This window comes from Onychostoma macrolepis, chromosome 03 (genome assembly GCF_012432095.1).
Source record: "Onychostoma macrolepis isolate SWU-2019 chromosome 03, ASM1243209v1, whole genome shotgun sequence".
In the NCBI taxonomy this organism is placed as follows: domain Eukaryota; kingdom Metazoa; phylum Chordata; class Actinopteri; order Cypriniformes; family Cyprinidae; genus Onychostoma; species Onychostoma macrolepis.
The window spans coordinates 10,528,118-10,600,206 of NC_081157.1; the positions used below are offsets into that span (position 1 = coordinate 10,528,118).

The window sequence follows — 72,089 nt, forward strand, 5'->3', positions numbered from 1 at the left end:
TGCATACGGCACCCCCACCATATACACATGCAACTCTAGCTGTGATAGGACTTGAGACAGTTCCTGTCCAGAATAACACAGAGGGGTACTTGGCATGCCTCACACATGAATGGAGTGCATTTCCCACACAGCCTGCATTTCCTGCGCGGCTTTTTTTGAGCCAACTGTACCAGAAATGGCAACAGGTAAGTGCTGGTAGCTCTCCCGTGCAGGTTGCAAGGACACCCTACACAGCTCCTCTGTCAACTGTTCTTGGAAGGCCTGGTGTGTCATGGGCTGCTCCTCTTTGCTGTTACACAGTTGCTTGTGCAGTAAGTAGCTGTTTGTGACAGCAGTGTCAATGAAATGGTGAAGCACGGTCATGTACCACTTACTGCTTTTTTTTCCATGAGGAATAGTAGCCAATCAGCTGATCTGAAAGGTCAACTCCCCCCATGAAGCAATTGTAATCTTTGACAGCCGTAGGAACTGAAACATCCACGTTCTTGTACCCACTGCTGGATTTGCACACTCTTTTCACAGTGTCCAGAGTAGTGCACACACTTATTGATCCCCGTGGAGATTTCCTTGTCAGAGCATTCAATTTGGTTTTTGAAGACACCAATTCTCGTGTCCCTGATGGTTCCACAGGCTCCAAACCTCAGGTTATAAAGGTGCTGGAAAAGAAGTGGACTGGTATAAAAATGATCACAGTATCCAGATCCCAAGAACTCCTCCTCGCATCGAATGAAAGTCCCTTCTCACTTACAACATTGGACTTCCCTGTGTAAATGTTGAAATCCACTGTGTAGCCATTACTGTCACACAATACAAACAGTTTTATTCCCCACTTTGTTGGCTTGTTTTTTATGTACTGCTTCAAGCTGATTCTGGCTTTGGTGGCTACCATACGCTCATCCACAGAAAGGTTTTTGTCAGGGTGGTAAACAGCATTGCAGGCTACACGTAAACGGTCATATAGAGGCTGTATTCTATGCAGACAGTCATACTCATCTGTGCCTTTTTTCCTGTCATTGGCAGCATCTTCTGCAGGGTCACTCAAGTGCATGTTCCATGTGATGCTGAGGAACCGGTCTCTGGACATGACATTTTGAGGGTAGGGAACATGGAAGATGGATTTGACACGCCAGTAATCTCTGAGCTTTGGAAGCTTTAGAATGCCCATGCATAGTGTGAGACCAATGTATTTGCTCATTTCTTCTTTTGTGACTTCAGTCCACTTGAACTTTTTCCCTGCAGCAATATTCCTTGCTGCTTTTTTATTAGTGTTGGCACACAGTGTTTTGATGGCGGACTTGTCAAAATACATTTTGAAAAGCTCAATGGGTGTTGGGTTGTCCACAGAAGTTGACAGAGGTGGCTGCACACCTGGCTTTCTTTTGGGCAGGAAAGGATGGGGGGATTGAGGCAAATGATCAGGTTCCTTTTCTGTTTTCCACCCACCAGAATGATTAGGCACTGTCTCTAATGTACAGCCTTTGCCACGGGACCTTTTGCTCGACTTCTGTAGGCTCTGATGTTAGCCCTCCGACCATAACCTCTCCCAGATGGCTCTGAGGAGCAGGATGCTTCTCTAACATCTTCAACACTACAACAAAGAAGGTAAGTAAAATGGTAAGTTAGTTAGTTGTTTTTGGCACAAAATCAATATAAAAAAGATCAAGAGTAAATCCAACGTCATGCACTAATGTTCATTCTGTGTTTTGTTTGTTTGTTTTTTATTCTCTAACTCAACAGCTAAGCATATTTCATGAATATATAAGTTAGACATTTTGGCAAAAAAGCAATACAGAAATGACAAGAGTAAACGCCGCGTCATGCACTCACGTTCATTCTGTGTTCGTTTTGTTTATTCTCTAACTCAAAAGCAAAGCATATTGCATGAATATGTACTTACGTGTCCTGGAACGGATCTATTCCTTCAAAAAAGTCAGCTTCGTCCCCACTAGAAGCAGAGTCAGGAGCAGATGAGCAGTCAGAGTGTTCCTCTTCTCGTCGGACGCGAGCAGTAGTTCCAAAACCTCCGCGTATGTGTACTTCTCTTTTCTATGTTGTGCATGTGCAACTTTGTGCCCGGAACGATTGTGTGATTGTTCTTGCATTTGTAAATGTGTGTGTGTGTGTGTGTGAAAGAATAAATGATGAAGCAACCGATTGCAACGATAGAGACAATAATAAGTAGAACGCATATACAACAAAACAAAGTCAAATGTCGCGTGCCTTGCGACGTCATCACACGTGTCACAGCTTGGGGTCATAGTGCATTCAACGGGATTACGTCAATTATTCATATGAAAATGTAACTAAGTATCAGCTACCGACCGCAAATCTATAGAGCACATGTGCAAAGATGCACAATGCATTTTAGTGCTTTTTGTTGCAAACATATTTTATGCAATTTGTGGAGACTCTTAGAGGGTGAAAACAACGCAAAAGGAGCATGTTGTAGGCTTGATCTGAACGTGTAGCATCTCTGATTTTGTATGCAAAAATAATTATTGTGCTACGCATTTAGTTTCACTTTCTATTGGCTTTTAAACAGAGACACGCAAATGGGAGCGTGGGCGCTCCGGACGGTTTTAAAGGGTTAAAGAACAATTTAAACTGACTACTTGTACTTTTACTTGATTTCATTTCTGAAGAAAAAAACTGTACTTTTTACTCCTTACAATTTTATTTCATTTTGAAAAGTACATTACATTTTTATTTTATCTTATGCACATTAAATATGGTAAATGGAAGCTCAAACATGCATGCCTGATGTGAGAACCAATGATCATTGTTTTCATGCATCAAGCATTTCTACTTCACTTATGACTTTCATCAGGTAAATGTCTGGCTTCAAAAGTTCACCATCAAATCTGAGGAAGCATGTTGAGGTAGCAAAGTTGCATTTTCCCAAAAAATGTTTATTCATTATTTGTTCTGTTTTGACAGAGCCATTAGCTGTGTAATATATTAGCTGAATGCACAAGATTGAGTGCAAATAAAACCACTGATGATAATTTAAATTAAATTAAAATATTTTTGTGGAAAAATCTCCAAAAGTGTTTAAATAAACATTGTTTGTTAAATTAATTGTAATTCATGTTTAGTGATGTTCTCACCAGGTAGTGGATAAGTTGTATTTATAAAATGTCATTATACACACACTGAGTAGGAATCAGGACTGTCAATGTTTTTTTGTTTTTTTTTAATCTTAATAATTACATAATTTGCTCATTAGTCAACAATAATTATTTATCAATATTTGCTGAGAAAAAAACTCTAAAAGCCCCAAATAAATAATTAAAAGATTAATCATCCTGTCAGACAGTGACGTTGAATAGACAACACACAAAAAACTGGCCTTTCAAAACATTAATGTTGTATGTTTTAATTCTATGACTCTCCTCATTAATTCAGCACATTCTTGTATTCTGTCTGGAATATGTTTCTAGCCTCTGCATCACATCTTGCTCTTCAAAGGGATAGTTCACCCATAAATGAAAATTCTCTCATCATTTACTCACCCTCATGTCGTCCCAGATGTTTATGACTTTCTTTCTTAAGATGAACACAAGCAAAGATTTTTAGTCCAGATAATGCAAGGGGACAGAACCACTTCAGAACCCACACAAAGTGAACACGACGGTCAAGTTTAAAATATTAGTATTTGTATCCTTCTTACATAAGCCTATCGTTTCACTTAAGAAGTCACTGATTCATTAACGGGTTGCATGCGTTACTGTCATATTCACTTTGTGTAGTTTTTGAAGTGTCATTTTTGGATGTCCCATACACATGATTTTTTTAGTTTGTGTCCATCTGATAAATGAAAGTTATATGAGATGGCATGAGGGTGGAAAGGATGGAGTTTCCTTTTAATACCTTTCCCTGTATTTTTATTTTCCTGTATACATGTGTTTGACCTGTGCCATTTGTTTTGTTTTCTCCCTTTAACCAAACTTCTGAATGTCTGTCAGAAAAGAAAGTACTTCTACTTTTTTAATACTTGAGTACAATTTAAAGTACAATCTTGAGTACAATCTTTTTACTTTAACTCAAGTATGTTTTTGGTCAGATACTTGTACTTTCAATTGAATAAAATTTTCACTGAGTATCTGTACTTTCACTTGAGTAAGATTTTTGAGTACTTTTTACACCTCTGACCTCAGGAGCTCTATAGACTGACAGAACTCTTCATCTAGTCAACGTATTAAAACACAAGGCAAAAACAATAGGAAAGTTTACCAAGGAACAGCATTAAAACGGCTTTTAAAAATGTACTTCATGTACAGATGCATCTACAAAAAAATTGGAATATCGTGAAAAGGTTTTTTTGTAACTTATTTCAAAGTGAAACTTTCATATATTCTAGATTCATTACATGTAAAGTAAAATATTTCAAAAGTTTTTGTTTTTGTTTTCATTTTGATGATTAGAGCTTACAGCTTATGAAAATAAAAAATTCAATATCTCAAAATATTAGAATATTTACATTTGAGTTTCATTAAATGACCATCCCTACAGTATAAATTCCGGGTATCTCTTGTTCTTTGAAACCACAATAATGGGGAAGACTGCGGACTTGGCAATGGTCCAGAAGACGATCATTGACACCTTTCACAAAGAGGGTAAGTCACAGAGGGTCATTACTGAAAGGTGTGGCTGTTCACAGAGTGCTGTATCAAAGCATATTAAATGCAAAGTTGACTGGAAAGAAGAAATTGGGTAGGAAAAGGTGCACAAGCAACAGGGATGACCGCAAGTTTGAGAATCCTGTAGATAAAGCCGATTCAAACACTTGGGAGAGCTTCACAAGGAGAAAACTGAAGCTGGAGTCAGTGCATCAAGAGTCACCACGCTCAGACGTCTTCAGGAAAAGGGCTACCAAGCCACTTCTGAACCAGAGACAACGTCAGAAGCATCTTACCTGGGCTGTGGAGAAAAATAACTGGACTGTTGCTCAGTGGTCCAAAGTCCTCTTTTCAGATGAAAGTAAATTTTGCATTTCATTTGGAAATCAAGGTCTGGAGTCTGGAGGAAGACTGGAGAGGCACAGAATCCAAGCTGCTTGAAGTCCAGTGTGACGTTTCCACAGTCAGTGATGATTTGGGGTGCCATGTCATCTGCTGGTGTTGGTCCATTGTGTTTTATCAAGTCCAAAGTCAATGCAGCTGTCTACCAGGAGATTTTGGAGCAATTTATGCTTCCATCTGCTGACAAGCTTTATGGAGATGCTGTATAACGACATAGCAAGTTTCAGAAAGCACCTGGACCTCTCTCACCACCAGAGGCATAGACTGTGCAGACGGGATCTCAGCTGCGGCGGGTTGTAGAGAATGACATGATTGACATCTGTTAGCTTTTAGCCTCTAAGCTAACGCCTACGTGCCTGTGTTTAATATGATTATGCATCGCTCCAGTAGAGTTATTGTAAGCCAATTTGGCATTACACAGTTTACACAATACTTTTCAGTTTCCTTCTAATTCATAATAATCCCACACCTTGCTCGTCTCGTGTGGTCATTTTTGAGCTCACCGCAACAGACACAAAGAAAATGCATGAGAGGTCTGAGGTAAAAATTTAGTTTCCGCCCAGATACACTTTTAAAAACAATGTAAAAATTATGTATTTTTTTTCAAGCATTTTATTTTAACTTATTTAAAATGATGGTAATTTGAATGATAAAATGCTATTTTTTTTCTATCTCTCGTGTAATCGTCTATTGTTTTCAGTGTCGACTAGTAGGAGCTGTACCATTTAGTTGACTAGACCCGCACATCCCTAGTGAATACTCTCAGGAGTCTGCAGCTGCAGTAACGATGACGTGAAGCTCACGCTTGCGATGTGAAACAGGCGCAAGTCTGTAAATGACGTTTCAAGCTTGAGTGATACATGAAACTCTTCTCACACTGAAGACACTTGTAAGGCCTCTCTCCAGTGTGAACTCTTATGTGAATCTTAAGGTTTCCTTTGTACGGGAAACTCTTTCCACACTGAGTGCAGATGAATGGCTTCTCTCCAGTGTGAACTCTTACGTGATTCTCAAGGTTTGCTTTGTTTGCGCAAGTCTTTCCACAGTGATCGCACATGAAAGGCTTCTCTCCAGCGTGAGTTTTTACATGATTTTTAAGGCATTTGCTGTCTTTGAAACTCCTTCTACACTGATGACATATACAACCCCCCTCTCTTGTGTGATTTGTAATGTAATGGTTAAGGTTTTCTTTTAATCTGATCGTATGATATTGCATGTGGTCATTAAGGTTTTTTTTGTGTGTAAAACTCTTTTCACACTGATCGCATGTGAATGGCTTTTCTCCAGTGTGAACTCTCATGTGAGTCTTAAGATTTCCTTTTTGTGAGAAACTCTTTCCACACAGTTTGCAGGTGTAGAGGCACTGTCCAGTGTGAATACTCATGTGGGTATTAAGATGTTTTTTCTGTGTAAATCTCTTTCCACACTGAGAGCAGGTGAAAGGTCTCTCTCCAGTGTGAACACTCATGTGGGCTTTAAGGTTTGTACTATCAGAGAATCTTTTTCCACACTGTTGGCAGGCAAAAGGCTTCACTCCGGTGTGAATTTTCATGTGCCTTTTAAGGGTTTGTTTGTGACTGAAACTTCTTCCACACTGTTGGCAGGCAAAAGGCTTCACTCCGGTGTGAATTTTCATGTGCCTCTTTAGGGTTTGTTTGTAACTGAAACTTCTTTCACACTGTTGGCAAGTGAAAGGGCTCTTTCCAGTTTGAACTTTCATGTGGCCTTTATTGTTTCTAGTTCCTTTGTTTTGTGAGGATGTCTTTTCAATCTTTGAGTCGCTAAAATCTTTTTCTTCAGTCATGAACTGATGAGGTTTCTCATATTGATCTTTTTCTTCCATATCATTGAGTTCTTGACTCTCCTCTTTCAGTAGCATCAGGTCTAAAGTGGAAAGAAACATATCCAATTTAATCCCGATTTAATGGCACATAGCAACAAACAAAAAAACATTTACACTTGTAAAGCATCAAACACAACCACGTGTATGCTAGATTCTATACCCACAAAGTTACTGAAACCTGTAATCTCAGAACCTCATGTCAATATTGTTAACTCTTTGTTTTCTTTAGGACACGTCCCAAATTCTTTCAAGCTGGCAGTCATCAAGCCCCTCATAAAACAAAACAAAACATAAAAATCCAATAGGGGACTCGACACAAATATCGACACACAAGATTTAACAAGAAAGATGGAGTAAACAAATGAATGAAGTTGAGAAGAAGAATAAAGCAGGTTTTTATTATATAAAGGCAAAACAAGGCACGTCTGACATTTGGACACATTTCTCAGTTGTTACTGGGGGAAAAAATTTAAAGAATTGGATCTTGTGACAAATGTATTGAAAAAAAGAAAGTTTATTTGTAGTTAAAGTTATTTGTAGTGCTTTACTTTAGCTTGACACTAACCTTATGCCCAGTAAACACAGTACGTTGTGAGGACGTCGCCAATTGGTCGTCATTTGGCCAGCGTGACTACTTTAACGTCACGAGGACATCGTGGTAGCATTCCTTTTTTTTTTTTTTTTACATTTGGCTAACGTCCCAGAAACGTCATGGGAACATCCTCAAAAGACGTCGCTAGTCCAATGGAGAACGTTGTAGCAGCATGGTCAGGTGGTCTCCAGATAACTTTTCATATTATTGCACTACATGTATTGTCTTTGTTAAGATGTATACCATATATTTGGGAAATATACTGAATCCATAAAGCATTTTAAATGATGGCATGAATTTACATTACATTTACATTGTCATTTAGCAGACGCTTTTATCCAAAGTGACTTAAAAATGAGGACAATGGAAGCAATCAAAATCAACAAGAGAGCAATGATACACAAGTGCTATTACAAGTCTCAGTTAGCTTAACGCAGTACACGTAGCAAGTTTTTTTTCATTATATAATAAATATAAACAAAACAGACAGAATAGTAAAAGAATAGAGCAAGCTAGTGTTAGTTTTTTTTAAAGAAAAGAAGCAGTTAGTAAATGAATAGAGTGCAAGTCTAAAAGGGGCAATTTTTTTTATGAATAGAATTAGAATAGAGATTGCTAGAGTTAGTGACAGCATTAGATTTATTATTAGTTTGCTTTCACTTTAAGAACGAAGGCACGGATTTATACTGATACACATGCGTTTTCTTTCTCAACTGTTTACCTTAAGACATATGCCTAACTAACTGTGTTTACTAGAATATTGGCCAAAACGCGCATTTTGATGTAATTTTGTCTGTATTTACTCATCCATGCACAAAAAAGCGGAAGAGAGCTCAATTCAGTATTTTCCGCCAACAATCCCGAGCGCCTTTTATGCTCGCCTTGTGCCTTCAGGCAGTCCTTATATCAAGTCCTGATACGTGAGTTTGAACGAGAACGCACGCGTTGGCGGTAATGCATAGATGGACATTATGGGAAAATGTGGACAGTGTCAAAATAAAGGTGCCTATTTATACTACAGATATCGATACATCGTATCGTCAGACATCGTATCGATGTATCAATCCATATCGATGAATCGTTACACCCCTGTAGTAGACACGGTGTCTGCATTTGAGCAAAGAAAACGACCAGTATGAATATAATGATCAGTATACTAAACATTGCACATTCTGTGATGTGACTATCGCTGAAATGCACATCGCGATATCGATGCTAAAACAATATATCATCTAAACAGGGTTGGATTTAGGGCTGCAACGATGCCAATTTTTCAGAAATGATCCATTCCGATACTGAGTATCTGCATGTTACGAGTTGTGTTTTCATATAAAAGTCAAGGATTTACAGTAACTAAAAAGAGGGTTGAGTCATTGCATTAAGAGATTTGTTAATAGGTTTTAAGCTAAATCTTCTAGCTAGGATGCCCAGTAGTAAGAAAAAAATTCTCTGTGAACATGGCCCCAGAATCTGCCTTTCCTTTAGAAGCTGGAGAACCACATGAAAGGAACACTCCACTATTTTTGAAAATAGGCTCATTTCCCAACTCTCTTAGAGTTAAACAGTTGAGTTTTTCTGTTTTCGAATCCATTCAGCCAATCTCCGGGTCTGGCGGTAGCACTTTTAGTGTAGCTTAGCATAGATCATTGAATCTGATTAGACCGTTAACGTCTCACTCAAAAATATTTTTCCTATTTAAAACTTGACTCTTCTGTAGTTACATCGTGTACTAAGACTGACGGAAAAAGAAAAGTTGCTATATTCTAGGCCGATATGTATTCAAGGAACTTTTCTGCTGTACCATGGGTGCAGCAGGTGGAATGATATTACGCAGCGCCTGAAAGTAGTCCCCAGCTAGGTAACTAGTTATGATATAGCTGCACCCATGGTACGGCAGCAAAGTTCCTTGATTATTATTATGCCAGAATGAGAGTATAGTTCCTAGACAATTTTTAATATTACTCCGATTGGATTTGTCTGAAAGAAGAAAGTCATATACATCTAAGATGGCTTGAGGGTGAGTAAATAACAGCATAATTTTCGTTTTTGGGTGAACTAACCCTTTAAGATTTCAAAAGAAAGATTCAGTTTGTGGTCACCATCAAAAAAAGTCTCGGGTGACTTATCCACATTGTCTATTAAATAATTTGTTTAATTATTTTTATTTGTTTATTTTTGTGTAGATTCAAGGGAAAGGTGAAAAATAAGGAAGTCTGGGAATGACTGAAGAAGACAGCAGTGAGGGAAGTAAGTAATCATCACAATGTAAGTTCTTTGAGAATGTGCGTACTGTTTATTACAAGTTGTGTTTCCATTTAAATGTTGCAATGTACACAGCGGGTCAAAAGTTTGAAATATATTTTAAAATGTAATTTATTTCTGTGATCAAAGCTGTAATTTCCAGCATCATTACTCCAGTCTTCAGTGTCACATGATCCTTCAGAAATCATACTAATATGCTGATTTACTGCTCAAGAAACATTTCTGATTATTATCAATGTTGAAAACAGTTGTGCTGCCCAATATTTTATAATTAATATAAATAAAACATATTATTAAACAAGTTTAAAGAAAAAAAGAAACATTGCGTAATCAGAGTTGGTATTTTGGCTTTATATATGATCAGACAGTTGTACTTCTAAAAATAATACTCAAATGGAGTTAAAGAGTTAGTTCACCCCAAAATTAAGGGTGTACTCACACTAGGCACGGTTGCCTTGAACCCACTGAACTCAGCCCGAGCGCGATTATATTACATTACACAGTTTACACAAAACTTTTCAGTTTCCTTCTAATTCAGAATAATCCCACACCTTGCTCATCTTTCGTGTGGTCATTTTTAAGCTCACCGCAACAGACACAAAGAAAATGCATGAGAGGTCTGAGGTAAAAACGTAGTTTCCGCCCAGATACACTTTTAAAAAATTATGTATTCTTTTTCAAACATTTTATTTTAACTTATTTAAAATGTTTTAATTGTAACATTAAAATGATGGTAATTTGAAATAAAATCCAATTTTTTCTCTCTCTCTTGTTTTCAGTAGGGGTGTGCACGAATAGGCAAGGCAAGGCAAGTTTATTTATACAGCACATTTCATACACCGTGGTAATTCAAAGTGCTTTACGTAAAAGGAAGTGAAATAGTCATTAAACAAATAAAAATAATCACAGCAATAAAAACAAGGAAATTATATAAAAATTGATTTAAAATGAATTTAAAACAGTTAAGAATAGAAAATGATTATACATAAAATACAGTACAATTAGTTCGGACGAATAGTCGAACATTCGAATATTCTTTCTGTAATTATTCGAACAATAAAAACACTATTCTAATTTTACTGTGTGTTGATTTGCTGGCCGTAAATGCAGGGAATCCATGATAAATCCTCAGCAGTTATAACTACATGTACTTGGTGGCGCTGTGGAGTGTGTTAAGTTGATAGTATTTGATTACAGAATGTCGTCATTTTCCTCGCGAAGTTTGGATTTACTTTGATCTAAATGATCTTACTAAATGATCTGACAAAATATAATTACTTCTGATCAAATTAATTAGTGAAACTGATTTATCATATTACCACAACAATGAAAAATCACATGAAATCCAAACACATTTCTCTCAGAATTAATACGTGAAACAATGTAACCAGAATAAACAGGCCGACTCGAGTATATGTAGCCTACGTTCTGTATTGTAATTGGCACAGTCTGCTTGATTTTTCCATTTGCTCTGCTTGATCTTGAATGCTTTTTTTTTTTTAATGTTTGTACGTTTTCAACCAAAATAAAAACTTGCGATATAACGTAACGTTGTTGTGTAACGGCTAATCATAAGCTTGTTCAGAAATCATGACAAAAACTTGATAATTAAAAATAACATCTTTCTCATTAAACCTCATTTAAATAAACGAAAATTTGAATATTTGCAATCGAATGCAAAATTTTTGGAAAATGCCCATCCCTAGTTTTCAGTGTCGACTAGTAGGAGCTGTACCGTTTAGTTGAATAGACCCGCACATCCCTAGTGAATACTCTCAGGAGTCTGCAGCTGCAGTAACGATGACGTGAAGCTCACGCTTGCGGTGTGAAACAGGCGTAAGTCTGTAAATGACGTTTCAATCCTGAGTGATACATGAAACTCTTCTCACACTGAAAACACTTGTAAGGCCTCTCTCCAGTGTGAACTCTTATGTGAATCTTAAGGTTTCCTTTGTACGGGAAACTCTTTCCACACTGAGGGCAGATGAATGGCTTCTCTCCAGTGTGAACTCTTACGTGATTTTCAAGGTTTGCTTTGTTTGCGCAAGTCTTTCCACAGTGATCGCACATGAAAGGCTTCTCTCCAGCGTGAGTTTTTACATGATTCTTAAGGCATTTGCTGTCTTTGAAACTCCTTTCACACTGATGACATACAAAAAACCCCTCTCTTGTGTGAATTGTACTGTAATGGTTAAGGTTTTCTTTAAATCTGATAGTATGATATTGCATGTGGACATTAAGGTTTTTTTTGTGTGTGAAACTCTTTCCACACTGATCGCATGTGAATGGCTTTTCTTCATTGTGAGTTCTCATGTGAGTCTTAAGATTTCCTTTTAGTGTAAAACTCTTTCCACACAGTTTGCAGGTGTACGGGCATTGTCCAGTGTGAACACTCATGTGGGCATTAAGGTTTCTTCTATCACAGAATGTCTTTTCACACTGTTGGCAGGCGAAAGGCTTCACTCCGGTGTGAATATTCATGTGCCTTTTAAGGCTTTTTTTTTCATTGAAACTTCTTCCACACTGTTGGCAGGCGAAAGGCTTTGCTCCGGTGTGAATTTTCATGTGCCTGTTAAGGGTTTTTTTGTGACTGAAACTTCTTCCACACTGTTGGCAAGTGAAAGGGCTCTTTTCAGTTTGACCTTTCATGTGACCTTTAATGTTTCTAGTTCCTTTGTTTTCTGAGGATGTCTTTTCAATCTTTGAGTCACTAAAATCTTTTTCTCCAGTCATGAACTGATGAGGTTTCTCATATTGATCCTTTTCTTCCATATTGAGTTCCTGACTCTCCTCTTTCAGTGGCATCAGGTCTAAAGCGTAAAGAAACATATGCAATTTAACCCCGATTTAATGTCACATAGCAACAAACAAAAAACTTGGGGGTGAATTAAGGCCTCGTGTAGCGAATCGATGTGTTTTTATAACATTTACGACCCCCCGGATCTGTATGGATGGATGCAGTTGTATGAGGGATGGACGCAGTTTATTGAACTATTGAATCTCACCAGCCATTCTCTGCCATTATAAAGCCTGGAAGAGCCAGAACATTTCTTAATATAACTCCGATTGTATTCAACTGAAAGAATAAAGTCTGGCCTACACCTTGGATAACTTGAGGGCGAGTAAATCATGGGTTAATTTTCATTTTGGGTGAACTATCCCTTTAAGTTTCAAAGTTTAGCTCAAGAGAGCTGGTTAATTACAAATAAACTTGTAATTTGTCTAAAATGTTAGAAAAACATTTTCTTTTCAAATATATTCATTAGGGCTAGGCAAAAAAACAGATTTTTCGATTAATCGTTTTTTTTTTTTTTAAGTGACTTTCATTCAATACCGATTCTCAAAAGCCACAAATTCCTGGATTTATTTCAGCAAACATTTAACACAAGATCTGATTAATGGGAATCGTATCATAGTCTTCTCCACTAGATGTCACCCTCTTTATTTACCTTGCGCGATGTTGCGCAACAAAAAGCCTGTCATTCATTCAGTGCTTATCATGGCAGAGATACTGTTGACAAGAACCAAGAACAAAGCAATATGCGTGATTTGCTACGCTCAAGTGAATGTTATAGTAAAACTACAAATCTGCAGAAACATTTAACATCACACATATGGTGCCTTGATTTCCGCAATGAATGAATGGCAGATGGCGCAACGCACTGTTTTATTTACCACACACAAACTAAAACACGGATGACGCTCGCAGTGTTTTCAGTTTCTGCTGTCTCACTATATGACGATATGAACACACAAATATCATCTCCAGCTGCTCTGAGTCATTTCATTAGCATTTTACCATTTAATTTGAGAAGACTACTGTTATATCACATTCACAGCAGCTGCAAGTTCTTCACGGCAACCCGTCAAAATAAAAGTTCAGTTTAACATGAAAAAACTGTGACAGAAATATATTACTATTGTGCTGTACACAATACTACTAATTCCACTAACAAATATTAATAAATTATTTTTTATTTTTTTCACTTTTATTTTCAAATAATACAAACACTAACAAAAACAATCAGACAAACAGACAAACAAACCCCCAAGCGCTGAGAAATAAATAGTACATCCCTGGAAATGTTCATCTCTATCTGCTTAATTTAAACAAAAACATGCCAGGAAAGGAAAAGCCAAAGCTTTCTTAAAATAAATGTTCAGAGTTTCTGTAAAAAAAGAGTGGAGAGTTTCCCAAAGTCTCCAGAATTTGTCCGATTTGTGATTTGAGGCTACGTTTACACTTGGCATTAACATGCGATCACCATAATCTGATCAAACAGATCGGATATTTAAATACGGCAGAGGACGGCTCCAGTGCAAAGTTGACTTGAATTGGTGGGTTTTCTTTTGAAAACTATTTTCAGTCCTAGGACATTTTACAAATCAAAATAAATGTACAAGTCTCACTAGCGCTTTTTTCTTCTGACAGTTCGGGAGAGAGGAGGCGGGGTTTTGCGTGATGTCGACCTGCGAATGCAGACGCGATGTCTGGATTGCGTTTACATTACACTAAGATCCGATCACAATGCGTCCTCGGCTACCTCTGGACCAGGACACACTGATCGGATAACATTCCAATCAGAAGCGCATTTACACTTGTCCTTTCAATGTGTATGTGGACAACACATCCGGATACAGGTCGCATGTTAATGCCAAGTGTAAACGCGGCCAAAGGCTGACAGCTGGGATATCCACATAGTAACAGTTGGAACCTGAGGCGCAGATCACTTCAGTAGAATACATTTTTAGCCAAAAATGAGAGGGTTATAAACAAAGGCTTAGAGTCCAAGTCAAAAAGATCTGTAGGAATGTCATTCAACAAATAAAGTGAAGGAGATTAAATAAAACATTTCCCTGTTATCTTTTTCCAGAATGGTTGAATGTGATCACAGGAAAAAGAATACATGAAAAAATGTGCCCTTGTATGTCTTGCATTTAAAACAAAGATTTGAACAACCTGGGAACATTTTGTGGAGATGAACAGGTGTAAAATAATTTCTACGAAAAAATTTGAAATTCTGTTAATGTAAAGAAATTGAAGTACATTTTGGAAAATTTGTTCTGACTTAAGAGACGGATTTGAAGGTATCTGAAGAAATCTTCAGAGAAAATGTTTAACTCTGCTCTGATTTGTTCAAATGACTTCAGACATTCAGAAATCAACAGCCCTGAAAAGATCGACAAACCCTTAAGGCTCCACTCCAACAGACCAATACTCTGAATGGGAAAATTAGAATTCAAAGCCAGAGGGGAATGAATAGAAATAATCTGAGGAACGTTCAAATGTTTTTTCACATCATTCCAAACCAATAATGTATTATAAACAAGTACATTATCAGTGAGAGTTTATCTGGTCTATATTAATAAACCAGAGGAATTCTAGTCTTCTAGGATAGCAAAATAAGGATTCGAAGTCAATCCAAAGAGCATCCTGCCTGTTCATAACCCAATTTATTATTTTGAGTTGGGCAGCCCAATAATAAATCTGAAAACTGGGCAGCGAAATTTCCCCAGATCCTTTGGTTTGCAAAGTTTAGAAAGACCATCTCTCTGTTGCTTATTATTCCAGATATAATGAGATATGTGAGAATTCAATGATTTAAAGAAAGATGTAGTTAAATAGCATGGAAGCTTTTTAAACAGACAGTTTAATTGGGGAAGAATATTCATTTTAATAACGTTAACTCTCCCAAGAAGGGAAGTTGGCAAGGAGGTCCACTTTTCCACTTTTCAAATCTTTCTTAATTTTTTGAATTAAAGGAGAATAATTTGTCTCAAACAAATTATCATAGAACCAGATTTTCCTAAATTAACTTTATAACCCGACACAGTACTGAACGAAGCTAAGGAACTCAGAACTACTGGAATAGAAGTCTGTAGGTTCTCCAAATACAAGAAGATGTCATCTGCAAACAAAGAGATGACATGCTTTTTCCCCATTGACTATTATCCCGGTTACATCAGGGTTAGTCCTGATAGATTCTGCCAAAGGTTCAATAAATAATATAAACAATACATAGGTAATGATAGGGGACACCCCTGTCTGCAACCTCTATGTACTGGAAACCCCTCGTACATCAAACCGTTTGTATTGACAGTGGCGACAGAATCCAAAAAAAGGACCATTCTATGCGATCAAAAGCTTTTTCGGCATCCAAAGATGAAATCATAGCTGTTTTGTTTTGAATGTGAAAATAATGTATCATGTTAAGAGCACGGCGTACATTATCCGATCAGCACCTGGAATTCACGAAACCTGCCTGATCAGAACTGATAACTTTAGGAAGAATAAAGTTTCCAGTCTGTGGGCCAGTACTTTTGCAACTATCTTAGAGTCCACATTGAAGAGACTGATGGGTCTATAAGATGAACAGTCCAAGGGGTTTTTATCTTTTTTTAAAGGGGGGTACAATGCTGTTTCATGCATTCAGAGTTGTTTACACAGTTAAAGAGTCGGATTCTTATGCTAAGCATGGACAAAGTTTCAAAAAACAATTTGGACGTATAACATAGTATTTCTGTGCCAAAAATATTACTTCCGGGTTCGTACAAGTTTCGGAGAGTTTTTTCAACCGTGGCTGTTGATGACGTAAACTAGGGTGGAACTCCTTATATGGGCATTTCTCCCAGAAGATCGCACCCGTGCACGCATCGACCAGCGCGAGAGCGAGAGCACCCATCAATACGCTTCATTCGGCAGCCCTGCACGGGACTCGCTCGGGAAGAATGTTGTAAACAGTGGATGCAGTTTGTTTTTCCTTGGCAGCAACGGAGTTTCTCAAGTGTGTTTGTTGACGAACGTTTTATAAACAAGGCCCAGTTCGACGCTGGATTTGCACATCGTTTGATACATCGATGGAGCGGTCCGAGTGATAAAAGATCCCGCTCATCATTCAGAACTGCTGACAGTAAGTGAAACAGCAACAAATGATCAAAAATCTGTGTTTTGTTGGCAATCGGCGCTCAAGTGCTCGTCACTCTTTAGCTCCTCCAACGGCGCGTCTCCAGGAGCTCGGCTTTTTCCGTAGAGAATCGAAAAGCTGTATTTTTCTTTTTTAAAATTTGATAAAACTAAAGACTTTTTGGAGATATGAAGGATGCAGTACTACTCTATAGGTACTCAAGATTAACATGAGATTGGGTGAAACTGTGTGTGTTATGCCCCCTTTAAGAGCAAACTAATTGAGAGATTTCACCTTTCCAAATGTCATTAATAGCTGGTATAAGAATTGGATTGATTTTCGGCCAGAATTTAGCTAGAGAGCATTTAAGCTAGAATGATCTTCCTCTGTGCATGATGGGAGTGAGATATTATTTAAATCAGAGTCCGTCACTTTTGATTCTGAGCTATAGAGAGATTTATAAAAATTTATAGTCAAAGGGTCGCTTAAAATGACACCATTACATTCCGTATCATATTAATTGAACGATCATTATTTTGATTCTTAAGTTGGTGAGAAAGCAAACGGCTGGATTTGTTGCCAAATTCGTAATATTTTTGTTTAGTAAAGAGCAACAGCTTCTGAATATGGCAAGTCTGGTCCATACTCAATTTGGTACTTGCATTCACCAATGCTTTTAGATTTGAAACTGTGGGGGATTGCTTATGTATTTGTTCTAACCTGGTGACTTCCTTTTCAAGATTCTTCCTATTACTATCACTGGCTCTTTTAAGATGGGAAATTTAAGAAATAAGATGTCCGTGTAAATTGGCTTTGGCTGCATCCCAAATCATGACCGAAGAAAACTAAAAAAAGGGTCACTGTTTTTCTAGATAAAAAAAGTTTGTCAAGACAAACTAAGTTGGCTTGAGAAAGCCTGATCAGAAAGTTTAAACTTAACTACTTCAGACTGAAAACCGTCAAACTTTTTCAAAGTAGTTTTAAAGCTTAAAGCATGAATGTTTTGAAGGCAATACAATCAGATAGATAGATAAGAAATATCAGATGAGTTTGAATGAGTTTAGAAATAGTACATAGAAGGGCAGCTTAATTGAGCCTAATGGGCTTGAGTTTGTTTACATTTTAATGTCTGTCAGTTGGAGCTTGAAGAGTCTTGGCTCATTTGAACATTCCGTCAATGTAAGTCTATGGGATTGTTAATCTTAATTTTTATGAAAACAGTAAGTCCAATCAGTTAGAAAAGATATAGCAACTAACTTCAGATCAGTCTGAAGATCTGGGTCCGTATCAAGCTTCTCAAAGTGCCATTTAATTCTTAAGTGCGGAGAATTCAGGAAATGTACTCCTCCTTTCAAACTTAAGTATAAAAGCAAGTTATCAAATTTCCTAAAGCTAAGAATCACTCTTACTCTCCCAGTTATTTAAGACAGCTCGAGAGGTCTCTCAAGTAGTTAGGAGTTGCCAGTAGGGGCTTGTGATGGCGCTGAAGAGACTTTCAGGAGAGGAAGAATGTTCTTGAAATGTTTAGCGACGAGCACTTAATCAAAAGGTTACATTTCCTCAGTTATTCAAAATGAGCAAAGAACATCATAACTGACTTCAGTCTAGCGTGATTATTACATGATCTTTAAAAAACACTCCTGTTATGATCAGTGAAGCTACGTACACCGTATGATGAATAAATCTCTTACCCCTTATTTATACTGCACACGTCTGTGGCGCGTTACGGTTCCGACAGGCGTTGTCGATTCACTATAATATCATCTATCAGCACAACCCTAAACTGAGTTGTGATGACGCTTCGTTTCCTTGTCATTATGTATTCTCTTGAAAATTCTTTGTCAAATGTTTGTTGAATGTAAACTCCTATTATGAATTGAACCATTCAATGTGAATTTCTATGAGAATAAGGAAATCTACAGGGCGGGATATATATCGCATAGCCCCGCCCCCTTTTTAAAATAGCCGTTGAGCTCGGCTATTTTACTGATTACAGTCTTAGTAAAACAAAACAGTGACCATAATCATGCATAGGCTGTGTAGTTTTAAAAGTGTTTAATACATGCCGACTCACGCATATGATCCGCTCCGCCTTCAGAGGACACATTTCAAGGTAGGAAGGCATCAAGGCATGTTCGAATCCAAAGTTAGCTTCACTTCCTGTCTCATGAGAAATGTATATTTCTGATGAACCTTTTGCACTTTTGATGTTATTTCTAGTGAGAAATTAGTATTATAGTAATTAAATATTTATTTAGTTATCACCAAAACTCATTCTATTTTGTTGTAAATCATTATACTGTTACGCTGCCACAGAAGCCTGTCCAAAATCAGTTTCGTGAGGTGCCTTCGTGCAAAAACGATGCCTGCAAAGTCATTGCCTCATAAGGCAGCGAGGCAGCAAATCAGCTGCCTAAGTTTTCAGGATGCAGCCCACATCTCTGGACAAGAGCCAAAGTCCAGATCAGACTGTGCGCGTTGCCACTGTTCGCGTGACACAACGTGAAACCGGAACACTCAGAATATTGTAGAGGTCCTGAACTTTATATTTGGTGGCAGGCTTCGCTCTGAAGGGTTCAGTTCTGAGCTATCCACAGGCAAAACTTGCTGAGGTTTGAACCCCCCTGAAGCCTAAGCAATTTTACATGCAACAGTTGTATATTCCAAGTAGAGTAATATAGTACTGTGAATAAATTTGGACAATTTAGCAATGAGCTGGACAGATGATATACCTCTGTGGCAGCAGTTAAGTGATCATGTATCTGCATAAGGAGGAGCTGGGGATGGAGGAGGGTAAGCGCATGTCTGTGCGACAGATTGTGGCAAGTGCGAGTACGGATGAACTTATATATCTTATTAATTGTAGTGGGAGGAGTTACTGTCAGCTGAGCGTCAGCTGATGCAGCAGGCACGCCGTGGTCACCTGAACTACGCTTGAGCTCCATTCGTCGCTCAAACTAGATTTGCCCCAATCGAAAGCATATTTACACTGTCTGAATCGTTCCCTATTGCCTACATTGTGCACTACGTGCCATTCACTGTACCCGAAATACTACACTGTGAACAAGTGACCAATCTCAGGTGAAGCTTTATAGTGCAGGGGGCGGGTGTTTCAGATTCTAGAGAGCATTTGATTGGTCAGAAGATTTGATGAGAAACTGAAGTACGAGGTGACGTCGATAAAATTGTTGATCCTTTTTGACGGAAGTGACGAACCGCAAGCTTTGAATGCTTATATCTTCTAAATGCAAATTGTCACTGTTTTGGAGCACACTGGCTTATAGATAACTTTAAGACTAACATATTGATACTAACACCCAAAAAAAAAAAAAAAAACCTTTAATTTCGATTTCATGGGGACTTTAAGAACGTTGGGGTTCAGTACATTTGCAGATGAGGATTTGTCTAAAGACGCATTCATTATACAATTGAAGTCTCCAGCCAGAAAACCTAAGCCTTTACAATCATAATTAAACAGTAACATCATCTGAAGTTGAATATGAAGTTGGGAGAATCGAAATTTGGAGCATAAACATTGAGAATTGATATACGATGTGTAAATATTTAGCCTGTGATCATAATCAAACCTCCCTTCAGGATCTGATTTTTGTTTCCTGAAGCAGTACTATGTCGGGTTTTTGTTTTTCAAAGGAGTTATATAATTTTTTTTCCCTTTTTATTACATGGCCAATCCAAGTAACGAGTTTAAGCGAACCGACCATGGAAAACACAACAGAACACAAGTAGATGATGAGAATAAAACAGGAAGAGAAAAATCAAACAAAAAGGACGTTTTTTTGAAAAATAAGAAAAACAACATTGCAGCGCTTACCCACCCCTATTCTGTCCCCAAACGACAGAACAAAAGCACCCCTAATGAAGTCACTGAGCATAATAATAAAAGCTTTGTCACGCTGAGGTTTAGGCATACTTGAGGCAAGATTTAACTGATAATATGATGTTTGCTTGGAGAGAATAAGACAATAAACTGTAGTTTGGTAAGGAGCGAAGTATCAAGTGTCCACCACCTCAATAAAACTTTATTTTTAAAGAAACACATTTATTTTCTTTTTCATTTTAATAGTAAACCTTTGTTGTACAGCACTTTGTTTGCCAAAAAATAAAAGCGTTTAATTTTCATTTGATTGGGATAAACTACATTAATGTTTTAAGCCTTCAATTTGATTAACACAAGAATTAAGAGAAACATTTTATAGGGTCCTATAGAATATAGGCCTGTGGAAAATAATTTATTTTTATTAATTCACCATCTGTAAAAATAATGCTGTAATAATAACTGATCATTTTAGACATATCGATAGAAATTGTATTAAAACTATATTCATTGAATGTAAAAAAAAAAAAGAAAGAAAAAAAAGAGAGAGAATCGAATAGAGACGTCTGAGAATGAAAACCAACCTGTTTGTTCCTCAGTATCTTCTTGTTTCAGACTGAATACTTCTTCAATCTTCACGTCTTCAATCTCCTCCTTAATAAACGCCATCTTTGTAATTGTGTGTGTCACGTGGATCTCGGTTACTTCAGTTTTTCTGTGTGTTTGGACACTCTGTGACATTTAAGATGACAAACAATCAGCTCAGTTCATTAGTCAGCGCACTGATAAGGGAGTCAGTCAGAGTGATAGTTAATGACCTTAAATGACCTGATAAATACAAATAATCTAGAAAGTTCATTATTAGGTATTAATGATTTATATTGTTGGTATTTGTAGATAACATGTATTATTTCAGATTTCTGTTAGTGCACTTGTTAAATACAGGTTTGTAAGAGTTACACATGTTTATGTTTCGCGGTGATTCAAGCGATTCGAATCACTGAATCGTTTTTCGAAGCAATTGATTCAATTGACTCGAGTTTCTAAAAGCTCCGTTTCTCCATCACTAGCCCTGCGTCCCAATATGAATACTATCCACCCTATCTGCCCTAAATAATATTGAAAATGACTAATATCGCAGAATTTAGGATGGATCGTAAGCACATCAGGACGCAGGCTAGTTCTTGCTCGTCAGTTCGTGTTTATTAAACCGATTCACGATAAAGGAAGCAAACTGAGGCGCACTTTTCTGTTACAGATGTGTGGATGCGCTTTAATCACATAAATTAGCGCTCATTAATGTAAGATGAAGCGCTGCCGTAATACATTAAACAATAATTGATTTTATATAGCTTATTAAAAACTATGAAACTGCTCCAACGGCCGGGTATGGATTTAAACACTTTAAATGGCTAAAAACACAAACCTTTCTTCAGTCGACTCACAGCGCGGCGCGGCTTTATGACGTCATAACACTAGAACAAAATAAAAGTCCTACATAGTGCATAAAAAAGCTTTAATATGTGGTAAAGTTTGTCCAGTGATGTTCTGAAAATAACTACCAGTGAAAGATGGGAGCTTGTGTGAGATTCTGTCTGAAAGGCAAAAGTGCAGAAACCATTTATAGAAAATGATTAGTTTATCACTAAATATAAAATGTTTTGTCAAACAAATGAAACCTTTAGTAGGGCAACAAACATGCAACAATCATTAAGTAGCATATGTTTCAATGTTATCATTTACTGTGTGCAGAATAACTTATGAAAGTTAAAGATTGCCGTCTATCAACAGTCTGTCAAGTTGAAATGTATTCTTATATTTCAATATGCATTTAAAATGATATTTGAATGCCCTCCTCTGGTGAATTGTGTGAATTACGCTGCTTGCATAATATGGAGGACCAAACCTGCAAAAACAATAAATAAATAAATACGCAAATAAATAAATACATAAATTCACAAAATTATACATAAATAAATGTGCAAATAAATACATAAATAAATTAATTAATCAACATATTCCTGCATAAATAAATATATAAATAAATAATTAAATGTGGTGATCAAGGAGATAAAATTAATAAATTACAGGAATGTTGGGGGAAATAATAATAATAATAAAAAATGCCCGTTAAAGTGCATATTGCAGGTTAATTAAAAAAAAAAAATGAATAACCTTGTATGAAAATATCATATGAACCGTTAATGCAGGATTTGAAATTGTTTTACAAGGCGTGAGGGCACAAATTTAGACGAAAAAGTGACGGTTTCCTTGACGGTGTTCTCAAAAACCGCTTTTTTTCAGCATCGCGTCATATTACGTCACGAGAGGGAGTCGTGTGCCGCGCGCTGCTGGTGTTCAGTGGAGCGCGCGCGAGTCAGTGTGTTTTAGGTACTTATTTTTTTCGGTTTATCATCGTTATGGTAAATTATTGTGTTTGTGAAGGATGCACAAACTCCAGCCTGTCAGGACATCGAGGTTTCCTAACAAGAAATAAGACGGTATCTTCCGAGCCTCGGTGCGTTTGTGCAGCTGAAGAGACTTCATCGGGTCCCGGTCCGCCTGTGTTCGGCCGCCGGCGGAGACATGATGCTCACGGATCCTCAGAGATGCTGCTCCACGAAAATGTCAACTGTGCACCGTAAGACTTGATTTTTAACGTTTTCTAATTACCAAATCAGTGAACATAATTATTTAAACAATGAGACACAACGAGATGTATAAGTTGTTGTAAAGCACCACAGCTAGCTTATAAGCGTTAGCGATATCGTTATTTTTAAAAACCGTGTAAAAACGTTACCATATGAAAAGACATAGCTGGTAAGTTAACCTCAGTTTGCTAATATTATAACCATCAAGTCTAGTTACAGCTTAGTGACATTGCTTGCACAGCTAATTGGTCATTTTTTGTCATGTGATGTGTTTATAAGGCTTTGGATGATGAGAGTGTGAAGATCTGAAGCAGTGGAGGCCAGCTGTTATTAACACCTCTACTGGACTGCAGCTTCACTCCTGACGGAGATGCAGATGTGATGGAGGCCGAGTGGAGAAGCATGGTCAGCAGTGAATGTGGAGTCTCTGAGAGAGGAATACTGCAGGACACCACAGGCTCCAGGAGAACGCAGCACTGTCTGTCTTCCGCTACACCTGCTCCTCTCTCCAGATCCCTCCAGAGGACCAACAACATCAGGCTGCTGGCGTGTATCTAGCACAGCATTCACCATTTAACACACTTCAACTTTATATCTTTATATCTAATGTAAACTTCATAAACAAGTTTTTATACAATAAGACAATTTGTGATTGTGATTATTTTTTTATTGATGGTTAACAAAATGGGGCCATTCAAAACATTTATAAAGTCCTCCTTCTTCTGTAACTGTCTTCTAGTGTCTGACTCAACCACAGGCCCAGCGGACAACTCGTCTGTATGCTGTCAATACTGATTGTCTTATACCAATGGCATCAAAAAGTGACACTCTTGTCTGCTGGCCTGGAGAGGTCTGTGCTCCTGTCTGAAGTGCATATAGGCGATCTGTAGCACATATGGGTTCAGACCTGATACACACAGACTCATGGGGACTCGTGTCATGGTGGGGACCTAAACTGAGGTCAGAAAGTTTACTGTAAGGGGTAGGTTTAGGTGTAGTATGTTCTAAACCGTTCCTAATCTTCTGCTACAAACCAAAAATATGTACATTTTCTACACAAAAAGGATACATACTGTTTAGGGCACAGTATAAATAGGCGAATTGGGATGCAGCATACATATCAACAGCATTCGATCATTTTAAACAAATCTGAGTTACAGTTGTCAAATAAAACGTCAAATAAACCCAAACAAAATCATTTCCCGGTGTATAGCTAACGTTACCTTCTGTCCTTGGCCTAGTTTCAGAATTTAAAGTTGGAGCCGAAGTGTGCGCTGTATCTGCTATACAAACACGAGATATTACAATAGTTAAATTCACAAAACAACTCTATGACATACAAAACTCAATTTACACAAAATATTCACTCTTACGATTTTCTAAACGACTCGCCGCCTCGCGGAGCAACTGGACAGTCGACCTTCTTTCCGCCATGATGGATCTACAAACTCCCGCCAAACTGTTCGACTGCAATGACTGTTGACCGTTCAAAAATGAATAAACGTTTGAAAGGGGGGGATAAATAATTAAATAAATTAAACGAATGTTTATTTCCCCCAACATTCGTTTTAATTATTTATTTTCTCGCACATTTAATTATTTATATATTTATTTATACAGGAATATGTGGATTTATATATTTATTTATGTATTATTTTGTGGATTTATTTGCGTATTTATTTATTGTTTTTGCAGGTTTGGTCCTCCATAACATTAGATTATTTTGCACTAATTATTCTGTGCAGCAGCAAAAACATCTGTTCTACTGAAAAAAAAAAAGTTTTTCTCCATGTAGCTGTCTGTCATCGTCAGTCATTCGCTGGTTTCTCTTATGGTTCCTCACTCTCGCTCTACATCTCTCCAGTGTTTTGTCTTCTCTTCTGAGCTCTGTCATTTTGACAGACAGGGTCATACAAAACCCGTCATAGTTTTTACCTGTTATTTTAATAAGACGTTTAACAACTTGTGTTTTCATTCACATTTTCATTTTTAATCTTAAACTTACAGGATGATCATATAGGCTAGAATACCCTTATAAATAACATAGTTGTCTGTAAATGTCAAGCCCTTCTTGTAGTTTTGCTGGTTGTCGTGTACAGATACAGTACTTTTCATGCATAAGAAGTGAGCTGGTTGTACAGCAGCAGAAGGACAAATTAAAGCAATCTCTCCAAAGATAGTTGTCAAAACGCCTTTTAGTTTGCACTTCTTTATTGTCATGGACCATTGTTAAAATCATATACTTTGACTGAAGTTGCAATTTATGGAACCCAAACTTAAAATGTTTCGTTCTTTGTTGCTTTGCTAAGCACTTTGTTTTTTTGTTTTTTGTTCTGCATGTAATATTTACTTTTATGACGTTTACAATGTTAATTGAAGTATTAAGTTTTTTTTTACCCTTCTTTTTTATTCTTCTTGTGTGCTTGTGCTGGAATGAAGTTGTCATTTAAGGAACCCAAACTTTTAAAAAAAAATCTATTTTAGGTATTTTTCTCTTTTCTTTTTTTTTGGCATATAAGATTTACTTTTATGACGTTTACAATGACGTTTATTTTTTTTTACTTTTTTAAATTTTTTTTATTCTTGAATGAAGTTGTCATTTAAGGAATCCAAACTTAAAATGTTTCGCTATTTGTTGCTTTGTTACTTTTGTTTTTATTTATTATTAATTTGTTTGTTTTTTGCATGTAAGATTTACTCTTATAACGTCTACAACGTTCATTTTTTTCTTTTTAAATATTCTTGTACTTATGCTTTTTATGATTATTGTTGTAATTGTTCTGGATAATTTGTTTTTTAATAAACATTTGTTAAACAAGTGTGATTTTGTTTTTCTTTTGTCAGTATTCATTATTTTGCCAGTTTCACGAAACCTTGATAATCCCTCTTCCTTTACTCACCTTGGGAGCTGCTTCTTGTTCAGGTCTGTGCAGAAAACTTTCTGCTTTTCTAAAGAACGCTATTTTAGGATAAGATTCTTAAGATTACGTAATAAACCCACAATTTTAATTTTGTTTTGGAGACCTGCAGCATGTGCTCAACAGGCTGGACGAAAATCTCAGGCACTAAGATCAAAGACAAGACAATACTAGATAACAGCTCATTAATATGTGCTTTGGCTTCAGCTGAAGTTCTTGCTGCTACAAAAGACTTTTACAAAGATGTTAACCATTTCTTACTTCTGCAATTCACAACATTATAGTTTTCCTTTTCTAAACTATTTGCCTCTACAAGTAAGCAATAAGGTACAGCCGTGCTGTATCTCGAGTACCTTATTGCTTTTATAAAACGATTATCACACAATAAAAAATATTAAAACCCTAAATTTATGTATTAAAATGTTACTTTTTTAAAGCAAGTTCGTTAAATGCTGTCCTTCCACTAAAAAAATAGTTCCTGACAGCAAAAGTAAACGGCAAGAGAATGTTCTGAACATGCCTCTCGTCTAATGGAGCTTAAATAAAAACAGAGCTCTTATCATCCGCTGTGTCATTTATTTTTAAACACCATATATGATATTTTCTCACACACATACATCTGCTTATCTCTCAGCTTGAGAAAACTACGGTGGCTTCAAACTTCTGTTTTCCGTCTTTTAATTTTAAAACAGACCGATTCGTGGCACAGCGCGAGTTTGCAAGCGTCATTACAGTGTAAACTGATGGACACACAGAATCATACCTGAAACAGAAAACTAATAAATTCAGTAATATTCAGACAGTTAATTCTTCCGAAATGCATAATACATTAAACAGTTTTGAATGCTATTGATTGTTTATGTTGCTAAGGGTGTTGCTCAGTGATACACAGAACGGTTCGGTGAAGCGGTCATAGCCGTGCTTTATCGTGAATAAAACACAGCTGCCGACCAATCAGAATCGAGGAATGGAACTAACCGTTTTATAATTACAATTATACTCTCTTCACTTCTTTCACAGACCGACATGACACGGTTACACATATTACTCCTCTATCTACAACAAACGCAGAACTCTTACCCGACTCACATTTATATGATGTGCACTTTTTTTTTTTTTTTACTTCTCTGTACACATTTTTAAAAATATATCCACTTGTTCTTAGATCTGCGCTATTTTTCCTTTTGGCTCTTCTTTGAAAGAGCCAAAAGGAATTTTGTTCTATTTTGTTCTGTTTCCCTTTACTTATTGTTCCCCCACTTTCTAAATGTTTTATCCGTTTAGAAAATGGATAACAACTTTAAAATTCGTTCTCCCCATGTGGGCGTTCACGAGACGCCCCTTTCCACCGATTGGTCAACTAAATCTGAACACGTGACGTCATCAGTCATTCCTCAGTTCCGTTCAACATATTAATAGTCCTCTGCTGCTATAGTAGTTTACCGATCCTTAAACTGTACGGGACAGGTTCTAAGTCACGCTTTCTTCTGTGCAACTTAACGCGTTTCACAGAAATATTTATTTCAGAAATTTGAATCAGCACCCAGGGAGTTACATTTACGTCAGGAGAGGATTTTGAGGCCTTTTTTTGTCATATTCCCCTTTATTTTTATTCGAATAGTACCGTTTTTCCAGGCAGTCAGTTAGATATATTCATAATCTCATCCACCTTTACATCAAAAACATTAGCCATCGTGGCCATGCTCTTACACCGGAGCAGATGCTTTGTGTTGCTTTATATTTTTTTGCAAACGGTTTCCTAGGCACAAACCCCTGAGAGTCATCAAAGAGGAGCTTCACAGGATTGCAGGTTAGTGGTGTAGAAATCAGTTTAAATGAGGCTAATCTGAAAAAAATGATGATCAGTTAATTACATCTTGCTGTGATCTCTGGAAGTCGCCTAATAATTAGAATTCCCTTTAGGAAAAAAATGACATACTGGAAGCACTTGCTGGGGGCCATGTACACCTTTAAGGCATATCCAAGAGATATTTTGCCCATGTTGCTGCAGCTCTAATCAAAGCACACCCCTGTCTGACTGAACAGGGCTTTGATGGCTGAAAAAAAACAGCCTGAAATTTTAAATTGCCAATTATAGAACAAAATTGGTTAAATGTGGCTATAATAAAAAGATTTTTACACAGGAGGTGGGAGAAAAACAGACATTCAGACAGCAATAAAATCATAGATTAACACCTCTAAATGTAGAAAAATAGCTTACTTCCCCATGAGAAATAATTACCATCCGAATAGGGCTAAAGTCAGGCATTAAAAAGCCCACATGATTTGAATTCTTTTTTTTTTTTGACAATTTCTTCTTTCCTTAATGGGGAAGATGAAGACAGCCAATGATGCACATAAATAGAACTTTGAAGAAGAAATGAAAAAGAGACCGCAAACATGACCCTGATTGTTGACATGATGGACAATACATTTGCCTTGAGACAGAAGGAAATCATCCACTCTGAACCTTCTGGCTTTGAGATCTTGGAAAAGTGGCCAGCACTATTTACAGTGGCGCTGCTCTGCTGGCGACCCGGACTCAGGTGTTGACGTTACATTGATTGATTGTTGGAATCTTTTTAAAATCAGTTTGGACTGTTTTTATTTATATTTTATATTGTTTTATTATTATTCGATTTGGAAGATCGTGTGACACTATGGTGAACTAGTTCATTAGTTCTGCTTTTAATACTGTTCAGCCACACCTTTTAATTCAGAAATTGAAGACACTGAATGTGAATCCATATTTAATAAGGTGGTATTTTTAATTTTTGACTAACCGGACACAACAGGTTAGAGTTAATAATACTTTATCAGAGCTGAAAGGTGTTAGCACAGGTGTTCCACAAGGATGTGTTAGTCCTCCTTTTCTTTTTACATTGTACACCAATGAGTGTTCAAGTTGTGACTCTACTAACCTTATAGGGAAATTCTCAGATGATACAACGATACTTAGTCTTCTGCATGAGAATACTGATTTGTAAGTTTATTTCTCAGAGGTATCAAGGTTTGTCGAGTGGTGTGATTTAAACAATCTTATTTTAAACACAAAAAAGACTGGAGATGATCTTTGAGCCAAGATCAATAGGTGATCACACACCAGTTTTTATACATTAAACATCAATTAAGCAATTAAGTACATTGGTATCCATATGGATGATAAACTCAGTTGGGGGATTCATGTGGATGCAATTTGTTCTCGTGTGCAGCAAAGAATGTATTTTCTGCATAGACTTTCCAGTGTCTGTAAAGGATGTGCGTCTCTGTTTGCTTTAAGGGATACTTCACCCCAAAATGAAAACTGTTACCATTTACTCTCCTTCATGTCTTATCAAACCCATATGGCATTGGTTAATCTTTGAAGTGACACAACTAAAGATATAGATGTTAGAGGAAGGATGGAGAGATATGAATGTTAATGATGACAACTAATGTGAAAACACAGAACACATATTTTTTATTGTCATTGACAAACAGTTTAGAACAAACTATATACAAGCTAAAAAAGAACAAATAAAAGCAAAGCTTTAAACAAAGAAAACATCAAATGTTAAAAAGTGAAACCCCCCACAAACTAAACAGACAGATAGAACTATTTACATTTTATTGTTCAACTGAGCGAATCTCTAAAACCCGTCTCTTGATGTGCGTTAACTTTATCCTCATGGGCAGCTTGGAGATCAGGTCGTCAACGTTTCCGGCGTAGATCATTTCAGGGATCACGTAGACCATGGAGTCACTGGTCAAAAAGTGGCAGGTATCGTGAATCTCAGAGACACCGATAACTTCAGCCACGGTTTCTTGGACCTGTCCCTGAGCAATCTGTAAGTTTTACCAAAAAAAAGCAAATAAATCAAATAAAATGAGTACTGGATATGCCAAGTGTTACACTGTATTCCAATTCACCTCCTTATACTATGCCCAATAAGTATGTACACACATAAAATTTTAGCTAACCCACTGCATGTACTGCATATAGAGTATGAATTGTTGCCTTCTGGAAGACGGTATAGATTTCCAATGTGTAGGTATAATCGTTTTAAAAAGTCTTGTATACCTATGTCAGTTAAAATGTTAAATAATTAATGATTTTTCAGGGTTAGTATAGAAATTCATGTGTATATTGTTATTTATGCATCCAACACCTTGAGTCCAACACAAATTTCCCCTTTGGGGACAATAAAGTGTATTTCATTTCATTTCATGCATGGAATACTAGGTTTGTTTCCTTTTTAAAGTCCTGTGTGTGTGTGTTTTAATGAATTGTCTGTTCAAATGTGAGTAACCATTCCATGGTTGTGCTTCGATATAAGCAGAACTCAGTTGTATATCTGGAAAAAAAACATATGAGTTCTACATAGCACTGGACATGCACTCTGCTTAATTTAAATTTTCAGGAAAAAAAAGAAAGAATCATGGAAGAACACTTGACGAATGGAAATCAATTACTCTGAACCTCATGTTCTTCCGATCTAATATAATACAAAAAGAGGCCAGGGGTCTGTTCTTCGTGCGTCGCTAATTCAGTTAGCTGGATTTGACTGTTGATGATTTTGCTTGATCTTGGATTATTTGGTTCTTCAAGGCTCATGCCGGAGTTGCTGTCATAGCAACAGGTCTGTAAGCCTAAACCTGCTTGGGAGCAGGCTTATTTCATGTAAACAGGATTAGATCTTATCTTTTTAAGCAGAATTGATACTTAAAATCTGTCATAACCACCGCTACTTTATTACAAAGAGTATCTTACTTATCCAGGGACAATAATTAAAAATAATATTAATAATAGTTGAAAAATTAATATCATAAAGTTGACAGCCTGTTTGACTTTGGGATATCTCTCAACCGGCACAATCTTCCAAAACTCCACGGTTCCTTCCCTCAGAACACTTTTAAGTCTGTCATCCTCAGAAAGTTCAATCATTTCAAGCTAGGATGCTGCTTCATCTTCCACTAAAGGGGCTTTTAAACAGTGTGATTCAGCCACTGGGTTGATCAGAAATGTAATCTGTAGTCTTTTTTGCCGTAGGTTAGAGAATCTGTCCTCAAAACTTTGCTCAAGATTTTCAATCAGTGTTGCATACCGTGCAGTACTCCCTTTTACAACCTCTGCTGCTTGTCCACTGGCCTTCAACAAGGACAGAAAATGTGTGAAGTCTCCCTTTTGTAGATGTGTCTTGAACCGCTTGAGTTTGTTGAAAAATGTGAAAACACTCTGCACCAGGTCAGGCAGCATATTCAACGTCCCTTGTAGTTCCACATTCAGTCCATTCAGCATGTCAACTGAATGTCAACCAAAAAAGCCAAATCTAAAATCCACTGAGGAACATGTAGCTCAGTTTCTCTGCAAGGAACGGCTTCACTGGATTCAAAAGCTCAAAGAAACGAGAAAGCACATTACCTCTTGAAAGCCATCGCACAGCGCAGTGGAGAAGCAGATCAGATGGAAGCTCTTCATCAAGTTCATCAATGAGATTTTTGAACTGTCTTTGATTGAGAGCATGTGTATAATATTGATCATTTCCAGCCAAGGTTTCATGATGTGGTCTAACTTCAGCTTTTTAGACACCAAGTGCTCTTGATGGATAATCCACAGCCATATCACCCTGCAGCCCAAGACCGGTTGCCCACGAAGCTAAGCAGGGCTGAGCCTGGTCAGTACCTGGATGGGAGACCTCCTGGGAAAACTAGGTTGCTGTTGGAAGAGGTGTTAGTGAGACCAGCAGGGGGTGCTCACCCTGTGGTCTGTGTGAGTCCTAATGCCCCAGTATAGTGACGGGGACACTATACTGTCAAAAAGCACCGTCTTTCGGATGAGACCTTAAACCGAGGTCCTGACTCTCTGTGGTCATTAAAAATCACATGACTCTCATCGTAAAGAGTAGGGGTGTAACCCCGGTGTCCTGGCCAGATTCCCTCCACTGGCCCTTGTCTATCATGGCCTCCTAATAATCCCCATCCACTTGATTGGCTCTATCACTCTCTCCTCTCCACCTGTAGCTGGTGTGTGGTGAGCGCACTGGCGCCATTGTCCTGTGGCTGCCGTCGCATCATCCAAGTGGATGCTGCACACTGGTGGTGGTTGAGAAGAGACCCCCTATATGATTGTAAAGTGCTTTGGGTGTATAGCAATACACAATAAAGCGCTATATAAATGCTCCATTCATTCATTCATTCATTCATAATACAGTGAAACGTCCAAAATTCTGGAAAATGATTGTCAGCTTTGCACAGCCCTACAAGACCTTTCTCAGATCCCAACATAGCTGGAGCTCTGTCCGTGGCTATTGCTGTTAGTTTTGATAACTGCAGATTTGCTTTCTCAACAACAGTCATCAGTGTCTCTTTCAGATCGATGCCACGAGTTCTGTCTTGCAGCGGCACAAGGTCAAGCAGCTCTTCCATAATTGTGGAGTCTTCTGACACAAACTGTACAAATATTGCCAATTGTGGCTTGTCTTGAACATCGCAAGACTCATCCAACGCAATTCTGAAATCCCGGCACTTCTGAAGATCTGATAATAAATGTGTCTCTACTGAATTGTCAATGTCCGATATATACAAATACTGATTAAAAAAAGCTCCTGACATTATTTCAAATCTGTCCCTTGCCATTGATCGAAAACCTGTCAGCAGATTCAACATAACGAGATCCAATGTGTGGGATGGGGCTGTCAGAGGATTTAACCGTGTCTCGTATTCAGAATTCAGTGACATGTTTGTAATGTTCTCTGATGATGCTGGCACATTGGAAGAGGGTCTTGATACAGGTAGACCAAGAAGGGAACTTCTCACTTTACTAATGAGCTGCCTGCGGAATTTTTGATGGACCACCCAACACCCGTTACCTGGTGTACAGTTCAGTTGGTATGTATATAATTTGAACAGTATATGTTTTGTAAAGGAGTACCTGTTAAGTAAGGGATAATGTACATCCAACTGGGTGTTATTGCAGAATAAGGCCCGACACACTAATCAGGATCCTGACGCAAAGCGGAGGGCTCTTGTATCAGCCTGAGGGGCTTTATTATGTGATAACAACCGATTGGATGGACATTATCCTGCTTATTATGCAGCTACTTCCCACATAAGTAAATAACTGAATGCAAAATATTAATCAAATTATTTCTTAATTATTTTCTTAGCTACTGAATGCAAAGTTTCCATTGAGAAATTCAAACTAGACAGACATTTAAGGGATATGTTACAGTCATAACACGTATTAGATGGCTTTTTATCACAAAAGGCAGAAGAGAAATTGTTTTGAAATCTTACCTTTTATTAGCTTATCTATTACAGTGTATAAAACAATCATTTTTGCAAGATTAACACAGCAACAAAATTACGATACAGTTAATACCGAAGTCTGATTTAATTTAATCAGTAACTATAACAAAGAAACTAGATATTTTCAAAATTTATAAATTATTAAGCTCACCAAATCCAAATCTAAGCTACATATACAGTGTATAGCGCAGTTACCTAGATGAGTCTTTGTTAACAGTTTCTACCAGTTGTTAACAGGGAATAATAAACCACTAGATGTTGTGATTAACAAATCAGAATAAAGTATTCCACAATGTAATAATGTAAAGTTTCATCTGTAACAAACACAGTCACTGCAACTGTCATGTGTGTTTTCACTTTACTGACTGTGATAGCTGTTAGGGAGGATGAATATTTCATGGCAGGGAAAATGATTGCAGTATCAATAGTGCATGGAGGACCAGGGACCCATTTTCTTTCAAAAGATGTGGTAAAAACCACATTGTAGGCCAGCCCTCTTTCAGCGTCACTTTAAAAGATGCCACGGATGAGGGTGTAGTGAGAGTGCTGCAAATGTAACAATTACATTTTATGTGGTTAGTAAGAAGTTTACGTCAACATGTCTGCCCCTAGAAATGATAAAATTGTCAATAGCAAGTGTAAAACATTTGCTTTTATATATCTATTGAGTGTTGAATTCTTTAAATTTCGATAAGAAAACAATTATGTACAGTCATGGCCCAAAGTGATGTCTGTAGGGGACTGGTTTGGGGATTTGTTTTTAATAACTGTATGAAAAGTTGGATTAAAGCCCATGGACTGTCTGTGTGTGTTTTTCTCCCTATGTGCTCTCTGTGACCTAGTTTCTCCCTTGTTTCATTAGTCATTCGATTCACCTGTGTCCCGTTAATTATCTTCTCGTTCAGTCTGGTACTTACAGTGTTGTCTGCCCCTTGATTCCTTTGTCCGGTTTTAAACACCTTCATGTCCGTGTATGGTGCTACGTGTGTGTTCCTGCCTGCCCTGTGTTACCCTTCTGTGGATTATTAAAGATTGTTGCTCGAGTTTTAGCATAGAAAAAGGTGTACTAACGTAAGGTGTAATGTGGTAAGATGATAACCCCCAACATGGTGTCTGATTTATCTCGTAGGTCTCTAAACTGTTTACTGTCGGATATGACTGAATTGCTGGCTGACCTAGTGTTTCATAAGTTAACCTAGGTGTGGGTCTTCTGTCACGTGTGGATCTTCGAACTTGGGTTGTTTGGTCAATTTCATCTGAACTCAAGGTAGGTATTTTGAGAACTTCTTGCTTAGGTATATCACCTTCATCTATCTGACTACATTCTCCTTCAACCTGTTCCTCATCTTCTTCAGATCGTGCCCATGTCACTTGTCTTTCACAGGTAAGTTTCTCATTTTCTGTAGGTTGTTCTCGTCAAATCTCTGTCTGTTTTCTTGGTCTTTCTCTTTCAGGTTGTTCACAGGATCGTCGTAGAGTATCACAGGTAGGTGTCTTGTTCTCTCTAGGTTGTGCTCCCAGGGTTTCTGTCCACTGTCTTTGTCTTTCTCTTTCAGGTTGTGAATGGTGTCGTCGTGGAGGATCACAGGTAGGTTCCTCGGTAGTTTGGTTAATGGTAAGTCTTTGGTTGTTTTCTCAGGTATCTCGTGCCCTTAGCCAATAGTAATTCTTGTCATCCTGCTCCTCATCACTATCAGAGTCACAGGGTGATCCCAGCTCATCTTGTGGTCTTGTTTGGTTTCTCTTGGTCCTCTGGTTAGATGCTCCCTCTGGCATCTCTACATGTAAATCATTAACCTGATGCAGCAGATTCCTGTGTAGAACTCTTGATTTTGAGCTGTTCGTCTCTGCGACCACTCAGTAGACTGGTCCATCATTTATCTGTTCCTTAACAATTTGTGTAAGTTGTCTACATTTTCCCGGTCCACCTCTCTCACTTAGGTTTTTCACGAGTACTCTGTCACCAGGCTGAAGAACAACTCCTCTGGACTTCCTGTCATAGTAGAGTTTTCCTCGGGCACTTGAGTTCTTACTGTTCTCTGAGGCAATTTGGTAAGCTTCTGCCATTTGCTCAGCCCACTATTTGGCATATCCTCTTGGATCGTTACTTTCCTTTCCTGGTGGGTAAAATGGCCCTTGAGCGACCCCTCCTGGGATTTAACATCATTGAACAGTTGGTCAAAGGACAGACGAGTGGTGTAAGTGTTCTTGCAACAATCACTACGCTGCTAAAGGGAGCTATGGAAATTGGAGATGATCAGGCTGAAGTGATTGTAAACTTTATACAGACACAAAAGCCATCCTGTGACACTGAGACCATTGTCAAAGTTGGATGTCAGGATGTTGTTATCCCTTCGGGTCAACTGGCACACATCAAATGTTCAATACCTGTAGATTTCGACTTGTCAGAGCCTACCATCTTGTTCGAGTCTAATGTAGACTATTTGATCTATTGTTTTTCCCTTTACTTTTTATATGATCATCAACAGTTATTTATTTATTCCTGATGTTTCTTGGTGCGTCGTGAGATGCACATTCCCGAATGCTCATGTGAATTTGGAACTCGGGAGGATTTGCTCGTAGCATGCTGCAATTGCTTAAGCGTGTCACCTGTCTCCTGCATTTTGTATGCCTCATGGCTGATTTGTTACATCCTGAACCAATGTTCTGAGCTGTTCTGTTCTCATTGAATGACTTTTGACGTTTGTTTTCAGATGAAGCGCTTTAGAAAAGCCTTGAAGATCAGTCAATGTTCACCACTGCTCTTGGAGAGAGCCAGTCCCTCTCTGCGTGAGGAAAGCAGATCACCAGCCGAGGAGAGCCAGTCGTTTTCTGCGTGAGGAAAGCGGATCACCAGCCGAGGAGAGCCAGTCTCTCTGCGTGAGGAAAGCGATTGTAAAAATATTGTAAAATTTTGTGTGTTCGTTAGCACTATAACGTACATTTTGTTGAACATATATTGCATAGGGTATACATAAAATTTGATGCGTGATGTTATCTCAATCTTGGAGAGAATTATAGCCTATGTTTTGATATAATTTCAGCTGTAGATAACGTGAGAACACCTGATTGTGCAAACTGACACAAAGCACCATTAGAACTGTCAAATTCTGTTTGTTTTGGTGTTTGTGACCATTTTGTGGGCAATTTAAATCAGGATGAATGGGTGTGAATTTGATGATGAACCTTTTTCTTTGATTTTGAACCAGCAAGGCCGACAGCTGTTCTGGCCATCTGGACTCCAGAAAGTCAGCCCCCAGCAGGCTCTCGCTTCTGGCGTCCAAGCCCTGGGGCCGACCACGGTCCCAGGCACAACCTGCCCATGGAGCAGAAGGCCAACAGCTTGCTTGATCTTGATGTTCAGTATGAATACAGACAATGAAAGAAGGGCCTCGTGATCCTTCTGGATTTTTGTTTTAAGTAGGAGGTGTCAGAAAAGTTACCACAGGGAAACTGGCTCGTGGCGGCCAAGAGTTCATAGCGATGATACTTTTAGATTTTTTCAATATCGGCTCTTCCTATCATAGTGAACCAGAATTCGCCAAGCAATTGGAATAGTTTTTGTTGTTGCAATAGCAATCCTCCTCAGTACGAGAGGGACTGCAGGTTCAGACATTTGGTGCATGTGCTTGGCTGAGGAGCCACTGGTGTGAAGTTACCATCTGTGGGTTTATGACTGAACACCTCTAAGTCAGAATACCCCATTCACAATTACACATGAGAATTCACAATTTCTGTCCTACAGCAAACCAAAAATAGGACAAGCCAATAGAAACATCACTGCTACCATTTGTCTGTGTATTTATTTTAGATATATTTTCTTTTTAATCACCACTTAAAGTCCGCGTGAACCGGAAGTTGCTGTCGACTTTATTTCAGTGTAGTGACGTATTTACAGCAGAAGCGGAATATTGAGTAGATGGCAGGGTTTTATTTTAGCGCTCCTCCTCTCTCACTCATAGCAAACTAACGGTTGGAGGGGTGTGTTTAAGGATATTCTGCCCAAGCCGTCAAACTGACGTCATCAAAAAAGGAATGTCATTCCAGAGCGGAAGTAAATGTTCAGATTTTGAATAAAGATTACCAAGACAAACAATTTTCAGCGGATTAACTTGCACGGATTAATTGTTAACATCAAGACTAGCAATGTGCGCTAGTAAAGTAAATAAAGTCCATTTTGATTTCATGCCAACTTTAAGGCAATGTTTTCAGGATTGGGCAAGGCCAGACTAAACAAAAGACAGTGCTGACTAAATCTGCAAACAGTAAATAATAGGGCTGTAAGATTCCGAAATTTTTGGAATCGAGTCCGATTCCGATTCCTGGTTCTGGAATCGATTGGAGTCGATTCCGAGAATCGATTCCTCTGTTGTTTTCGATTCTTTTTCGATTCTTGTTTTTTTTAGATCGAAGGAACCTAATCTCGCCATGACTGCGGGATATAAAGGTCGTAGAAAGTATCCTTCTCATAATATGAAACTTTATTTGTAAAAAAAAAATGACAATACATTTCTATAGCTATGATTGATTTTTAAATAGTAATTTTGTCTGCTTTGCCCGTGAAATTAGTCATAGCTCACTGCTCAGCAGGGACATGCATATCGCATGAATTGAAAAAGACATGAAGTGTCTAAAATAAATGTGCACAGTTCAGCTGAATGATGAAGTTTACTTTGACTGTATGCTTAGGATAAAATTAACAAACTGAACATTGAAACAAAATAACCAGAACATTAACAATAACACTGATAGAGCTCGTGGTTTATCTGTCAATCAGATGCGCTCTCGGCCACTGATCTATGCTCGTGACGTTTTCTTTTAGAATTGGCTGATAGAAAAAAAAAAAAGTATTTTAGATGGAAATAAGATCCTCAATCACGTCATGATCTATTCTGTCGTGCAGCGCTCAAAATTGTGGACAACATAAGCCAGTTCCACTGTAAAATAACACCTGAATCAGGTTCATTAAAACTATCCGAAAGAAACTTTTCGTGGAAACGGATCAGACTTCTAATCGCTTTTAGCGAGCATGAGGCGAAGGGTAATACATAAAAATAACATGATGTTATATATATAAACAGATGTTTTATATATAAAAACAACTCACAACTGTAATTACGGCTTTTATCGAGCACGAGGGAGGCGAATGGTGCTTCTCAAACAGAAGGCTGCATCCTCAAATTCTGATCTCAGTACCGACTCGTTTTCTTTCAGTTTATTTTCGTGAATTTAAATGTGTGCAGCCTTCGTAGGATGCAGCCTTCCATTTGAGAGGCACCCATAGATAAGCTTTGTTGTACTTTAAAAAGCTCTGAATGAGGAGTCGATTCCTCTTGATGGAATCGACTCCAACCTTTGGAATCGACTCTCGATTCCCAACGCCTCGGAATCGATTCTTTTTGGAATCGATTCCCAGCTCTAGTAAATAACCTGTCGTGAAAATAAAGAAAATGACAGTGATCGACCCTGACTTCCTATTGTCACAATCCGCTGTATACAAATGCACAAGGATGAAGGTGAAAGTTTCAAAAGTCTTTGATCCAAAACACAGGCAATCCAAACACAGGGTAGAAAGCGCACAGCACAGAAATAACATTGTGTAGTGATTTTTGCTTTCGCCAACCTAGGGAGGCGAAATGGTGTAGTGATGGGTACTCGCGTCACCAATGACGTTATGATATTTGGATCACGTGTCACATAAGGTGTGGTTATGAGTACATCACATAAGAAAGATTGGTGGGATCTCTAACTTGTAGAACCTCTTTCTGTATCATCAACACAAGGAAGACACAAGTGTAATAAAATAGAATTTATTAACAAAAAATAGACAAGAGTAATCAACAACTACTAAACGAATACCATAAATGAAATGGGAATAAAGTGCATAAGATGCATAAAATGCAAGTGATTATGTTGGGTGTTGCAATGTCAGAGCTACGTTATCTGGAAAGATAAACTGTTGCTACTCTGAAAGAAATGAGGTGAAGAACCTTATTATGCATCAAACAAATACATGAAAGATTTGCTATAAACTGCAATCGGCTATATAATATCTAATAAATATACAACAATGCCAAGGTCTCTGGTAGAGGTTTGGATAGGTGATAGTTACGTTCTCTGTGGTCGAGTGAGCAGTCCGGTGGCGGTGACTTCATCCACTGGTTGTGCTGGTAACAATGCAGTGGGAAAGGAGCAGGAATCCGTTTCGACAGCCTTGAACACGAAGCGCTGGAGGATGCTGATCTCCTGGAGCACCAAAGGGTCCTAGAATCTGGAACACGCAGATGTGGCCCTGGAGTAGGTGCAGAAGGTCCTTAGCCTGGAACATGCAAGCCAAGGTACCTTGGAGTGAAGGTTGGCTGGCTGGAGCTTAACCTTGTTACAGATGTCTGTGTGTCTTCTGCCTCTTTGGGCTAGAGACTCAGAACTTGGTTGATCTGTTAGTGTCTCACCCTTGCAGGTCGGAGACTCAGATCTGGTTTACTCAGAACTTGGTTTACTCAGAAAACTAGGAGTGTCTTTTGGGAAAGTATCTTTATCTATTTTCTATGAGGAGGAGATTGCAATCTGGCGCTTCTCCATTTCCATGCTGTGATTGGCTGTTTCCATCAGAGTGAGGGGACACAGTGTGGCCCACCCTTCTTTCCTCCTGTGGAACTTATTTACATAGTCCAAACACAAAGTTACAAAAGTGTCACAAAAGTTTTACCAATGCATCTGTCACGAATCTGGTCTGCACTTCCGTTCATTCACCACAAGAGGTCACTCACTCACCACATTGACTTTCACACCACACATCACAATGGTCCATCGTGGCCGAGTATTGTATGCTTTATCGCTGCCCTACAGAGCCCCGTTAGTGTTCCTAGTCTTGCCTTGCCCTGCCTAGCCTTGCCCTTGTCGGATTGTGTTTTCCCCTGCCTGGACTATCGCTGACGTTTTCGATTATCTCTCCTGTCTCGCCCCTTTGGATACTGTTCGCTGATTGTCGACCCACGCTTGTCTCGGTTTACTCTCTGTCTCGCCCATGTTATACCTGTTTGCCACTGTTTGACCCTGCCTGTTATGACCACGTCTCTGCTAAATAAAGGTCTGCATATGGATCCGCATGTCTCATGTCTCGTCAGCCCCGTAACAGCATCATTCACTTACCAAACCACAACCAGAATACCTTTGGCAATGTTACGAACACATTAAGTCCAAACATGATGGAAGAAGATTGAACTGTCATGCATGCATCCATTGTCCATCAACAGCTGAGTTTGTGTAAGATGTTGCACTACACGTCGCTGTCGCTAAGAATACTTATTTCTCTGAATAAGTAGGATGTGTGTGTTGTAGTTTGCATCAGTTTAAGGTTTGAGAACATAGTTATGAATGGATTTGGATGGAACTTTGTGATCTCTCTTTGTTTCACCCGCTGCTGCGTCCAGAGGTCCTAAGGAATTTTTATGGCAGTCACAGTCCAAAACCTCAGGAATCAGTCTGTTGGTGGGTGAAGGGCAGAAACTGCATTTGACCAATGAGAAGTCCTGTCCTTCCGGGCTTTTTACCAAAGGTCTTCTTCTTGCCCTCTAAGAGGTGTCTGGCTGTTGTCCTGGCATCTTTATCTGATGGCGTTGGACAGTTTGCTTATGTTAGTCCACCAAGATCCAATCAAAATGTAGCAAACCTTTGTCCACTATTGTGGTCAGAGAGGGGCCCCGCCATAAACTGGGCCCTGGAATGTGCTGTCCACTACAATTGAGACTGGACCACTAGAACTGAAAACTCGGGAACTTAAATACAAAGGCAAATGCAGAGACACGGCTGAATGTGATATCAAATCAGTAACCATAGTGACAAATACAGGCAGAGGAAAGTTTCAAACAAAAACAGAAGTCAACGTGGTGTGCGAGTGTGACACCTATCTGCACCAGAAACAGAAGAAAAAGTATTTACAATTAAAAATATATGGCTCTTAATCCCTACAGCCTCTCTGGTGGAAAAATATAATAATCTAAATTATACAGCAACATAATAAAATGCTAATCTACTGCAACAGAGTCTTGCACAGGTCCTGTTTAATAAACCTGCAGTAATTAGCAGAACACCCAACCCGTTATCTGACAGCAACACTAATTTATTTCCGTACCCGACCCATTTGACATAAAAACCGGGACCCGACCCACACCATATTAAATCTCCTACATGAGGTAGACAAAACTCCTTTATTAAAACTTTTATTCAAATTGTGAACAGATTAAATACAGAACGCGAGCAAAGAGCGCTCCCTCTAATATAGCCACTACAGCTGTCAATCAATGGTAGCGTGATTGGCTATAATATTCAGTGCTGCAAATCGCGCATGGGACGCAGCCGCCATGAGTGTCTAGTTCATTTTCAATGGGAGACGCGCGGAAAACTAAGTTAGTCATAGTCCCATGAAATGATAAATAGCAAATAACACATATACTAAAGTTGTGTTATGTTTTGTTAATGTAGTTTTACTGCAACTATGGCAATGTCCACCCCATGACTGTGTCATGAACACCACCTCGACTGCACAGAACACTTCCACCACGAGAGAAAGCGGCAGCTGGCGTGCAGGGCTCTTCTACTGCGATACACAGATTCACCAACACAACAACGCCAACTCTGTTTTCTATCTCTTGTCTCTCTAGCATCCTGGTGTATTTCAAAAGATGCAAGTGTATGGGTGACAAATGAGTGGGTTTCTTTGCATGTCCAATTAGGGTGGAGTCATCTAAGAGTGAGAAAGAGAAAAGAGAGAGTGCAAGGCACACATCGAACAAATATGCCTCCGGATGTAACAACAGCAAAAACTAATAAAATGGCTTTATTACATTCTCTTTAAAATTCCACTCGAAACAGGCATTGCATAAATGAGCAAAAGTGTTTTCCATTCAGCAGCTATCCAGAACTTCTGGTCATCGATTGATCTTAGTGCCCTTTTAAACTGTTAATATCAATATTTTCACTCATTACAAAAAATTAATATAATTTATGATTCATAACAATAGCCCCTTTCACATAGTAATACCAGTAAATTGCCGTAAAATTACCGGAACGACTTCACTGGTAAATTCATAAATGCGCTGTTCATACAGTAAAGCACCATTCGAACATCGGTTTCAAATTACTGGTAAATTCTGTGACATCATTAATCAGGAATGACCTCTAAATGGCTGTGCCTCCCGGCGTTGTGTTTGTAAACATGGTGGGGTATACTGCCCTACAAAGCAAAAAGGCAGTAACTACGCCGAGTGCAGAACTGAGAAAAATGACTTTAAAGTTATCCTGTCATCCAGCCTAAGTAGTTGTAGGTAGATTATTGGACATGTGGCTGTTTTGTTACTTTATATTAGCTTATTCTTTGTACATATCAATCCTCATATTTAATTTGATATTTTATCCCTATTTTGCAGTTACTGTTTTCTTGCTTTGTATTACTTACCAAAAACGTGGCACCATACCAAGGAAAAAGGCAGTAACTACAGATTCTCCAAAAACTATTTTGCCACAACTTGGGCTCTGGGTGTGTTAGATGCACTGTATTTGAAATAATTGGAACCATTTGTTTTCCTGAACATGGATATACCAAACCCAAACTAATTTGACCATTTTAGGTCAATATTTTCCACCCAGAAGGTGTTCTGGTGCTGAAACGGCTGCTTATCAAAACTAAGCTGTATCAAGGCCCAAATGGGGACAATTTATTTTGAATAGGACCATATTATTATGTGTGAGTATTAGATTAATGTGTGTCTGGGGGTGTTTCTGTATCTGTAATGTAGTATCTTCTATACCTACAAATCACATTAATGTTAAAGCACTGCAAAACAACTTTTCTTTGGAGCAATATAGGCAAGTTAAACTCCAATTCAACAGAGCAAAACAAAATCATTTTGCCTAAGTGTTTCTAAGGCTTTTCAAACTCTTATGATGATAACTAAGATAAACAAGTTGATGATTTTATATGGTGCAGTATCTGTTTCAGTAGGTTTATAAACACAAAGTACTGAATGAAATGAATACATGGGACAGATATTTCAAATTAGTAAACATACATTTAATAATAGATTGTGTATATATATATATATATATAAATGTGGCCCGGGATATGAATTTGTCACACCGGACACAGGATGAAGAATTTCAATCGGGCCTTTTATTCCAGACTGCACTTGGAACAGCGCAGCATTAAGTATGCAAATTTTGGGGTTTTGGACAGAAAAATGAGAACTTAAATACAGCCATTGAGAGCAATAAAGGTTGATCATCACATCAAATTGAGTGCATTTCTTTTTCCACATTCACAATAACCAGCTAACATAGACAACGGTAGTAGCCTTTCATGCTGGAAAACAAATAGACACATAGGTGTAAGCTGTCAACAAATCAAAGTTGTCAAACCAAATAAGGCTACTCAAATTACATGAAAAGTACACGGAAAGGAAATTAGAAGTTGCATTTTTGATATCCTTAATACATTACAAACGCTACTGCACAATTTAACACAGTCAACCTTACATTACCCTGATAGCACACGTACATCTAGGAGACGTCTATTTGACATCTGCATTTACATCTGCAAGACGTATTTTTTAGAGTGTTTGCTCATCTGCAATACGTCTATTGGACGTCTCCTTTTAGATGTCAAATAGACATCTATTAGATGTCTTTAAGATGTTTATGATTTAGAATGTATGTAAAATTGACATCTTACAGACGTCTGTCAGACGTTTGTAGACAGCAGATGCTTTCCAGATCAACAGATCCTTAACAGACATCTTGCAGACGTACGTGTGCTATCTGGGTAGTAAAGGAGTGCTCATAGGAATTTGATGATTCAAACTTACAGCTCATCACCACTCTAGCACATGTACATGTTAACACTGCCATATGCTGACTCGATTTCCCTCTGCGGACGATAAAGGGACAAAATACAAAACTTTTCCTTAACATTTGGAACACATGGACGTTAAAACAATAATACCATTATACCCTGATAGCACACGTACATCTAGGAGACGTCTATTTGACATCTGCAAGACATATTTTTTAGGGTGTTTGGTCATCTGCAATACGTCTATAGGACGTCTCCTTTTAGATGTCAAATAGACGTCTATTAGATGTCTTTAAGATGTTTATGATTTAGAATGTATGTAAAACTGACATCTTACAGATGTCTGTCAGATGTTTGTAGACAGCAGATGCTTTCCAGATCAACAGATCTTTAACAGACATCTTGCAGACGTACGTGTGCTATCTGGGTACTTGTTCCAATGAAACATGAATGCACATGACTAGTAAACACTTTTACAATCAATAAAAGTGAACAACACTCACTTGAATGCTTCACACTCACACCGGAAACACTCAGAGGGTCTACAGAGCACTTTTCTCCCCTCTAAACAAAATAACTGTTTCAATAACACTGGTTTGCATTAGATTATGCACAAATAAAGTTTTTAACAGTACACTGATACAGACTATCATCAACACTTACGCTTTGGTGAGGAATGGTTAGCTTCCCTACACGATCTGTTCGTCAGCAATCACTGTTGATATGCAAAATTACACAGCCATCCGAATTCCCATCACACTGAGAACGAGTATATAACTCACTGTATGTACATATTTCTCTATATTTTGGGTTTTAATGGATTTTAACGACCTCAATCCTCCACTTCACGAGGAACATCCACCCTGCACCAATAACTCGTGCTGCTCATTCGCGGCTCTCGCAGCACTTCACGACACTCACGCCGCCGTGTTTCTTAAAGGGCCAGCATAACATTATGGCAACAGATGAAAACACACTATGCACAGTACATTCAAACCAGGGGGGTAAAAAAAACAGTCTTGCATTCGACACCAACTTTTCAACCTGGTTACATAAATAAATAAAATAATGATAATAATAATAATAATAATAATAATAATAATACAAATAATTGATGAACACCACATTTCATATGGTTATTACTCCTCATCCTCCACAACATTGCTCACAGGCAGGGAATACCAGAACACCCTCCTGTTTGGTGGCATGAGAGGACAAAGATTACAGATGATGTCTCTCTTCTTGACCTCCTCAACCCCTCTATTCTGTGGTCGCAAAAGAGTGGGCACCTTCAGCGAGAATTTCTTCATGAGGAAGTCCAATTCCATAAATTCGTTCTCCGTATGGGATAATTTGTAAAATATGCTCTTGGAGCCACGCCGCACCTGTATCTCCACCATCTCCCCAAGCTTTGGTGCTTGCGCTTTCTTGACCTTGACGGTGGAGTGGCCATCCCTCCAATCTAGCACATTGGCATTCTCCAATTTGACAACCTCCACCTTCCTGGAGTTGGAGCTTGCCACAACACTCAGAAAGTCCTCAAGTCGTAGACCACACCACCTGGACGGCTCCTCATTTGCTGCTCGACACCATGATGGAAACTGTCTGCGCTCATGAACGTGTGTCCCCTCTCAAAAAACTTTAGAGTGATGTCCTCCTGTGAAATGGTGTCACTGTTCACAAGAGTGACGAGTGAGGATAGAAGGCACCAGTTCTTATTCTGTGCACTGCAGTTGTCCACCCAGAATATGGTGTGGCGTACATCCCGCTCCTTCTCCAATGCAGTTGTGTATGCTGATGTAATTTCCGCTGCACTTCGCCTAGCCATTCCCTCGTGCCACAATACAGAGATGGTGTTTTTTTTTGTTAGTTTTTTTCCCCACTGAGGCAAATGATTCGTGGTATGCCACGATGCGACGAGTAAATACTGCTGACTTGACTCCTGGCATGCGTGGCAGCATTATCACCTTCTGGAGGTCCACGCTCCGAACTGATGTCATGTCCGGCCAGTCCCTCTCTGCATCTGCCTGGTAGCTTTGGCGGCTCTCTAGGGCAGACTCCTTAAGTTTGTTCCACCTTAGGCACTCTGGGCAATCTGAGCTTTCAGTCTCCCCTGTGTGGCAGTTCGCATGTTCAGCATGTTCCAAACAGTCCTCACATTGCTCCTCCCCAAGTTTGGCAAAGCTGATTTTTTTGTCTTTTATAATCTTCCTGTATGCTTCATAGGAGCAGGCGTTTCCTTTATCCAGGTAGTCTGAATGCATCATCTTTATTGTGATGTCACTTGGCAGGTACCGTCGGTTTGGGGCATGCTCCCGTCTGTAATGGCTCACACAAGGATGGAAGGACTCAATGTGGTCATCAAGGGTCTTCACGTCCATCTTGTTGACTGCAGCCTGCTTTCCTCTCTGGTCCTTGGATGGAACCAGTGGCCTGGAGTTCGACTTCCCCATCATGGAAATGACAAGACTGTCATTTTTAGGGTGGTAGCCCAATGATGACAGGAAAAACATTTTGCAGACCTGTCTTGGCTCTCCTTTTTGGTTTTGCAGCCGGTAGATGAATGAGCGGCCACGGCGACTTTCTGGGCCAGTTGTTAGTCTTTTGGTTGGCATTAGGGTAACTAAGTAAAACATCCATGATCGTCTTTCTGTGTAGGTCATCTCCCAGTATTGACTCCATATCTCCCTCCGTCTTTCCTCTGAAATATGGTCTGTACACCTTCTTCGACATTTGGCACCACATGGCTCTCTCATTGGTGGTCGACGTGATTCCACATCAGGCTGTGGCTCTGGCTGGGGCTCTGGCTCTTGAACTTGTTCCCCTGGGTCTCCAAGTTCCACTTCAGTCTGAGTCATCATAGGGGTTGGGACATAACCTAGGTCTGTAATGTCATCATATAAGCTGTCCACGCTGGTGGTATCCAGTAAAGTGTCCAGGATGGTCCACTCCATTTCTTCAGCGGGGGGCAGGACTTGCTGCCTCTTTGATGGAATACCTACATGTGTATCTTAAATGAAAAAGAGAGAAAATTAGTGGCATGAATGTAAATCTACATATTTCTGTGTCTGTCTGTCTGTCTGTCGGTGTACTGCAACAAATTATTATTATTATTATTATCATATGGACCTAGGACAACATCTTCACTCTGATCAATATATGTATATTGATGTCTGTCATAATACTTCATTGTACAGGGAATAACTTCAATTAGGTACATGACAAAATAATGCATGAATTAGGTATTAATAAATGCCTAAATAATGACTAACACAATAATAAATTAATAATTTTCACCCTTAACGAAAAGGAAGAAAGAAAAGCCAACACACAAAAACGCAGCCTGGCTTCATAAGTTACATTAGGCCTACAATAATAGGATAAAACATAGAAGTTTGCAGTCATGCAGAGGGACAACATTTTCATAGGTTAATTTAATTAAGGGGAATCCAAATTAAATATATAATTTTATATTCAGAAGAAGAAACTGTGCAATAAATAAATGTTTAGGAACAGGAACCAATGTGTTTGAGCCTGAGCGTTTTTTTGCACACAGTCTGAGACGCAGGTTTGGCACTTAGGATGAGCTTCTGTCTGCGTGTAATTCTCCAAATCTTCTCACTGCGCATACGAGTTCTCATTTGCGTCTTCTGGCTGTTTAATGTTTAGACTAGCATATCTTAAATGAGTTACCCAGAGACATCGGGCTGCATGTATGGCCTTTGCGAGGGGTCACCTAGATAGAGATCGAACTTCTGGTCATCCATCCTCTGGTCAGACGAGTCTAAATTGTAGCTCTTTGGACATATGGATGTTGCAAATGTTTGCCCTGCCGAGTGAACAAAGCCCATGCTGGTGAACCAGCATCACCAGCTCCATTTTGCTTGAGAACAGAATGGATGTGCTGGTCCACCAGCTAGACCAGCACTATACCAGCACTAACCAGCATAAACCTGCATGAACCAGCTTGGAATCCATGCTGGTTTATGCTGAATTTTTCAGCAGGGTGGTGTAAAAAAGGAACACCAAAAGGAAGGAAGTCTTCAATCCTAAAAATACCATCCCAAAAGTCAAGCACAGCAGGTTTCTCTGCCAGTGGTACAGGTAACCTCGTTACGATAGATGGTATCATGAAAAATGAGGACTACCTCCTATCTACCTCCTAAGATTCTGGATGAAAACCTGATGGCGTCGGCACAGAAGCTCAACCTGCCAGAGTATTGGACCTACCAGCAGGACAGCAGTGTTCATTTCGTTGACGAATAATTTTCATCAACATTTTTTCACCAATGAAAACAAGATGATAACGAGCTAAAACTCGTTTTGAATGACAAAAACTATGACAGATCTATTGACATTTTCGTCAATGAATAAAAAACGACAAAAATGTTTGGGAGGGACGATTTGGGAAGAGATTCATTCAGAACGAATCTGATGCATGGTTATGAGGTTAAGATGCGTAAATATGAACCGGCGGGATATAAGCTAACATACACTTGGTGCACGTCTCATAAAACATTAAAAAAATGTTAGTGTCAAGTATGGTATCAGTAATACTCCTTTGAGATCTCTGAGGTCCGAAAATCAACACCTATGTAGCATTTGGACCAATCAGACACACAATTTTGCATTTGATTTAACAAATTCAATTCAATTCAAGTTTATTTGTATAGCGCTTTTTACAATACAATCGTTGCAAAGCAGCTTTACAGGAAATTAAGTTTCTACTATATATATATATATATATATATATATATATATATATATATATATATATATATATATATATGCATACACATACGCACACATGCACATATATATACACATACACGCAGAAGAAACCCAATATATTTAAGTTATGACAGACTTAACTTGGTAATTGTGTATGTTGTCTGAGGGTTGGCATCCTCCGTGGTCCTCTGAGGTGTTGCCATCATCTCTTCTCAGGTGTTTGGTCATCTCGGATCTTTTTAAGGGTTGGATCCAGACTGACGCTTCAGTAATTCCTAGTTACCACGGGATGTTAATCCCTTGGCAGAATCAGAGAAACAGATAGAGACATAATTAGTGTAGCAGCTGTTCTATTCAAGCAAAAATGATTTGTTCAACCCAATCTAAAGAATTATAGTGTACATTTGATCAGATATAAATGCAGTACAAGATTATTATGTGAATGCTTGGCTAAAGAGATGTGTCTTTAATCTAGATTTAAACAGAGAGAGTGTGTCTGAACCCCGAACGTTATCAGGAAGGCTATTCCAGAGTTTGGGTGCCAAATGTGAAAAAGCTCTACCTCCTTTAGTGGACTTTGCTATCCTAGGTACTACCAAAAGTCCAGAATTTTGCGACCTTAGGGAGCGGGTTGGATTGTAGCGTGGTAGAAGACTAGTTAGGTACGCAGGAGATAAACCATTTAGTGCCTTATAGGCAAGTAATAATATTTTGTAATTGATCCGAACTTAATAGGTAGCCAGTGCAGAGACTGTAAAATTGGGGTAATATGATCATATTTTCTTGACCTGGTAAGGACTCTAGCCGCTGCATTTTGGACTATCTGTAGCTTGTTTATTGAAGATGCAGGACAACCACCTAACAGTGCATTGCAATAGTCCAGTCTAGAGGTCATGAATGCATGAACTAGCTTTTCTGCATCTGAAACAGGAAGCATGTTTCGAAGCTTGGCAATGTTTCTAAGATGGAAGAATGCTGTTTTTGTAACATGGGAAATATGATTTTCAAAGGACAAGTTGCTGTCTAATATAACACCCAGATTTGTGACTGTAGAGGAAGTAACAGTACATCCGTCTAGTTGCAAATTGTAATCCAAGAGATTCTGAGTACTGTTTTTTGGTCCAATAAGTAATATCTCGGTCTTATCCGAATTTAATAGGAGGAAATTATTGGTCATCCAATCTTTTACATTTTTAACACAATCTATTAGTTTAGATAGTTCAGAAGTTTCATCTGGTCTTGTTGAGATATATAGTTGAGTATCATCAGCATAACAATGATAACTAATCCCGTATTTTCTAAAAATATCACCAAGGGGCAACATGCATATTGAAAATAGCAGAGGACCTAGGACAGATCCTTGTGGTACTCCATACTTTACTGGTGATAGTTGAGATGACTCCCCGTTTAAAAAAACAAAGTGGTAGCGATCGGATAGGTAGGATCTAAACCATCTTAAAGCCTGCCCTTGAATACCAGTGTAGTTTTGTAATCGATCTATGAGTATGTCATGGTCTATAGTGTCGAACGCAGCACTAAGATCAAGTAAAACTAGCAATGAGGTGCAGCCTTGGTCTGACGCAAGAAGCAAGTCATTTGTAATTTTAACAAGTGCAGTTTCTGTGCTATAGTGAGGCCTGAAACCTGACTGAAATTCTTCATAGAGATAATTTTTTTGCAAGAAGAAGCACAATTGAGCAGACACAACTTTTTCTAAAAATTTTAGACATAAACGGCAGATTTGAAATGGGTCTGTAATTTAGCAGTTCACTAGGATCTAGCTGTGGTTTCTTAATAAGAGGCTTAATAACCGCCAGCTTGAATGGTTTTGGGACGTGACCTAAAGATAACGATGAGTTAATAATATTGAGAAGCGGTTCTTCTGCTACAGGTAACAACTCTTTCAGTAGTGTAGTGGGTACAGGATCTAATAAACATGTTGTTGGTTTAGATGCAGTGATAAGTTTTAGTTCTTCCTGTCCTATAGTTGTAAAGCACTGAAGTTTTTCTTTGGGAGCTGTGAATGAAACTGAAGTACTAGACGGTGTAGAACCTACATTTGTTATTGTATTTCTAATGTTATCTATTTTATCAGTGAAGAAATTCATAAAGTCATTACTATTAAACTGTGAGGGAATATTTAGATTGTGTAGCGTCTGTTTATTTGTTAATCTAGCCACTGTGCTAAATAAAAACCTTGGATTGTTTTGGTTATTATCTATGAGTTTGTGGATATGCTCTGCCCTGGCAGCTTTTAAAGCCTGTCTATAGCTGGACATACTGTTTTTCCACGCAAATCAACAAATCAATTAGTTATTAGATTAACAAATGGTCACAGACCCCTCACCCAATACACATTCCCGGTGCCAGTAGGACTGTCAAGGACTTCAGGCCCCTGGTCCCATGGCAACCCATCAGATAACACTACATTTAACATTTTGTTGGATTTACTCAATTGAATTATGGACATTGGTTCCACACATTTAGTTTGAATTCACAGTATCCTACACATTTATGTGGTTTCATTATAATACTTTTGTGTTAATCAGATGTGTTTTCAAAAAGTAATGTGTACATAGTCTTTTTAAGTTATCCTAACATAATTCAGTTATGTTAGCTTAACATTATTATTTTAGATATATGCTTCGATCATGTTAATTCGGTGCAATTAAAACAAGTTCTCAACATAATTGATAACTTCACTAAAATTAAATTTTAATACAAATTGTAATGGTTTGTTGTTTCATTTCATTTTCAATAACACAAATCTTCTGTAAAGCCTTTATTTAATCGTTTGAACAATGTGTCATTTAAATGACATCTCTAAACAACATTTTGCTTTCAAAAACTTAGCATGAATAACTTCTCTGATTAAATGTAATAAAACTACATATTAGTTTTAATGAGACTAGTATAAAAACAAAGACAATTACTGTTGTATGCATAACACATAGTGCACCAATATAATTAATGTTTTAATAACTGAAATGCATGTAAAAATGTTGACACACAGTATCTGACCCTTACCCAAACTATAAACAATGTATCTTATTTATGCTAGATCATCCATGTGTCAAAGATTCAGCTTTCTAATCAATCAACTTTTGAGCCAGTCCAAAGAAGGGCGAAATTCAGACAAAAAGGGATTAAGAAACAAGAGAAGGCAAAGAGGAACAGTCTAAACAATGATGAGATCACAGTTTGCGCTCTGCAGTGGTGTCTTGCATGAAGGCTGTTGGAATTGTTCTGGGGTTTATCATTTATAGTCTCAGCAGTTTTTCAAAAAGCGGTCCATCTCACTGGTGGAGTTTAGATTTGAAATTTTGGGCCTCGATAGAGACAACAACAACTGAACAAAACCACATTCATAATCGCGCGTCTGTGTAGTAAATGCTGTTCCATCTGAAAGCACACAAGTGATGGAGATTTACCGCTGATTACAGAACTGGCTTTACTCACAAGATGTGCATTAAATATCGCATGCGATTTATCGTGCAGGCCTAAATATAAGTAACAATTTACTGTACTCTTCCAAATTAAAGACAATGCTAATTATAAGATAGGTAACACTTTATAATAACGTTCAGTTGTAAGTCATTTATAAGTGATTAGTTAATGATTAACAAATTTTTTACAAATCATGATTATGTGTTCATAAATGATTAGTAAGTGATATGTTAATATTTATATCTAGGTTTTTTATTCACTTGACAGCAAATAATTTATTATTCTTTAAAAAAATAAATAGTTTTAGCATAATTGCATTTTTGTGCTTTTTAACAGACCAGCTTACAACTTTAACGAAACATACATGAATTATATACTGATCATTTACTAATGGTTTAATCATAATTTTTTTCCATGATTAACAAATGTTTATTGAGATAATAGTACAATGTTGACATTTCAATGATTTATAAGTGATTAATAATATATTAACGAGTAACTTAACTAGTGACTATTAAACATTTACTAAGGATCTGTTTGATTATTTCATGATGCTATTTTTTAAGATAAATTACGACAGATTTGTAAATCGTTAGGATATTAGTAAATAATCATTTGTGAACAATAGTCATGTTTTGTAAATGATTAGTTCATCATTAACTAATTACTTGTAAATTAATTAAAACGCTTATCACTTACTAATCGCTTATGAATGTTTTGTAAATGATTAGTTCATCATTAACTAATCACTTGTAAAAGTTTTTATAAAGTGTTACCCTTTATGGTAGTAATTTATATTAATTATGCTATGCATGTAAAAATGTTGACACACAGTATCTGACCCTTACCCAAACTATAAACAATGTATCTTATTTATGCTAGATCATCCATGTGTCAAAGATTCAGCTTTCTAATCAATCAACTTTTGAGCCAGTCCAAAGAAGGGCGAAATTCAGACAAAAAGGGATTAAGAAACAAGAGAAGGCAAAGAGGAACAGTCTAAACAATGATGAGATCACAGTTTGCGCTCTGCAGTGGTGTCTTGCATGAAGGCTGTTGGAATTGTTCTGGGGTTTATCATTTATAGTCTCAGCAGTTTTTCAAAAAGCGGTCCATCTCACTGGTGGAGTTTAGATTTGAAATTTTGGGCCTCGATAGAGACAACAACAACTGAACAAAACCACATTCATAATCGCGCGTCTGTGTAGTAAATGCTGTTCCATCTGAAAGCACACAAGTGATGGAGATTTACCGCTGATTACAGAACTGGCTTTACTCACAAGATGTGCATTAAATATCGCATGCGATTTATCGTGCAGGCCTAAATATAAGTAACAATTTACTGTACTCTTCCAAATTAAAGACAATGCTAATTATAAGATAGGTAACACTTTATAATAACGTTCAGTTGTAAGTCATTTATAAGTGATTAGTTAATGATTAACAAATTTTTTACAAATCATGATTATGTGTTCATAAATGATTAGTAAGTGATATGTTAATATTTATATCTAGGTTTTTTATTCACTTGACAGCAAATAATTTATTATTCTTTAAAAAATAAATAGTTTTAGCATAATTGCATTTTGTGCTTTTAACAGACCAGCTTACAACTTTAACGAAACATACATGAATTATATACTGATCATTTACTAATGGTTTAATCATAATTTTTTCCATGATTAACAAATGTTTATTGAGATAATAGTACAATGTTGACATTTCAATGATTTATAAGTGATTAATAATATATTAACGAGTAACTTAACTAGTGACTATTAAACATTTACTAAGGATCTGTTTGATTATTTCATGATGCTATTTTTTAAGATAAATTACGACAGATTTGTAAATCGTTAGGATATTAGTAAATAATCATTTGTGAACAATAGTCATGTTTTGTAAATGATTAGTTCATCATTAACTAATTACTTGTAAATTAATTAAAACGCTTATCACTTACTAATCGCTTATGAATGTTTTGTAAATGATTAGTTCATCATTAACTAATCACTTGTAAAAGTTTTTATAAAGTGTTACCCTTTATGGTAGTAATTTATATTAATTATGCTATCCATCTCAAAGTGGAAACCATGTAGTCTACCAAAATTTCATTAACAGTAGATGTGAAATCTTAATATTATAATCTTAAAACCTGCCTGAGAGAGCTTGTTATGAGTTATGGGGCGAGGGCGGGGCTATCGAGTATTCATTTACTTGATAAAAGAGGTCACTGTACTAAAAAACATACTGTATGTTTAACTTGGTGTATTTGTCGGTAAATCAGTCAGCTTCACATTATTCAGTACGTTTACATGGACATCAATACTCCGATTTTAATACAATTAAGACAATACTCTGATTAAGAGTCTAACATGTAAACAGAGATTTTTGATTACCTTAATCCGGCTAAAGTTATAATCGAAGTAAACGCAAATCGAATTAAGACATGTGGAGTATTCCTATTTTAGTCGCATTATCGAGGTGCAGTACAGACATTTAAACACCTTAATCACACTATTACCGTCGTGTAGGACTTTTCGCAGCATTTTGCGACAGGATACACACACGGCAGCGATCAACCGTTTGACGGCAAATAAAAGAGCTTCAACACCGCCGTCGTCTGTATGCACGTATAAATAATTAACTGCACTTGAAGCTTTGATAAAATTAAAAATGAAACACCCAAAACTGTATATGGTATCATCACGAAGACGAACTGTGCTTATACGTGAAATTCTGGAGGGGACGTCAGATGGCGTCGCGTGGTGACGTAATGACGCATGCCATTAATCGATCTATGTACTATAACATGTAAAACGGGAACATGAAAGTGTTATTCTAAAAGCAACTCATGTAGACACCTTAGTCATAATATTGTCTTATTCAGAATAAGGTAAATAATTATATTACTGCTGCCTTTCCACTGCACACGACATTCGGACACGAGTGTCGCATTTCTCCCCCTAGTGGCAGTCGCGCAGAACTTTCAAACTGGTCGTGCAGCAACTGTCACCTCGGCATATTAACCAATGGTAAAATGAACAATTTTAATGAATATAATTAATGTATGAATACATCGTCACAAATCATGATCCCCAAAATAAAAACATAGTAGATTTTAAGGGGCTAATCAACGTAAATAGTGATTTAATAATTATAGAATAATTATTTCTGCCATAATTATTCTAAAGCACCATTTTACAGAAATAGTGTTTAAAGAATAATGTTAAAGTGAACAAAATATTTGTAATTCTAACCTTACGCTCATAATTTTTAATAGAATACGTCGCATAAGGTCTAGCCGAAGAAGTTCAAATATTTTAACGCACCAAGCTCAAATCGGATCCGAATTTCCCGTGTACGCATATGATTGGAACTCCATGCAGCTCCCGCACTACTGTCCATTGGAAATGAATGACTTCCGGTCTGTCGCTTGTCTACATGAAGGAGCATTGAGCATTTTTGTCCATTGCTGTGATACCACAACGACGACGACGAACCCCTCCCCCACCTAAATCCAAACCTAAAGTCAGTGGAGGGTAGCTCATTTAGCACAGATTGTCGAATCTGATCCTAAAAACACATATCAGTGAACTTGGAAGCAGTGGGTTTTATGGATACAAAGCACAACAACGTTGACATTTTTAAAACATTTTTTAACCTATTTACGTTCGGTGAAAAGTGCAAAAACATTTAACGTTAATCTTCATCTCGATAGTTAGACTTGGATAATTATTCATTGTCATAAGGTATTATTAAACCTTGCTCTTTTGAAGCATTAATAAGTAGGTTTCCCCTTGTTATATGTACGCATTCTTTCCTATCAACCCTCAGCACAAAATGCCCTTGAATATTTATAATCACTGATTCTGAAAATCTAAGACAACATTAAACGCTGTGAAATGAACTCTTTTTAGCCAATGTTGACAGGCATTAGCCTATTAATCGCCTGATGAAAACTTAGTATCCATTTGTGAGTGATTTAATTGCAGTTTGGTAAACTACGAGTAATATTTAACCTTATAGGCCTGCCTCAAAAAACAATTCTGCGATGACACTCGACGAAATATGCCGTCGATATGATTTAAAAGCGTATGGAGCTATCTTAAAACACTATTGTTGCATTTAATCTGACAATGATTGCATTTTTAGAATTATCATACGATTTTTTAAAATGAAATTCTTACCTTTTAACGAGCTTTGGAAACAAGTCAGTCAGTCCTCTCAAGTGTCCTTTCCCAGACCAACAGTCCTGGTTTTCAAAGCGCATGCATGGATGCTCTCGCACACGTTGCTCCCGCGTAAATGATAAGAGAACTTCACAAAACTGAATTAGATTAATTGTACGCAATGGAATTAAGTTGAGAAGAAAATGTAAAGTAATCGTGTGACATGAGCTAATTTTAATTAAGTAAATCAAACAGCATAAAAAATCATTTTACGTGAACACCATTTGTTGGATATCTGATTCAATTTGAACGTTTTCTTGCAAAGTGATTATATCATGTTTTGATGACTGTGTTGAATTTCATTTAGACTTTACACAATAAAATTATGTTTGCATCTCAACTGTAAGTGTATTGTTTAAGTGAATTCAGTAAAACTGCCTTTCCTTTTTTTCAGTGTAGCTCCCCTTTTGTATATACGCGTGAGTGTATGTTTGTTTGTTTGTTTAGATTAGTTATGGGTGTTAGCGTTTAGTTAATAAAAGTTGTGTGCACAAATTACATGAGTTTCTGGTTCTGCCTTGCAAATGAATGTCCCTTTACGATTTTGACCCTCGCTACATGCTCTAATGCGTTAATACTTAAAGTATTTTCTGTGGCCACGAAAATATCCTTTCTTAGAGTTGATTTGAACTTACACTGAATGGTCGCTGGACGACCAGATCAGTTGATGGTGATTTAATTCTGCTACAGTTATCACTGTCAGCCGATATAAATAATTGTAATTAATCATAATTAATTGTAATTATTTATATACAATTCCCTTTTAAGCTAAATTTGTTACAACTAGGACAAAATACAAATAAAGCCTTTTCGCGAGCCAGTCCAAAACTGTGGAATGACCTACCTCATACTATAAGATGTTAACTCACTACCAGTTTTCAAAGCTATGTTAAATGCACATCTTTTAAAGACTAATGAGGAGTTGTTGTGATGCAAGTTTAGTTATTTTAAATTGTGCCTATGTTGTTATGTGATTTGTGTTGTTATTTGTGACTATGTTTGTTTTTACGCAATTTTATTGTGATATTGTGAAGCACTTTGGGCAACCTGGTGTTGTAGTAAACTGTGCTATATAAACAGGGGTGCACATAAGTGGTCCGCAGGTCCATATGCGCGACCAAAATTAAAAATGCTCTGTGTAAATAAGTTCTGACAGCGCATTTGCGTACCGACATGGATGACCGCTGTTAATGCACAGTTATCATTTTAGATCGAACTGTACTGTATAAGATTTCTATCCAAGCTGAAAGCAAAACTGTGACATTTCATTCACTGACGCTCTTCCATCAGCAGCACTAAACCCAGGAGTGCATAATACTTGCTTGCCGGCAACCCGCCAAAATAAAAGCTAGCTGATTTTAAGTTTGAAAAATGATGAAAATTCAAATAATAATAATAAAAATGATAATAAAAACATTAGCATTTTATTTTTAAGTTTACTATAAAATAATTGTATTTGTAAGTAATACTCCCTTTTTATTTTAAAATAAAATAGTATTATCACACTTGATTATTTATGTTTATTTTTTAACTAAATAAAATGCAATAATATTATCTCTATTATTAATAAATTTTTTATAGTTATATTTTATGGGTCACACTACATGCCGTGGCCCGTGTGAGGACCAAACCAAATCTCCAGGTTCTCATATGAGAACCAGGCTGAAAAACTTATGTGCACCCCTGTATATAAATAAATAAACAAGAACAAGAGCAAGAACAAAAATGTCAATATGTGGGAGTAAGCGAAGAGCAGACATATGGATAAAAAAAGTCAGGGGGCCCACAAACCATAGCGGCGCCCCTGTACATAGCACACGACTCACGAGTACACTTGTGTCGCATGAATGGAGAATTACACACAAAATGATGTCGAATTGTCTGTTTTAACAAGTATTCACGTAAACACAGTCGATTACATCTTAAGTGAACGTAAACAATAGGGAGAATATCAGACGAATATCAGTACATCGCATCCACTTATCTGTGCTAAACAGGGCGATCTCTCCGCTGAATGCAAAGACGTTTCGCAGCCGAGAAACTCCTGCAGGTCAAAATGAAGAGTCTTCTTTTCTTCTTCCTTAGAAGCAGCACTCTCGAAGCAATCAGCTCCTCAGCACAAACCTGAATGTGTGGATGCACGCCGCCATCTTATATACCCGTATGTACTGGGAGTGGCTTGGCATGCTAATTCCACTCACCAATTTTCATTGGCCTTTTCTTCTAGAGCTCAGAGTTGATTGGGGCTCCCAAGTGAGACCCCGAAACGTCAGTTAATGTCAATTTAACATCTCTGTTCCCTCCTTTTCAGGGAACACGGGTTACATACGTAACCGAGACGGTTCGTTTTTTAAAAACTTTTGCCTCATTTTAAAGATGTGATTGTGAACAGTAGTAATATTTGTAAATGTTTGTTTGCAAACATTTTGTTTAGCTTGTTTAGTCTTCTTTCAGTTCATTAAAGTTTAAACTGAATTTTGCAGTTGTATTACAGATGTAATGTTTGTCAGCTGGAGCTTTAAAGGGCTAGTTCAAACAAAAATTTAAATTTGCTGTTAATTTACTGACCCTCAGGCCATCCGAGATGTAGGTGACTTTTTTTCTTCAAGCCTGTATGTTTAGTCTGTGTGAAAAATGTTATAAATGCAGATTATTACTAAATAAAGGCTATTATGTGTTGTAATGTGGTGTCTTTCAATCATTAAAAACACACAGTTAATCATTTTTTATAATTTTATTAAACTATAAAAATGTCTAAAATGTAACAAGTAGTTCTACAGCAATTTCTTATGATGCCCAAATAATAAATCTTAGTCAAGGTTACATATAAAACACATGAAGTAAATGGTTAAATTTTAATTAACATAGCTTGGTGTAGTTTTCTAAATGTTAGGCCAATTAAAACATTTTAGTTGAATGGACTATACAGCTAGTTCAGTAAAGATTGAGCCAACTAAAAAATAACGTCTCGGGTTACGCATGATAACAATTCAGATTCACACTTTGAAGAGAGAAATTGACTGAACTTAAAATTTCTGTGGAACTAGTTACTAAATAATTAGCTGAAGCAGCTTGAATTTTTTTTAAAGTGTAGAGTGGGGTAAATTGCCCCCCTTCTGTTTTTCCCAAAATAACCACAAGATAAAGTCAAGATATTTTTCATTGTAACTATGGACTGCGTAATGCAGAAGTATTCACCATGACGCTTACACTGGTGAAAATAAATTTCACAGTAAATGATCTTATTTTCAGCAGTAAAAAAAAAAAAAAGTGTTTTAAATAAAGCTTGTTGTTTTGTAGAAAATCACAATTGTGTATGATGTGAGAACAGTAGGGCCAGTAGATAGGGAGTATATGTTATTTAAGAAAAATTTAAGAGAATGTTTTTTCTCAAACATAGTGTGGGGTAAAACACCCCCGGAGGGCAATGGGCAATTACTGTAGTTATTCTGTTCTGAACGTCAAAACCTTTGTTTTTCCATCAAATGTATTCTAACTAGTTGGTTGAATAAAAATATTTGGATTTTATATTTCAAAATTACCTCAAGTTAGCATCAGGTAGCTAGTTAGCATCAGCTCACAATATTTTTCAAATAGACTATTATAATTTTGTAATTCATAATTATTGATTATATTCTTTTCAATTTAAGCTAAAAATGCCTTTACTCTGGTTGTAATGTATAAAGCAAATTGCTTTGTAAGACTTTTTAAGACTCAAATATATGTAATATGTATTACTCAGACATATTTGAGAATCAAGATATTTCATGTCAATTCCTTAACCTGTTTGGGAATATTTCAAATAAAAAGGGAGGGGGAAAAAAAGAAGACATAAACCTATATCAGTTATACAGTGCTATCGTGGCTGCTGTGTGTAACATGATGAGCCCCCCCCCACACACCCACCACCACCACTCGTACCCCTCACAAATAATGAGTGCATGATGCCGTTTACAAAAATGATAAAAATCATCTCAGAGTTGAGAAACAGTGGTCTCGAAAAATCTAACATTTTTAAAAAAAATTAAACACAAATTTTCTTAAAAATACAGATATTCAGAGCACTGGAAAAAAAAAACATTCAGCATTTAACTGATTTGCTATTTAGTTTACTTTGATCTTTTGGCTGGAACTGTATTTATATGTACAGATAATATTGTCTTTATGGTGTTTAACATCCATGATGGCACTAAAGATGTCCTGATGTTTATTGTAGATCACAGTGGTGTTGTCTTTGTGTTGATGATGTTCTACACTGGAGCTGAAACCTGTCTTGAGTACTGCGTTGTCTCCACAAATCCATCTAACTCAGGACAGATCAATTACTTCATAATAATAATGATAAAACAAGGTTTAGTATTAACATGAAATATTTTCTATGCCTACCAATAAAAAGGTTGAAATGAGCAGTGTCTTTTCTATAAGTTAAAAAATCAAAACAACCATAAAAATGACATATTTACCCTAGTAAAAAGTAATATTTAAAATACATTTATTTCATACTAAGATAGTTCTAACCTATTAACATATGTATGGACATATCACAAAAGACTTACTGATAAAAATATATAATTAAACTTTATGGAGTACTACTTGTGCACAATGCACATTTCTTAATAAGAATTTCTTAAGACTAAAATGTGTTTTAATGTCAATATTGATAAGGATTGTATGATCTTTGAATAATATCAGTCTTCACATGCAAAATATTGAAAGTGTACCTGAAGTACATTTGCAATAGTTCCACTTTAGGACAATCAAATATACTTTCTACTATCTTTAGTTGGACCTCAGCACTACTTAAATGCATTAAGTACAAAATTAGTTGTTCCAATTTAAGTATACCAAAAGTACAATTACAGGGTATTTTTATTAAGTACATAAAAATGTAAATGTATTTATAATATACTTAATAGTAAAAAAATGTATTTTCTTTTTTTTTTACAAAATCTTTGTAATAAAGTCTCATTTGTTCACATTAATGCACAAGCTGGTGTGGTCTAACAATGAAAAATATGTTTGAGCTACATTTATTAGCCTTTGTTAATGTTTATTCATGTTAATTCACAGTGCACTAGATCAGTGTTTCCCAACCTTTTTTCTGCCACGGCACAGTTTTGATATGTAAAAAATGTCACGACACACCACTAAGCATTACAAAAAAAAAGATAAAAAGGAGAAACATTTTTTTTTTTATATTTTCCCCCAATAATTAAACATTGCGTCATCAGAGTTGGTATTTTGGCTTTTACATGATCAGACAATTGCACTTAAATTCTGAAAATCATACTCAAATGGAGTTGATGAGGTTTTTGACGAGCGAGTGACAGATCTGTGTTTTGTCCATCATTCAAACGGCCGCCTAAATTAATAGCATCACGTTTTCACCAGTTTGCAGGTTATAAAGTTTATTGTAGCTATATGGACGCTCAGTTTCTCTCGTTGTTAATACATTTGGCCAAAATCTCACGATATAAATAACGAACAGCTATGATATATAAAACGTAGTCTACAAAAGTGTATTGGCTCAGTGGTTGGGAAACACTTCACTAGATAATGCTGGCACAATTTATAGTAAATGTTGAAATTATCAAGATTTTTAAATGTTGTGGAAGTACTGATCAATGTTCAGAGCGCATTTAAACAGCCACAATTAGATAAAACTTTGATAAAACTGGAGAGATATTTTAAGAAGCAGTCATTAAAGAGACAAATGTTTCTCACCTGTCTGACCAACATCCTGCAAACATTCACTGAATAACACAGGAGCCGCAATCACAGGAGCCACCATCACCAGAGCCACCATCACCGGAGCCACAATCACAAGGGCCACAGGGGACGCAATTACAGTAGCCGCAATCACAGGTGCCACACTCTTTTGAAGGCCCTTCAGGCGTCTCAGACGTCTTCTCCTCAGTCCTTTGCTTAGGTTTAGGACTTTGGGTTATTGTATGACAATGACATTGGCATTTGCGATGGCAATTCTTTCTGCAGTTGTTACATCCTTCTTTGCTGTTCTCAAACTCCATGGCTTGTCTAGGAGGTTGAAGTGATCCGTTTGAACAGGTGAGCTGATCTTGTATCTTGAGTGAATCAGGATGTGGTTTGCATGCAAGGTCTCTCAGGACTGCACTGAGCATGTGCAGAAGGCGTGTCTCATACACACTCGTACACAAATGTGGTCATAAAAACAAGTCACAGCATTCCTTTTCCTTGCAGGATTAATGTTTTATTCTGATGTGTTTTAGAAGCTTAGGAAATATTCTTTTAAGGATGAGTTGCACCAGCTCCAAGCCTGGTGGAAGTTAGTGTGTTTAAACAGTGTATGTAGATTGAGGAAGCAAGAACTAGACAGTTGGTTTTAAAGATTACATTTAACCCTTGTAACTTGAGCAACAAGCTAAGCTAATCAAGCGTTTGAGTTTCACTCTTGCTCAGTAACAGAAGAGGCAGAAGATTTCTGGAATTCACCAGTGTTACCGTTGTGCCCGTAAAGACAACTCTTGGTGCTGCATGTCTCCACAGACAATAATGGGCTATCAATGAAAGCTTCAGATGAGGCAGGTGGATGAACTGTAAAGGAAAGGAAAGGAAAATGTAAAAATTCTTTCTTTTATGTGAATTTAACATTTGATAACACCCCTGCTATGAAGCATCAGGTTAGAGACTTTTACCAGGGATTATTAGGTATGCGGGAATAACCCATTTATTGTCACCACAACTCAGTCCTGAAGAAATTCTGCTTCGCATGTGTGTGGTTTCTCTACAAAAAGTATAACAAATAACAGTAATCACAACAAATATGATCACAGTAACTTCCACAATGAATATACTGTATAATAAATATACAATGATTAATAGAGTAGATAGGAAAACTGAGAGAAATGACTAATACTGAGCAGTTGAAATTGGACAGCTCCCACCGCTGAGGACAGAGATGAAGCTGTTGTCTATTAGCGCACAGCTGACCTGCGGAGTGCTGATTGGCTCGCGGGATAGATACAGCGTGGGAGTCGACTGATGTACGTCACAGAAGTCAGTTAACTCTCAGCACATAGAAACTTTTTCACCTAGATATCACAGTATAGAGACTGTGTCTGTTCCCCGAACTAGAAAATACAGAAAACATCCAAACCAAAGTAATAGTAACAATTTAATTGATGTTCAACAAATAAAAAAACAATATAATACAGATAAACACATGATAAAGCTTGGCTTATTGAATATCAGGTCCCTTTCTTCAAAAGCACTTTTTGTAAATGATATGATCACTGACCATAAACTGGATGTGCTTTGTTTGACAGAAACCTGGCTAAAACAAGATGATTACATTACTTTAAACGAGTCTACACCCCAAGATTACTGTTACAAACATGAACCGCGTCCAAAAGGTAAAGGGGGAGGTGTTGCTACAATTTATAGAAATATCTTCAGTATCTCTCAGAGGTCGGGTTTCAAGTATAATTCGTTCGAAGTAATGATGCTTCATATAACGTTATCCAAAGAAACAAGTGTTAATGATAAATCCCCTGTGATGTTTGTACTGGCTACTGTATACAGGCCACCAGGGCACCATACAGACTTTATTAAAGAATTTTCTGATCTTCTATCGGAGTTAGTGCTGACTGCAGATAAAGTCCTAATCGTTGGTGATTTTAATATCCATGTTGATAATGAAAGAGATTTGTTGGGATCAGCATTTATAGACATTCTAAACTCAATTGGTGTTAAACAACACGTGTCAGGACCTACTCATTGTCGAAATCATACTCTAGATTTAATACTGTCACATGGAATTGATGTCAGTGGTGTTGAAATTTTACAGCAGAGCGATGATATCTCAGATCATTATCTAGTCTCCTGTATATTCCATATAGCTAAAGCTGTAAAGCCAACTCCTTGTTACAAATATGGTAGAACCATAACCTCTACCACAAAAGACTGCTTTATAAATAATCTTCCTGACTTATCTCAGTTCCTCAGCATGTCCAATAGCTCAGAACAACTTGATGATGTAACAGGAACTATGGACTCTCTCTTTTCAAGCACTTTAGATGCGGTTGCTCCTTTACGCTTAAGGAAGATTAAGGATAAGAGTCCAACACTGTGGTATAATGAGCACACTCGCACCCTAAAGAGAGCAGCCCGGAAAATGGAGCGCAGCTGGAGGAAAACTAAATTAGAGGTATTTCGTTTAGCTTGGCGGGAAAGTACCCTATCCTACAGAAAAGCATTAAAAACTGCTAGATCTGATTACTTTTCGTCTCTTCTAGAAGAAAACAAACATAACCCCCGATATTTATTCAATACAGTAACTAAATTAACAAAAAATAAAGCATCAACAGGTGTTGGCATTTCCCAAGAGCATAGCAGTAATGACTTTATGAACTACTTCACTTCCAAGATCGATACTATCAGAGATAAAATTGTATCCTTGCAGCCGTCAGCTACAGTATCGCATCAGATAGCGCACTATAGACCCCCTGAGGAACAATTCCATTCATTCTCTGCTGTAGGAGAGGAAGAATTGTATAAACTTGTTAAATCATCTAAACCAACAACATGTATGTTAGACCCTATCCCATCTAAACTACTAAAAGAGCTGCTTCCAGAAGTCATAGATCCTCTTTTGGCTATTATTAATTCATCTTTGTCATTAGGATATGTCCCCAAAACCTTTGTTAGGCTGCATTAATTAGATCAACCGGAACCGGGAACACTCCCCATAACACACGATGTACTCGTTACATCGTAAGTAGAATGGCATCTACGCTAATATTTGTCTGTTTCTTTCTTATTCTGTTTCTCAGTCCGTATCCGATCAGATGGTGCATCAGCACCAAAGATGATGTCTACAGCCCTGATCGTCAGCGGAGACCAGGACACCCGGATGAGCCCCAGAGACATATCCCCAGCGAAAACCTCGATTAAATACAATAAAACTAAAAAATATAACAAAATAACTAAAATATAATAAAATACCTAACTACATAATACTACTATTGTTAGAAATTGCAACAAAATAAAAATAGAAATGTAAACTTTTGAACTGCGGGTTTCGTCTGGTCAGAGGAGAACTGGCCCCCCGACTGAGCCTGGTTTCTCCCAAGGTTTTTTTCTCCATTCTGTCACAGAGCGAGTTTTGGTTGCTTGCCGCTGTCGCCTCTGGCTTGCTCAGTTGGGGACACTTAATTTCTAGTGATTATCGCCGATTTGATTGCACAGATACTATTTAAACTAAACTGAGCTAGACAATGACATCTCTGAATTCAATTAATTAAATGCCTTTAACTGAAAATTGAGTGTTTAATCTGATCATTATACATTAATGACACTCTATCTTCCAATTTGATACTGTTAAGTGCTTTGACACAATCTGTATGGTTAAAAGCGCTATATAAATAAAGGTGACATGTATTGCAAAGGAAACTAAGACGCATAAATACAACCCCAATTGGGTTTTTTTTTTTTTTTTTTTTTTAAGAAAGTTCTGAGGGAAAATAGTGCAACAGTCCAAAACTTGAGACTCCTAAAGACAAAAACAAACAGTAGAACTGCAAGACAGAATGGCAATAGCATGTAAAGGTCAGTCAATATGATTGAAGCTTGTACAGAAAGGTTTGAGTGCACAACTGTGCTTGACACATAATCACAGATGAATCACCCTGTGGTATAATATCCCATTTTAACTTTTCTTAGGATTTAATGGATTTAGGGATCATAACTGATGTGCTGCAAGTCTTGGGCAGCATTAATTTTCTTTATGATTTCAACATGGCCAAGGTCTATACATTAACCCTTTCAGTGTCACAGGATTGGAAACAACAACAGAAACAAAAGCACAAAGATTTGAGTCGAGGAAGGCTAATGTTTATCACATTATATTAATAAATTATCTCTCTCTCACACACACACACACACACACAGACACCAATGATATATTTTACTGTAATTTGTTTTTTTTCTGCAGAGCTCTGTTTACTTTTGGTTTCACTTGAGCAGAAAAAAACAACAGAATTCAGTGTTCTTTTGATCACATGCCAGAGGACAGAAGGGAGGATTATAACAAACGTTTTATGATTTCTTAATAATAATAATACACTTTAAATACAATAAATATACAACAAACAATGCAAAAATAAAATGATCAAGTAAAAGCAATCCTAAAATAGAATGCTTTAAGAAGAGTTTTAAAAGTCTTGGGAACAACTAAAAGACCACTCTGAGAGGAATGCAGATTACGACATGGTGTGTAAGGCATTAAAATGTCAGTCACGTACAGAGGAGTCAGATCATGCAAAGCCTTATATGTTAGCATAAGAATTTTAAAATCAATACGGTACCTGACATGGGAGCCAGTGCAAAGACTCCAAAACAGGGGTAATATGATCACCAGCCCTGACCACAGACAGAATTCTAGCAGCTGAATTTTGTAAATATTGAAGTTTGCTAACGGAGAATTTAGATACTCCAGCAAGAAGACCATAACAGTAGTCAACATGTGAAAAGACAAAAGAGTTTATCAACCTCTCAGCAACTGAGAAGGACAACATAGGACGTAAACATGCTATATTTCTGAGGTGAAAAAAAGGATGTCTTAACTATATTCTGCACAAAAGGCTTGAATGACAGCGTAGCAACAAAGATGACACCAAGATTTTTTAGTTTGCTTTGAAACTCCAAAGCAACACCATCAACAGACAAAGTAAGAGAACAAGCATTTCACAGTTGATGGGGAGAGCCGAGGAGCATAACTTCCATTTTGGAGCTATTTAAAGACAGGTCAAGAAATGGATGTCTAATAATTTTCTAAGTGATACAGTTAGAAAGATGCACAACATCCACATGTTAACCTAGTCTTGAATGAATATAAATCTGCGTATCATCACCATAGAAGTGTTAAGGTCAAGATCTTAGTAGTTGGCCAAGTGAGTAAATATACATACTAAAAGTAATGGACCCAATACTGACCCCTGTGGGACACCAGTATGAACAGGACCAACCTTGGATCTATAGACACCCATAAAAACAAATTGACTGCGGTCAGTAAGATAGGACCTAAACCAGCCAAGAACTGTCTCTGACAAACCATATACAGTTTTTGTTTTTTGCAATTAAGTGTTTATTCAGTTGGGCTGCAACCACAACCTATAAGATTTTAGCCAGGAATGGAATACTCCATTTCAATATACAACCTATTATCATAACCACCATTGCATTACAATATACCTTATATTCAAACATAAATTACCTCTGAATTAATTTTTTATCACTGTATATACAAACAGTTAAAATAAAGCATCAGCAGTCTTTAACTTTAACAATGGAAAATTCAATGATTAAAATCATCAGACATGCATCGCCATTAATAATCACTTATTTTCACACTGAATGCTTGAGATCTACTCCACAAAATATTACATATTGATTTGACCAATTATACTTAATTAAAGGAAAACAGAAAGATCCAACTCCTCATTCATGCCATTTGGAGTAAGTGATTCAAGTTTATGGATCCAAAAAGGAGTAAGTGATTTAAGTTTATGGATCCAGTATGTAAGCTTTTTAAGAATGAACATTGGTAAATGAACGATGACGTCAAATTGGTGATTTTAAAAAGTGGGTGGAGGATTTGTATTGTTTAACACACTGAGGAAGGCCTTTGAGCCGAAACGTTTGTGTCCTTGTCCTATTGGTGGTAAATGTAGAATAAAACGAAAAGAAAATACTGTTTCATGTGAGTGCGGATCATGGTTTTGTATAACATACTAATAGATTCATAGAATAACAGAATAAAGACAGATGATTACCTGTTAGATTTACCCAAAATGAATTATATCTCTTATTTGACCACTACAGAGACATCAGAGCCAGTGGCAAATGTCAGAAGGACTAGCCAATTTGAGGTGGCTCTCAGTGGGATACATGAGCACTGAGCGCCCGGTGATCACTTGGAGCTCACGTCTCCGAAAACAGCGACACACTCAAATAGTCTTTATAAATAAAACGCAGATCTGAGTTTTAAACAACTACATTCTCGCCTGAAATACTTTTAAAAATATATTCCATGACACAATAACAGTAATATTTTTTAAAAGTTGTGTGAATAAATGGTGGTTGAAATAATGCTGCGTGAACTCAACCAATCAGCATGTTCAGCGCCCAAGTCCCATCCCCGAAATTTCCGGACCTTTGAAAAAGTACTATCTCGCGAGCAGTGACTTTCTGAGGGGCAAATTTTTACCCGGAACTTTATTTAGATCCTGGTTCCTGCATTGGAAACACACCGAGTACCTGCCCAAACTCCCTAGTTTCTGGAGAAAGGTCCTGCAGTGGAAACGGCTTATAATATCACATTTGTAAACTGCACACTTATAAATAACATATATGTACATTAATTTAAACAATTATCTGTTTCCCCCCATATTTCTACTTCTGTATATAGTGCATTATTTAAGTTTTTATTATATTACACTGTGTTCCAAATTATTATGCAAGTGATATATCAGTAGGATTTTGGTACAATAAAGAGTCAGATTTTTGTTTGTGTTGTTTTCCACATCTTTTTAGTTAACTGGTATCAATCTCAGACAGGTTTGTTCAGTAGTTTTGCCAGTTCTTCTTAGGTAAATGGAAACCCTACTTAAAGAGGTTGTTCCACATTATTAAGCAAGTCACAGTTCTCATGAAATATGGTGAGGAAGAAAGATCTGTCTGAAGATAAAGTATGAAACAATGCAATGCTTGTCTTGCAAAAGGCATGAAAACAAACAATATTTTGCGAAAAGCAAATAGAAATGATTGAACTGTCAAAAGATTTGTGAGTGACTTAAAGCACAGAAGATCTTGGTCAGATAAAGATTTATTAAGGAAAGTTTTTGTCAAACAAATGAACTGTATTGTAATACCAGCTGTAAAAAAGCCACTGCTGAGCAGCAAACAGGTGTTTGAAGCTACTGGAGTCTCAAGATCCTCTTCATGCAGACTGCGTTTCAGTTACTGCTAACCAAACCTCACAAAGAGAAACTTGCACCGTGGCTGTAGAAACACATGAAGACTTGTTTTTAAATAGTTTTATTCACTTACGAATGCTGCAGTCCAGATAAATGGATTTCTGATAGTTGATGAATGGCCATCCTATTTCAATGAGACTGCAACATCAGCAAGGAGGCGGTGGGTGATGATTTGGGTTGGAATATTGGGAAGTGAGATGTAAGGTCATTTATGTGGAGTTCATAACTGACCATATTCTGCTGTGGTACAAAATGAAGAATAGTGCTCTCGGAAATAAAAGGATTTTCATGCAGGACAGCACACTATGCCATGCTGCATAAATACCATGGTGCTAAACAGTTTGAAAATGTCTTTCTACAGCCACCGTGCAGGTTTCTCTTTGTGAGGTTTGGTTAGCAGTGACTGAAACGCAGTCTGCATGAAGAGGATCTTGAGACTCCAGTAGCTTCAAACACCTGTTTGCTGCTCAGCAGTGGCTTTTTTACAGCTGGTATTACAATACAGTTCATTTGTTTGACAAAAACTTTCCTTAATAAATCTTTATCTGACCAAGATCTTCTGTGCTTTAAGTCACTCACAAATCTTTTGACAGTTCAATCATTTCTATTTGCTTTTCGCAAAATATTGTTTGTTTTCATGCCTTTTGCAAGACAAGCATTGCATTGTTTCATACTTTATCTTCAGACAGATCTTTCTTCCTCACCATATTTCATGAGAACTGTGACTTGCTTAATAATGTGGAACAACTTCTTTAAGTAGGGTTTCCATTTACCTAAGAAGAACTGGCAAAACTACTGAACAAACCTGTCTGAGATTGATACCAGTTAACTAAAAAGATGTGAAAAACAACACAAACAAAAATCTGACTCTTTATTGTACCAAAATCCTACTGATATATCACTTGCATAATAATTTGGAACGCAGTGTAGTCTGAATAATTACTTGAGTAAGAGTAAAAAAGTATCAGATAAAAAAAACTACTCAAGTAGTTAGTTACTAGTTATTTTGGATCATATACGGTATAGTCTATTATAGTCTGTATAGTTTAGATATATAGATCAAATATATGTAGTGTGTACACACACACACACACACACACACACACACACAGCCGTTCAAAAGATTTGTAATGTTTTTTCATGTAATTTATTTCAGTGATGCAAATCAGAATTTTTATTAGCCTTTACGCCAGTCTCATATAATCCTTCAGAAATCATAATATGTTGATTTATTATCAATGCTGTTCTTTTTAGCTTTTTATTCATCAAAGAATCCTGAACAAAATGTCACAGGTTCCAAAAAATATTAAGCTGCAAAACTGTTTCCAACACTGGTAATAAATCAATATTTTAGAATGATTTCTGAAGGATCATATGACTCTAAAAACTGGAGTAACAGCTGATGAAAATTCTGATTTGCATCACTGAATTAAATTATATTTTAAAGTATATATATATATATATATATATATATATATATATTCAGTAATTCAACTCAAATTGTGAAACTCGTCTATTAAATAAATTCAATGCACACAGACTGAAGTAATTTAAGTCTTTGGTTCTTTTAATTGTGATGATTTAGGCTCACATTTAATAAAAACCCACCAATTCACTATCTCAACAAATTAGAATACTTCGTAAGACCAATAAAAAAATTTTTTTTAGTGAATTGTTGGCCTTCTGGAAAGTATGTTCATTTACTGTATATGTACTCAATACTTGGTAGGGGCTCCTTTTGCTTTAATTACTGCCTCAATTCGGCGTGGCATGGAGGTGATCAGTTTGTGGCACTGCTGAGGTGGTATGGAAGCCCAGGTTTCTTTGACAGTGGCCTTCAGCTCATCTGCATTGTTGGGTCTGGTGTCTCTCATCTTCCTCTTGAAAATACCCCATAGATTCTCTATGGGGTTCAGGTCAGGCGAGTTTGCTGGCCAATCAAGCACAGTAACACCATGGTCACTGAACCAGCTTTTGGTACCTTTGGCAGTGTGGGCAGGTGCCAAGTCCTGCTGGAAAATGAAATCAGCATCTCCATAAAGCTCGTCAGCAGAAGGAAGCATGAAGTGCTCTAAAATCTCCTGGTAGATGGCTGCGTTGACTGTGGACTTCAGAAAACACAGTGGACCAACACCAGCAGATGACATGGCAGCCCAAATCATCAGACTGTGGAAACTTCACACTGGACTTCAAGCAACATGGATTCTGTGCCTCTCCACTCTTCCTCCAGACTCTGGGACCTTGATTTCCAAATGAAATGCAAAATTTACTTTCATCTGAAAAGAGGACTTTGGACCACTGAGCAACAGTCCAGTTCTTTTTCTCCACAGCCCAGGTAAGATGCTTCTGACGTTGTCTCTGGTTCAGAAGTGGCTTGGTAGTCCTTTTCCTGAAGACGTCCGAGTGTGGTGACTCTTGATGCACTGACTCCAGCTTCAGTCCACTCCTTGTGAAGCTCTCCCAAGTGTTTGAATCAGCTTTGCTTGACAGTATTCTCAAGCTT

The 72,089-nt window shown here is 37.4% G+C and overlaps 2 protein-coding genes across 7 annotated transcripts; both read right to left on the bottom strand.

Annotated features, from left to right (window-relative positions):
• Positions 1-1,476: 1,476 nt before the first annotated feature.
• On the bottom strand, positions 1,477-22,909 carry LOC131536749 (gastrula zinc finger protein XlCGF8.2DB-like). 5 transcript variants are annotated; one of them, XR_009270060.1, is made up of 3 exons: positions 21,043-22,909; positions 1,898-6,905; positions 1,477-1,588 (listed from the first exon to the last, which is right to left on the bottom strand). XR_009270060.1 is itself a non-coding variant. In XM_058769839.1 (3 exons), the coding sequence occupies exons 2-3, from the start codon at positions 21,125-21,127 to the stop codon at positions 5,821-5,823; spliced, it is 1,170 nt and encodes a 389-aa protein (XP_058625822.1). In that variant the 5' UTR covers positions 21,128-21,190; positions 21,885-22,909; the 3' UTR covers positions 1,493-5,820. The 5 variants fall into 5 exon arrangements, 4 of the variants coding, with proteins under 4 accessions (XP_058625822.1, XP_058625821.1, XP_058625825.1 ...); XM_058769839.1 differs by having other exon boundaries at positions 1,493-6,905; positions 21,043-21,190; positions 21,885-22,909; XM_058769838.1 differs by having other exon boundaries at positions 1,493-6,905.
• Positions 22,910-43,442: 20,533 nt separating this feature from the next.
• Positions 43,443-48,902, bottom strand: LOC131535908 (uncharacterized). Of its 2 annotated transcripts, XR_009269778.1 has the most exons (3): positions 47,900-48,902; positions 44,177-47,173; positions 43,443-43,674 (listed from the first exon to the last, which is right to left on the bottom strand). XR_009269778.1 is itself a non-coding variant. In XM_058768432.1 (2 exons), the coding sequence occupies exons 1-2, from the start codon at positions 48,012-48,014 to the stop codon at positions 45,984-45,986; spliced, it is 1,305 nt and encodes a 434-aa protein (XP_058624415.1). In that variant the 5' UTR covers positions 48,015-48,902; the 3' UTR covers positions 43,443-45,983. The 2 variants fall into 2 exon arrangements, 1 of the variants encoding a protein (XP_058624415.1); XM_058768432.1 differs by having other exon boundaries at positions 43,443-47,173.
• Between the last annotated feature and the right edge of the window lie 23,187 nt (positions 48,903-72,089).

Bases quoted from the DNA above. Each gene is read 5' to 3' on its own strand.
- LOC131536749 (XM_058769838.1), bottom strand. From the start codon at position 21,199: ATGTCACAGAGTGTCCAAACACACAGAAAAACTGAAGTAACCGAGATC. The intron at 6,906-21,042 runs GTTGGTTTTCAT...TTTCCACTTTAG, and splicing joins AGATACTGAGGAACAAACAG to ACCTGATGCTACTGAAAGAG.
- LOC131535908 (XM_058768432.1), bottom strand. From the start codon at position 48,014: ATGGGCTTTGTTCACTCGGCAGGGCAAACATTTGCAACATCCATATGT. The intron at 47,174-47,899 runs GTGACCCCTCGC...TTTTCATTTAAG, and splicing joins GAAGTTCGATCTCTATCTAG to ATACACATGTAGGTATTCCA.